Here is a 53130-nt window from a genome sequence, read left to right as displayed (position 1 = left end):
TTCAAGATCCACCTACTTATCTTTCCTCTTTCCATTATGTGTCTAACACCAAAAGGGGATTGTTATATTGTGCATCTTGAGTTGGTGAGCTCTTTGGCTCGTAGGAAAACTACAACTTTACCATTCATTGACTGGGAGCTGATTAACTATCTTCTTAATTGGAACTCTTGCTTCTTGTTGAGTTTTATATGGAGGCTTCAATTCGGACTTTTTATCCTTGGTAGTTGCACTAGATATTTTTCAAGAGGTTGTCATTGACCTAGTAGCTAGAGCATATGATTTCCATTGTGGTATCTTTGAGCTTGTATCTATGCACACACAGTAACAAGTGCATTATCATCACATTGTAGTCCATATTACAACTCACTTGCTTCTTGAATGGTTTGCCAAGTAGCACTTCATTTCCAACATCCTCATAATTTAGGTAGTATATACACTAAGATAGGAAGAAACTCAAGTTTTAGAGTCATCATGATCTTAGGGCTAACACCATATAGATTAATATTGGCATTGGTTGGCAAAAGCTTTGGTTGTCCAATTAGGATATCTAAGATTTGTAGGTAGATGTGTTCTTGTAAGTTCCATCATCAATAAGAACATCCAATATTGTTTCATTTCTTCAAAATTAACAAACTCAAAGGGCATATCCCATTTTTACTTTTGATATGTCTATATTGTTTGCATTTCAATTTTGGATTGAGTTTGCAAGGATTTACATATTTATATTGGGCTAGAGACCAAGATACACAAGAGTCCCACAATGGCTACATGTTATCTCTTGGATCAGCTCATGTTTCTATGTCTATCCATAAGCAATCTATTGTTGCAACTTCTTCCATGGAAGCAAATTATATAACTCTCTATATAATGCCTCCAATGAATCCATCTATTATAGGCTTGTCCTTGAGGTCAAGTTTTGTCAGTTGAACTTATATAACATCAATTTCCATTATGTATAACTATCATTAGCAAGAGTTCATCCTCATAAATTACTCTTGAGTTCTAGACTTGAATCTATTGCAACTTGAAGATTAGATGCAAGTGATAAGGATTTTCCTCTATTCATCCTATCATTGGCCAATCTCATCTCATCTTCCTTTGTGAAAGTAAGTGGCCAAGATCTGCATCCAATACTTTTCATCCTTTGGATCAAGGATGTTCTTGTTCAAGTAGTTTGCTTTGTGCTACTCATAATGAAGTTCTCAAAGAATCTTTCGTATGGTATCTAGCTGGACAAAAGAGGCCTTTCAAGTTTCCATTTTGTGTGTACTCTCCCATACTATTACTAAAAATCCTAGAGTATTGTCTAATCTTCAATCAATTGTGTGTCATGCATTCATGGTAAAAAGATTGTAGAAACAACAAAAGTGACCAAGAACCTTACCCCAACAATGTTGATTGGTCTATCCTTTAAAACTCACAAGGATTTAACTTTTATACTATGGACTATAATCATACTAAAATGTGCAATCTTTGTTAGCAAAATTTCCCAAGCTTTAAGTACCGCAAGATTAACCATACTAACATCTACACCTATGTCAATAATCCCTCTTCTTGCAATGTCAACGACACAAGTACTAGTAACACAATATGACTATTGACTCCTTCCTAAAAGGTTATGACTCCTAAGGCTTTGGGGGTGCAAGTAAGTGCTAGGTTTGGCATCAGGATACTAGGTTGGATATGCTTTTTTCTTTCTCCTCAATTTTTCTAAATCTTATTGTCTATCCATCCAAACTTTAAAAACTCTCCACAAAACTAGATTTCTTTGAGCAACAACTTTGAATGATAACACTAGTGGGGGCTAGGTTCATTAGCACGCTTGGATCTACATGTTTGTGTGTGTTCACTCTCTCTCTCCATGGCTTGTAACCTAACTTTGAGATGACATAGGTTGGATATTCTCTTCTTTAAGTACCCTTGGGTTATACTCAAGTCTCCCAAAGGTATTGGGATCTATTACAATCATGGCATTGTGCCTCATAAGAACTTAAGTCTAATTCCACTATGTAGTCTTCGAACTCATTTTGAGTGTTTTACCCAATCTTTACTTTCTTGATCAATTGTAGTTGTTCCTTTAAGTTAGGATACTCACATATATTTGCACCCTCATGTTTATTGGTCTTAGGGGTTGAAGGGGATGCAATGGCAGTGGAGAAGGAGAAGAGGAAGATGCGGGAGAGAAGAGCACACACAATGTAGGTGTTGTCCAACTGAACTGACAGCCTTATTGCACTATCATATTATATATGAATAAAGAATGGGTGGTCACAATATACACGGGTAGGCCCAGAGGCCTTTTACCCCAACAACCTCCCACTAAAAGGCCAATGTGGCTGGGGAGTGAAAACAAAGAAAAGAAAAAAAAGACAAGGTGAGGAATCATAACATCTCACCCAACGCCCAATCGGAAAGCGAGCTGTGCAAGAAGTGTCAGGAACCTCTGCAAAAGAAGAATCAAGCATCCCCGAGTCCATGACATCCAGGAGATAAGCAATCCCGCAGCTCCATAAAACAGAGCAATCCAAGAATGCGTCTCATGAAGCAAGCACAACTCATCAGTGCACGGCTGTAAAGCATCAGAGTCGCCCATAGCATTAGTGTGGCGCATATAAGACAGCGGAGAGCAGTCAAACTCTCCAGAGTCAATCACTAAAAGAGGGCCAACATCCTGGACACTCGTCCAATGGGGTCTCAAGACTACATGTGGCCTCAATGAAGTGGAAGACTGGCATATGGCTGGCTGCCTAGCCTGCAAAACTACAAGAAAACGGCTCTCATGAGCCTGCAAGGGGTCTAGCAACTGACCACCAACATCCTGACCCTGACTACTATGCATAATTACGTCATCTAGGCCAATAAGTGCCTCATTTTCAGCATAAACAACTTGTTGTAATGGTACTGTAGCTGCTGTAAAATCAGCCATAAAGCGTACTAAACACTCATCAAGAGGGCTAAGAGGTGTCTGTGTCTCATAGAAGACAGCATGACGGCTGCGTATGATCTGCTGGGCATCCAAATCCCATAATTTGTAGGCCTTAAAGTCACCACCTCCATAACCAAGGAGGATAAATCTACGTGACATAGGCTCATGTGGCATACGTACAGATGCTTGGCAGCCAAACATCCTCAAGTAATCATAGGAGGTTTGCATACCACTCCATGCCTCATGGGGTGTAATACCATCCAAGGTCAAGTACGGCGTCCTGTTAACCAAATAGACCGCTGTCATAAGGGCCTTAGCCCAAAATCCATAAGACAACCCAGCTGTGGTAAGCATAGAAGCAACCTTTGCCTGTAAGGTCAGACACATGGCATGAGCAATCCCATAATACCGTGGGCACAAGAAATCAATGTCATAATGCTGACAAGAGATTCGAAAGCTGGGAGAGAGAGCATGACTCTCATAATCCATCTGCAAGCACCTAGGCCTGCTACTAGCAGAATCCATAAACCTATCAAGCATAACTGCAGCATCCTCAATCTACACCAAGGGAAAAGCCCAAACACGATGGGTAGCATGATCAACAAAGGTCACAAAGTATGAAGCTCCACCAAGTGACTGGGAAGGCATAGGTCCATATACTGCACAATGGACAAGATCTAGAGGAGCATGCCTCATACGATCGCCATAATCCAAGGGGGCTCTGAAAGGACCAAGAGTACAATCAGGGAAAGCATCAAGATTTGTAAGTGACATAGGAGGCAGCAATGAGTCTGAACGAGACAAGATCTCCATCTCTCTGTGGTGCATATGGCCTAGGCGATAATGCCATAACAATGCATGTGGTATCTGGATAACTACAACCATAGAATCTCCCACATGAGAGACATGCATTGGGTAATGAGAACCAACTTGAGAACCTCTGGCCAAAACCAAGCAACCATGACAGATCTTCCATGACCTATCCTGAAGAGAAACAGAGTAACTTGCATCATGCAACTGACTGACAGAAATTAGGCTCTTACTGAGCATGGGAACATGTAGAACATCCCTGAGCATAAGAGAAGTTCCATTAGGCAAAGCTAGGTGTATGTTCCCTGTACCAACAATAGCATAAGTCTACTCAAGGCCCAGATCAATACATCCATCAACCTCCATGTAAGAAGAGAACCATGCTCTATGAGGGGTAACATGACAAGATGCCATAGAGTTGAAAAGCTAATCAAAGGCATGGGCCTGATCATTGAGCAAGTAAGCTGTAGGGAAACTAGATGACAGGAGGACATGCTCAACTGCATCATCATGGGTAACTGCATGTACCTCACCACTAGAAAGAGTGGTAATACCTACTGCATCGCTAACTCTTTGCTCATGTCGAGTCCGTCTCTGTCTCTACTGCTCTCTAATCCGTCTAAAGCATTTTCTTTGAACATGCCCAAGCTTCCCACAATGGAAGCAAACAACATCTGAAGTAGAAGAACCTGTAGAAGATGATAAGGAATCCAATTCATCATGAATAGGGCTATCCATAGCATCCATGGAGCTCAAGCAGTCGAGGGCTATCCCAACATAGGGAACATGCTCATAAAGACAATCATCTGCTAGTACATCACTGGTAGAAGAATGCTGCAAATGCTCATGAAACCTCAATGGATGGGAGAACATAAAGGCATCAATCAAGGATGCAAAAGCTCCCACATGAAGAAGAGTCGTAGCCAACTACATGACATAACCAACCACAGTACAGTAAAGCATAAGACATCTGTCATAAGAGCATATGATATTCAGCCATGAAATCAGCCCATAACCATATGCATACGCATAGCTCTGTAGTACATCGTGCCACCAAGGAACATCCAAGTTAAGTAAAGACCGACAAGTGGCAAAGCATCCTGCAAGAGTCAAGCTCCAGGTGAAGCCCAAACATCTATACAACAACATCCAAATAAGTGGCTCTGTAAGGTATATAATAGTAGACCATGTGCATAGACGGGTAAGCATACATAGCACCTGCTCTCTAACATGGACGGGCAACAGGAGCCCAACTAGCATAGAAGCTAGACAACAGAGGAGCAAGAAAGCCATAACTATAAATGCCAAGCACTATCCAAGTCCACTGATCAGTAAGTATCCCGCATATCAAATGCAAACGAGCAATCACATCTCAATAGGCAACTGGCAAAACAAGGGAGCAGTTCACTGCTCAATACCTGTAAGTGCATCCAAGTAATAGCCAAGATCCATAATCGGAGCATCAAATCCCATATAGTATCCAAGTTCGTAATGGAAAAAGCCAAGTCGTAACGGAAAAAGCCAAGTCAATGTCCAACTGCTCAAGGAAATACTCAAATGAATGTCGAGACGAGCTCAAACAACTGCCATCCACAACCAAAGCATAAAGCATTCACCAAGACATCATAACCCGTACTGGGTAGCCTAGGCATAAACCATGTCATATATGAAATGCCAGCTGCAAAGAAGTGACAGTCAAACCCAAATCGAGCTCTAATCTCAGCTCAAAAGCATTCCGGAGCATAAACAAGACATATCGCATAGTCCAAATACATCATGACATCATACCGAGTAGCGGGAGTACCCCATAACCAATAGGCATAACCAACTGTAGCATAAATAGCTTCAGCCCTGAAGTTTCCAGCAGCATATAACCTCTGTAAACTGAGCAAATTAGTGCTCAATCCAAGCTCAAATCCGTAGGCAAACCATAGGCATACATTCCCGTGCCCTGAAGTTTTCAGCAGCATATAACCTCTGTAAACTGAGAAAATCAATACTCAATCCAAGCTCAAATCCATAGGCAAACCATAGGCATACATTCCCGTATGCATAGGCACCAACCGGGCATAATCGGGCATCAAATGCCAAGACCTGTAAGCATAAAATTGAAGTGACAGGTGGCTGCCCTATTTTGGACAGATCTGGGATTGTTCAAAATAGTCAATGGCTGAGCTAAATCAGCTCCAAATGCGTCTCACATAAGAGGCATAGCATCCACAAGTGATCCGGTATCAATAGACATCAGTAGAAGCATCACATAAGCCATACGCATACAAATACATGCTGTCTCAGACCTGAAATCTGTTGCAGAATATTCTGTCATCAGAATTTGGAAAATCTGTCATCACCATCGCATCCGGAGCATGCCAAAACCCCAACTTAGACTCTTACCTTGCCTGAATCGGGTTCCGAATGCCCGAGATATGACAAAAAGAGTGATTTTTGGGCCAGATTTTGAAACAGGCGCAAAAAAAACGTGAGATGGCTGGGGGGGTCTACTGTCCCACGTGTCAACAATGGGGCCCAAAGGGGGCACAAATGAGGGCCAAAGAAGGCCTACACCAAGCCTCAGCAAGCCTTGATAGGCTGGAAGCAAGATCTAGGTGAAGGAAGCTCCAAGAGGTGTGAGCTATGGATGTCCACAACCTGTGAAAACCCTATTGAGCTGAAAACTGAGTGAGAATGAAGATCTCATACCTCGTGTGGAAGGCCGGGATGAGCTCTTGAATACTCGCTCTGATACCAGTTGAAGGGGATGCAATGGCAGTGGAGAAGGAGAAGAGGAAGATGCGGGAGAGAAGAGCACACACAATGTAGGTGCTGTCCAACTGAACTGACAGCTTTATTGCGCTATCATATTATGTATGAATAAAGAATGGGCAGTCACAGTATACACAGGTAGGCCCAGAGGCCTTTTACCCCAACAGGGGTGCCTTTGTATCTGTGATTTCTCTTCCTAAGAACAAAGTGGTTAAGCTATCATTTTTTAGGTTTACTTTGATTGATCTCTTTTATTCTTCCATTTAGCATTTCTCTTTCTTATCTAGAATCCATCATTTGTACATGACCCTAGAAGGCTAGTCCATGCTTTCTTTGTTTGAGCTCTCATCATGATATGACTTGGAATTGGAAGAGGAGCCATGTAGTGCTTGACTTTGAAGAGTCTCAAGGGAAGGAAGGGTTTGGTTTCCTTGTCATTTGATGTCAATCTTCAAGATGAGTGATGTCACATTCAAGGCATGTTTGCTCCACCTTGCTATCTATATTTGAGTCTTGATTTTGGAGACATCACATTGTTAAGTGATACGGCTATTTGTAGTGCCAACATGCCATTAATTCTCTTTATTATTTTGTGCATTATCTTACTAACCTCTTCCTAACACCATCACTAACATTGGTTGATAGTCCATAAGAATTACATTACCCTTGTCATTGTAAGTCACATGAGGAATTGTATGAGTTTCATCTTCTAGGGTTCTTCAACATAGATTGCTAGTGCATCATTACATGGATGGCTTACAACTGGGATTGGCTATCTTGGGATTTTGGCAAGTAATGGGTCTAGGATCTAAACTTGTTGAACAGGCAAGAGGGGTTGGACTCTCATAGGGAAGCCCTTTATTAGCTTAATGAGGACTATATGGGTAAGCATTAGGGTACATAAGCCTCTTGATGCATGAAAAATGGCTATATCATGACCATACATATGCAATCACAACAAACTCTAGGGCTGTATTTAGTACATATTGACAACAAGTTATTGCCACCACAACGGACGCCTTGGACAATGGTTTTGTAAGGTTTAGGCCTTAGGTTATCATTGAATCTTGCAAGGATGGTTGCTTTTTTCTCCTTTCTTGTTGTGCACTATGATTACTCCCAATGCTTGAGCTCTTCCTTTGTCTTCCCTATTAGTAGGCCATCTACTTGAATGGCTTCTTTGAAAACTCCTCCTAGATAGGGCTTCATAGAACTCCTCATCGTGGATTCTATTGATAAAGGTTATCAAGTTAGCTTTTTGATTGGATCTAAAGCATGTTCTTATAATGCTAGGATTTTCTTTGAGGATCGCCCTTATTTTGGTATCTACTCCCCGTGCCTAGTTTGGTCAATGCTATTTGTAGGCAATTTGATTGCAATTTGCTTATTGTACTCAAGATTTCATGAAAACTATTGATACTGAATGAATTTTACAAATTTATCTACATAAGCTTGCTTATTAGGATTGAGCCAATCATTTTGAGTATGAGGATGACCTTATTTGTACTTTGAAAATGAAAGTTACAACTAGGTGAAGCTAAATAAAATTTCATCTCATTCACGGTGATAGTAGCCATGGGGAGTGATCATAGAGAAGATAAAAGAGCCTTGAGGTGGATGATTGTGAGATTTAGAGATGAGAAATTGCTATTTTTTTCGTGATGAATCATGCAATCTTAGTTGTGTATCCAAGTCTAGATAGATGTGGCTAGTGCATAGTGGTGGAGATCAAGCACACAAGCAGTAGGTGGTGATTAAATAGTCATGGACATGTAGCAATATTGGTCTTCAAGTCACTCATTAATCATGCTTTGAAATGCACTTAGTAGTCTTGGTCATCATGTAGTGATGTAGCCATGGTCAAGGCACATAACAATCACGGTAGTTCTGGATTGTGCCTAAAATTTCTAAAAGCTTTTGATTGTGAAGAAAATTCACAGTTTTTTCCATGTTGGCTTGCTTATTCGCATTACTTTGATTGTTTTGAGTATTAGAATGATCCTATTTAGATTTAAGTGTGAAAGTTACAACCATATGAAGTTGTAGGAATTTTTTCTATCTAGTCATGCAAATAGCATTTGTGGTAATGATGAGGGCCTCTTCAAGAAGATGGATGTTTTCAAACCTTGTAGATCTAGCTCTTGTGCAAGCAATGAGCAAGAGAATATGAAATCAGAAGACAAGACGGTGATTGAGTTATTGAAGAAAAGTTCCTTCCTTTGGTGAGATGGAGAGAAGATGGATGAGATGGATTCCCAGTTCAACTGTATGCTTCCATAACAAATGCAAGCAAAGAGACGGATCTAGGGCTTACTTCAAAGCCTAGGTACAAAGTGTGGAGATGATGCTCTTGCAAATATGGATCTAGGACTTAATACAAAATGTAGAGATGATGCTCTTGCAAATACAAATCTCAACCCTTTCTCTTTTCTTCTCTTGCTCTCCTTGGCCATGTTATTCTTTTTTTTTTTGCAACTACTTTTACCATGATCCTTTTTTGAATCTATTCTCTCAACCTCTTTCTCTCCTGCTCTCTCATTTTCTCAACCTTCATACGAGTTAGGGTTTCCACATACATGTGCATGCATCTATGTGCTCTTCAAATAGATCATGGAATGGGAGATAACTATAGTGATAGTTAACTTTGCATTTGAAAATCTTAATGATATTGTAATATTAGCAACCATGGAGTCTTAATGATCTTGTAGTCTTAATGACCATGCAATCTTAGTGACCATCTAATCTTTGTGGTGATAGATTTTTGGTCCCTACTTTATATACTTAATTTTGTTTGAATGAGATGAGTAGCTTCTCTTCCTTGAGTCACTCACTCTTCATTTGTCACACTCAAGCTATAGTGAAGCAAGCAAGAAGGTAGGGAAGACTAGGCTTTTAATAGTTTGCACACATAAGAATGAGCTCTCTATTCATTGTTACACAACATATACATAGGGTTTCCTTTTGTGTGGCCACACTTAATCATTTGATCCTTCTCTTTTCCACTTACAATGCTTGGTCTTTAGACTAGGCCTTTGTGGTTTACTCATGGGATATTGAGATAAGCTTGCTAGACATTTTGTGTGCATGGTTGTGCTAGACATTTTGATTTTACTCACAGGTTCTTACAAATTTTATGGTGTTATTAGGGGGAGAATTCAAATGGTTTAACGTGATTAGATGTGGTAGCTTTGATTAGTTCATGCAGTTTCACATTGTCCACCTAACATATTAGACATGCTAGATTATACACCTATTGCCAGCCTTGCCTTCTTGCATCCATTCTGTGATGATAGTCGATCACTCAGATTCTTGATAATGGTCTATATTTTCTTTGACCTACACATCTTGGTCTATCTACTTCATTCTCCTTGTCATCCATTCCTCGTGTTAGCATTTCCTTAACTTTGAATGGTAATTCCTTTCATCAATCCTATTCCCATACCCTCCATACTAACCTTACCAATTACCTATTACATCAAGCCCTATTAGTAACTCCAAATACCCTTGGCAACTTCCTTCACAGTTAAAGACTCTTACAACTACTACTTTTACAAGTTACTATTTTTGGCGATTTCTAAACTACATTAATATGAACCAACAACTATTTTTGGTAGCTTTGTAAATCTTGTTCTTCAATAACTCCTAATGCCCTTGGCAACTTCCTTCATACTTGAAGACTTTTACAACTACTATTTTTACAAGTTACTACTTTGACAATATCTAGATTACGATAACACGTCTCTATGAATAATAGTGGGATCCATGTGGCCTATTCTTTTATGATTTAAGTAGATTCACTTGAAAACCTAAATACTACCTACATTGATGATCAACATATATATAATATAGGTAATCCACATATAGTTGCATGAGAAAGAACAACTCCTGTCTATCAGGTTGATAATGCCTTTGGCAAGAGGGTTGCTTAAGGGACATCTACTGATGTCCAAGAACGTGAGAAGGGGGAACCTCACACATGTACTCATTAGAGAAGACATCAAAGGGCATGTAGAGCTCCATGCGGGAGGCATTAGACTTGATGCAAAAGAGCATGTGATCCTATGGAGGCTAGGATCTTGTGTAAGGCTCGATTCATGAAATCCCACTATCAACCTACATCCACCTACTCTTGATGTGACCAAGCAAGAGTGACATAACTCGCCCCCACTATCCTCAATGAAGCCTAGTGTAAGACATATTTTCATCTATTGACTGTTTATTTTAACAACGTAATTAAAGACAATATTATTACATCTCCAAAGTTGGAAATGTAACATGAAATGTTGAAAATATATTGTAAGGGAATGGACAAACTAACGTCACACTTACATGAGATATGTCGAGACAATTTTCAAAATTGGGATGTAAAACTATCTAATGAGGAAACAATCTAATCTTTGTTACCTATCCCATTTAAAAAACATGTAGAAATAATCCCATTGGTTGCAATTAATTTTATCATTAATCTTCCAACAAATCATGATATGAATAACATGATTTGCATCCTAGTTAAATGTTTTAGTAAACACGCTTATTCTCTTCCTTATAGTTTACATTTTATGGGAGGTGTTATTGTACATCATGGAAAGCCTAAGTCCATTAGTTCTTAAAAATTGCAATGCATTGTGATTCGTAATTTTAGGCATATACACATTTCAATTGACTTTAAGTCTGCATTTCATCTAGAATCTAATGATAGATTAAAGCCATAAACAATATGATTGTAGAACTTTGACTGACTTGCACTTTTGATCGATTATGTACACCCAAAACATATTCACATTTACTTCAATTTGTACACAATAGCACACTAGCACACCACATTTCTCAATAAGAAATGCCCCTTTTCAAAGAATGACACCTTCACTCCACCTTCGTAAGTAAATGGACAAGTGAGACAAAGGAGTACCAAAGTGAGAGTTTTTTGCTTTGCATTGAGAGAAGACTACTTAAGGAACCCATCTAGTCGTGAAGTTATTCAAATCACTCAAACCATTTGAACAGCCCAAGGAAAGCACCAAATTTGCATCTCGAGCCAATATCCCTACGGCAACCACATTAATGTAAGCACTCAAAGGCTATAAGAAGATCTCTCTAACCAAGAAATCGTTGCTCTCAAAACATGCCCCCTCTTTTATGACTGGTAAACAAGGCAACACGAGAAGCAAGAGAGCAAGAGTTGTACCCAAATGGAGAGAAAGGGATGTAAGTAGCGCTTAAATGAACCTTGCACACTCTCCTCAATAGTCCTATTTGTTAACAATTGGAAACAAGGTAGTGGTAGTGGGGCCTTGAGAGGGATTCTTGCCTCAAGTTCATTTTTGTGCCAATTATAAACAAATAGTCCATCAACACTTCAACATCAAGGAGAACCAACAAGGTAGTTTTGGAAAATAGACTCTTTGGATGATTTTTGAAAGTCCATAGGAAGTCTGAGGATTATTGGCTAGTAAGTTTAGGCTTATTTACAAAAAAAAATTGTAATTGGGAAATCTAGGGTAAAGGGGGCCCATTGTAGAACACCCGATGAAGAAGATGCATTTTTTGAGGGGATTTCACATTTTACTTTTTTCTTTTGTGGAAATTTGAGTCTATGACATCAAGATGAATTTGAATGAGTTCAACGTTGAAGTTTTTATTTTTAGAATCTTTTATGCAATTAAAAGGATATAATTTTAAGTGGTTTCTCAAGGTAGCGGTACACTCGTGAGTTAATAATGTGACGCATTTAAGCAAATTAACGAGTGACACCTAAGTAAGATTCTTAGCATATTCACTTGTTTTGTTACATTACTAGCTCAAAATGTGTTTGCCTTTTGACATCATGTCCACAATTACCTCCCTTACCATAGTTCTTTGGCTAAGTTAGGATGCTTAGGGGAGCATTTAGCATTCCAAAGAGCTCTTTCTCATTGTCAATATGTAATGTAATCCCACCCAAGTACACACCATTTTCTCTTACTTTTGGAAGTCAATGTTGCCAGACAGATGGTGGTTTCCATGATTACATAGACTTGGAGCCTGCACAGGTCCAACTGGTAGGGGCGTGCACGGACGCTTAGGCAGGCAGAAAAAGAGTCATTCTTGTGAAGCGTGCGGACTTGGAAGAATCTACAAAAGGGACGGGTCTTGGGAAGCGGGCTACCGCCGGTGGCGGCTACGGGCTGAACTTTGAAGGGACCCGGGTGGGAACTTGGAAGGCCGGCCATTGACAGGGACAGCCGGTTGCTAGTTAGCATGTTTAGCATTATGATAAAGATAATAATAAACATGTAAAGATAATAGTAAACTAGCGAGCTACTAGCCTAATTAGATTATATAATAGAAGAAATACCAATATAGAAATGCAGGCCGAGAATATTAAGACGAAAGACTTGTTCAATTCACACGAGAAGGAGAACCGAGGCCATCGCCTGGTCGTCTTTTTCTTCCTCGTCGTTGCGTGCAGATTTCTGGAGCAGCCATTGCAGGTTTTGCAGCCGTTCGCGCTTCATTCATTTGCATTCCACCTGCACTGCATACCGAATTCTGCTTGCTGATCCTCGTGTCGGCTTCCTTGCTGTCCGTTAATCTTGTCTCCGAGAAGAAGTACAGGTTTTTTGCAGCCGTATATGCTTCATTCAATCGCATTTCATCTGCACTGCGCATAAATTCTTCTTGTTGTCCGCACGCTGGCTTTCTTCCTGTGCCTTAATCGTGCCTGTGAGAAGAAATATTTTCTCAAAGAAAGTGATTAAACACAGCTTCTGCTGGTAGAATCAGCTGGTACAAGAGGCCGAACGGAACAGTCGAAAGAGAAGATTTCCAAAGCCACGCGTTGTTTCACGAGGTCTACCAGGTTTTGATGTAGAATTGCTCGAAGACAGCACAAATGACACATTTTGCGATGTTCTCAAACGGCAAATAAAGAACCAAGATTATCACATTGAGGATTATGAAAATCATTCCAGTATTTTTAGTCGTTTGATTGCACCTGTGGTTGCTGTCCCGAAACCAATGACAAAGTTGTAGCTGCTCCCGAGCTCAGACCATGGGAACTACCAGGGAGTCTTCTGCTCTCGCTGTCGCTCAAGGAGCTATTGATGCACTGGGATGTGGTTTTGATGTGACTGCAAATTATCGGTTGAAATATTGCAAATGTCCCGTGGTTCAACTGCCACAAACACCGGTGAAAGATATGTTGATCCCTGGGGGTATTACTATTTTCAATGTTCCCAGGGATATCACGTGCGATAAAGGGGAAATGGTGAGATTCACCTCCGAAGTTATGGAGTTTCAGCAGGTATGCTCCCCTTTTTGCTGTCTGATTTTTAAAATATTATCGTGCCTTTATGAAAACTATTGGAGAGAGAGAGAGAGAGAGAGAGAGAGAGAGAGAGAGAGAGAGAGAGAGAGAGAGAGAGAGAGAGAGAGAGAGAGAGAGAGAGAGAGAGAGAGAGAGAGAGAGAGAGAGAGAGAGAGAGAGAGAGAGAGAGAGAGAGAGAGAGAGAGAGAGAGAGAGAGAGAGAGAGAGAGAGAGAGAGAGAGAAAAGAGGTCTAAGTAGCCTAGGAGAGGACTGAACTACTTGGCAAATTTACCTTGGTGTGGCTGTTAGAGCAACATCTCGGAGTCAATTCCCAAGGTATGACGGTTGGTCTTGGAGCATGCATTTTTGGAAGCCAACTTCTGTTTTTTTCCACATGCCCAATGAAGTACAAATTGGTTATTTAGGAAACTAGTCATAGCAGGCCAGCCTGGTGAATGTTTACTTTTTTTAAAACCTGCACTTCTCGTATGGTTTAAATTTTCTCATGATGATGATGTATCACTTACCTTAGTTTTTCAGCTGAAAGTGTAATTACTAGAATGCTCTTTTCTCGGATGCAAACTTTTGGATTGAGATGCGTTGGCTGTTGGTGGGGAACCACAGATTTCTCACATTTTTACTGTCTCTTAACAATGTGAAGCAGATATTTTTGGCTGTTTTTCCAGAAATCCTCACAACTAGCATTTATTTGACAGATGAGTCAGTTGTTCAACAAGAACTCCTCTATTGAGGGAAAGATACCACTTGGATATTTCAATGCTATGTTTGATTTGTCGGGATCCTGGCAAGATGATGCAACTCAAACAAAAAGTTTGGCATTTGATGGGTTTTTTGTCACACTTTATAAGCTTCAATTGTCTCGAATAAATTTGGTTTTACGGGAAGAAGTGTTAAGCGATATTCCTTCTATGTGGGATCCAAAAAGTTTAGCCCAGTAAGTACAGACAAAGAAAATTCGTGTTTTTTGTGGCTTGAAGAGTATTTACTTTGGAAAGAACTCTTAAATGTGTTGTTGTGGCTTTATAACATGTGCTTCTGGATCATGATTTTGTGTTACATGCTGGAATTTTTGATTGCTTGAAAATGTGGTTAAGGTGTTTGTTTGGCCGAGTGGTGAGTTTGTACTTGGCTTACAATAGAAGTCAGATAATGTCTCTACATTGGTAACTAATCAAAGATATGAAGCCTATGCTTTAAGTTTAGTTAGTAGATTAGGGAACAAGGTCATAGTTGCCAAGAAACCCGTTTCACTAGGTGAGGAAACTCATTTCATACCTAGGCGTTTTGTAAACATACAAAACACCTATTTTAAACTTCCACAAATGTTATACCTAAATGCCTTGGGACTTTTGTAATCATCATTTATCACGGATTTATTTAACATGTTGACATGGATATTGGCATCGATTGTTGGAGTTTTGTTTTGAGTTGTTATCCATGATGATTGCGTATGTTGATGGTTCCTTTTACAGGCTAAAGTTGATGTTGGGCATGGATAGTGGACCACGATGCATGCAAATATTGATGCTATGTTGAATGTTCATTTGCATTGTATAGAATAATGAATAATTTCAATATGTGTTTTCTGCTTCACGTGAGTCATATAGTATAGCTATATAGAACTTTCATACCTTTTTTCATCTCGAATGAAATCCGTTTCTAACATTTTACAAAACTCGTATGAAACTTGTTTCATACCTCTCGTTTTAGAAACCCTTGGCAACTATACACAAGGTACATTACCATACTTGTAGTTGTGTTTGGTGTATGATGGTTCATACAAAAGCTTATATGAATCACACTTTATTATTATCTAGATATTTTGAGATGTACTTACCATTGGATAGCATGAATTATGTCTATTAACTTAATATGGCTGTATGACTGATTAATGAGTGCTTGAATGCTCCCACATGGTTGATCAAGAGAATTGTTTCCATTATAGGTGCATGGCTTTAAACTACACTTTAATGCTACATAGAGCATATTATTTATGGCTAATCAAACTCACATCTAAGGAAAGATGAGAATCATTTTTGACTTCTCTTCTTAGATAACAATAAGTTGTTCCCTTGCTTCCTCCCTTCAAAGTCCATACGACTCATTTCACATTAAAGCCGAGAAACTAGATATGAGCTGTGTCATTGCATTGGGATCAAGAGAGTGCATGCAAGACAATCGATAAGGCTACAGTAAACATATAGATGACAGAGAATTTGGAAGTTTCTTTTCCAAGTTCCTAAAATGCTCTGGCAATTCAGGAAATCTTGCTACAAGGAGCGTATGTAGTCAAATTTCAAAATGATTGTTAGGATGCACCTTATTGATACCTTGGCACACATCAATCTCTGACCTTGGTGCTAGTGCTCCTACTAATCATACATGATTATGTGCACTTTACAATGTCAACTTAACAAAGTTGAATGGCATAGTGAATTCTCGATCCATTATTACCACTTACTGGCCAAGGAAATGATGGCAATTGGGATTGATTGACTAAAATGGCCCATTTTATTCCAATTAAGGCACCATAAAATGCCACAAATTGGCTAAGCCATTTGTTGAGCACTTCAACAAGTTTTATGGTTTTTTGGTCGAGATTGCTTATGACCAAGATCTTAAGTTCTTTGACCATGCTAGTTAGGTGGTTTTCTAAAAGCCGGGGACCTATCGTTATATGGAACTTTTGGGATATCCAAAGACCTATGGGTAGACTGAACATATTAATGAAGTCATAGAGGATATGCTGCTTGCAAACACATCAAGTGTGAATTTGATTGGGCTAGAGTTTGCAACCGGCCTGTTCTCTGGAAAGGGCGGTAGTGTACAACCAAAATATATAAATGCTTTCACCCAATTCACAGTCGCCCACTTTACCTGAACTTAAAGACACAGAATCAAGAAGACATACAGGAAGCTAGAACGCTTCTATTGCCACACAGACACCCTGTTGGCCCCTAAGTCAGGCGCCCCTTGCGGTATTTCTTTATTTTTAAAAAGAGAGAAAGTACAATGGGCTGTCTTTCACCTATTCTGGGTGAAATTAGGCAGCATAACAATACAATTACTAACCCAAATCAAGTTGGCCAGGAGGGGAAACTCTGCCTAAGTCTGAAACTTCTGATTGGAGTGCAGAATTGACCATTTCAGCCCGCTGTAATTACTGGTTCAGACCTGTTTTGAAACCTGTTTTCAGTTCATACTGTTCCCTATACTGTTCAGCCCACTGTAATTACTGGTTCAGACCTGTTTTGAAACCTGTTTTCAACTCATATTGTTCCCTGTACTGTTCTCCAACATCTGTGCCAAGTGCCCCTTGATTCTGACATCAATTGGGCTCTGAAATAACCTCTGAACAGTCCAAAAACAGTACTGTTTTGGTGCTGTTTCAGACACTTGCTTGGTGAGGTTACCACCCTCACCTGTTCCTGCTTGGGGACAGCAAACAACTGCTCCTGTACCTGGAGAAAGGAGGCTCTTGCCTCATGCAAAAACAGCATATTCCCACACAACTGTACATGCATCAGAAGAAAGGCCCTTGATTCTGAAGCATAACCATACTGTCAGGGAGAGAGAAAGAGAAAGTAGGGAGCAAGCTCAACCCTTTGTGCATCATAGATAAGGTAGACCAGCTCTCCATAGCTCTCCATCTGCAAACTGTTCCTCCTCCCTTTCACAAATGAGCCCACCATGATCAAAAAACTGCACGCCAGCCCCTCTTTAAAGAGGTAAGTGCACAAATTTGTGCCAAATGGCAGCACTGGAAGGTGTTTCCCGTTCTAGCCTCCCGGTCTAAAATTCTCCATCCTCGGTGCAAAATTTGACCTCGGCATAGACCAGAGGATTAATCCTCGTGCAAAAATGAAGATAATGACGTGAACAGATTCTGAGGTCCAAAAATAGTAACTCCCTAAATTTTAGGAGTTGCTTCCATTGCATCCCACTAGTCTTCTGACCATCTTTGCAGACTATGGCTACATCCAAATTTGTAATGTAGCTCAACTGAAAGTGAATTTCCACTGATGACCCCACATGGACTAATCTCTTAGAGATTTGTCCATCTTCACTTTGAACTAGTCTCTTCTAGGCTAGTTCTTCAACACACTTGTCCATATACACTTTCACAAGTCTCTTCCAAGCTTGTCAATCTACAGTGCCATCAGTCTCTTCTAGACTTATACTGGACCTTAACTGTCCAGTCTTGACTCACTAGACATTCTTGTCCGTTTCACATACTGGCCATGCAACTCAGGCGTTTAGATTTCAAGAGGGATCCTTTCAAAAAGAAAAACCAAATAAAGTAGTAATAAAGAAATCAACAAAAAGGTAATAGTTGTCACAGTCTTGTGACATACCTCCCTCTCGAAATTGCAAACGTTCTCGTTTGCATGAATGTCATACATGCTTCCAGCTAACCTAGTGAACTTACACGTGGCAGCACATGTACAACACATACATGCTATCAATCAACATTGTGTACTGAACACACTGTTAACACATGTATGTTCTAACTGTGAAACATGGTAGACTATCATCATGTGACTCCACATCACTGTTTTTAGATATAGTGGCCGGTACACCACAATGATATCCCATGGTGGCAGATTCTCATTTGATGACTCCACATCACCCTGACTAGAGATCTAGTGGCCGGTACATCAAAATGATATCCCCACTGAGTCAATTCACAGGATACATGCCCAATCGAGTAACCATTGTCACAACATGTATTCAATTCAATAGAAGTAAAAACTGTATTCTTGCAAGCAATACTTACTTCTTTAGCACTGAGAAAACCATATGGACACAATAAGTGTTAACCTGTACAAAATCTGTTTCTGTACATAATTTCTTTTTTGAGCAATTGTCACTTTGACAATCTATTTCAGCTTAGAGATACAACGGGTCAAGGTAGGTTGCAAGCGAAATGCTTCAAGGTAAAGTTCCAACACATTAGGTGACTCTGCAAGTTCACCTTCGTCCATCCACTTAGCATCTATAGCTGGATAGTTCTTGAACTTAACCAAATACCTTCTAGCAACCTTGCCTTTCACTTTCCTTTCCTTGTGTGCCAATACCTGTTCTGGAACAAGAATTTCATCAAGTTCCTCAACTTCGGGCTGTTCCTCAGCTGGCATATCTTCTGGCACATCACCCACATAGGGTCTAAGAAGACGTACATGGAAAGCATTATGAATCTTCCAATTGTCAGGCAATTTCAGCCTATAGCTGACATCACTAATCTTCTCTGTTACTTGAAAAGGCCCATAGTATCGCATACTAAGCTTAGTGAAAAGACTTTCCTTGCCTTTCCGCTTCTTTAAGCGTGCCTTTTCAAACCGCAACAGTACCCAATCACCAAGTGAAAATATCAATTCACGACGGTGATGATCAGCAGCTTTCTTTTGCTTTGCCTGAGTCCTTTCAAGGGCATGCTTAACTTTCTGATACATTTCCCCCATACTCTGCACATACTGATCTGCCTAAAAGATCTTATCCTTTGTATGCAAAATGGGAGAAAGCTTTTTACCACCTTCAACAATTTCAAAAGGGGCTTTGCCTATTGACGAATGTATAGTATTATTGTATGCATAGTCAACCAAAGGCAAATACTGCTCCCACTTTGACTTATGCTCTGACACATAGCACTTAAGCAGATCCAAGATAGTAGAATTTGCATCTTCTGATTGTCCATCAGTCTGTGGATGAAATGACGATGAGAACTTAAGCGTTGTGCCCATGTTCTCAAATATGCCTCTCCAGAATAGACTTGTCATCCATGGATCACGGTCATTGACAATAGACTATGGCATACCATGGTACTTGAAGACATTGCACATAAACAAACGTGCCATCTGGTCTGGTTTTATCTTCTTCCTGACAGGAATGAAATGAGCATGTTTGCTAAACCTGCAAATAATAGTCCATATCCCATCATTTCCTGTTTGTGTCCTTGGAAGATCAAAGATAAAATCCATAGCTATGCTTTCCCATGGTTTATCTGGAATAGGCAATGGCTGTAAAAGCCCTGGTGCTTTTTGCCTGTCAAACTTGACCTTTTGGCAAATCAAACACTGCCGCACAAAAGCATCCACGTCTCTTCTCAAAGTAGGCCAATAAAAGAATGTCTCTACTGCTTTGACTGTTGCATCAATACCACGATGCCTTGCATACGGGGGAGAATGACTCTCTGTCATAACTTTCCGTCTCAATGGCATAGTCACACATAGTCTACCATGCATCAACATGAAACCATCCTTGAGAAGATAATGCTCATGATGTTGTCCATTGACAAGCTGATCAAAGATCCTTGCAAAATCTTCATCATCAGCATACTGTTCCTTCATATCATCAAGCTCATGATGATAAGGAATTGACACAGGTGAAATTTGTGGCTTTCTTGATAAAGCATCAGCCACAACATTCTTTTTGCCTTCCACATGCACAATCTGAAAATGGAACATTGACAAAAAGTTTGCCCAACGCATATGCTTTTTTGACAGCTTAGTCTGAGTTAAGAAATAACGCAATGTCTGATGATCTGTCTGGACAACAAAATCTGCCCCAAGTAGGTAGTGTTTCCAACAGCATTAACACTGCACCAATGCTATTGCCACAGGCATCACACTGGACAACAAATGACTTCCTAAGATCTGGCAGAATGATCACTGGACTGGAAGTCATCTTTTCTTTAAGAAGATTAAAAGCTGAAATCTCTTTCTGTGTCCACTGGAAAGAGATTCCTTTCTTCTGTAAAGCATGTAAAGGTGAAGCAATCTCTGCAAAATTGCGAATGAATCTCCTGTAGTAAGAACACAAACCCAAGAAGCTTCTAACATCATGGACAGTCTTCAAATCTGGCCATGTTCTAATTGCTTCTACCTTAGCAGGATCCATTCGGACACCATCCTTTGACACTATGTGTCCCAGGAACTGGATTTCTTCCAAGAAGAACTCACTCTTCTTGCCATTGATAAGCAATCTATTACTGCAAAGCTCATCAAAGACTGCTTTCAAGTATTCTCTATGCTCCTGTTCATTCTTTGAAAAGACAATCATGTCATCAAAGAACGTACCAATAAACTGCCTGTATGGACGAAAAATCCTGTCCATCATTCGATTAAACGTAGCAGGAGCATTAGTAAGTCCAAATGGCATTACCAAGAACTCATAGAGACCAAACGTGGTCCTAAATGCAGTCTTATGCACATCCTCTTGCTTAATCTTGATCTGATGGTATCCACTCTTCAAATCATTCCTGCTGAAAATTGACATTCCTTCCAAACGGTCAAGGATGTCGTCAATTCTTGGAATGGGGAACCTGTTCTTGATGGTACTCTTGTTCAACGCACAATAATCTATGCACATGCGCCAAGAGCCATCCTTCTTCTGCACTAAGAGCATTGGTGAGCATAAGGGAGATGAACTTGGCTGAATCAGTCTTTTTCCAACAGCTCATTCACCTGGCTCAATATCTCTTTTTGTTGGGCTGCACTAACCCTATACGGAGGTCTATTTGGTGGGCTACTACCTGGCAGCAAATGTATCGCATGATCCTTAGACCTCTTTGGTGGCAACTGTGATGGTAATGAGTCAGAAAAACAATCACTGAACTGAGACAAGAAAGCAGACTTGTCTCTATCTAACATAGAGAAATTTGACTCATCATTATCCTTGATATCTCGTGCAAAAATCAAGTACGCAGAAAGATGATTCTTTATTACAGATGTAATGGCAGAAGCCGATACAACAGGTACAGACTCTCCTTTAAGCTTCACATCAAGCACATGAGTCTTTTCCCTATGTTTCAAAGTCAGTGTCTTATTAAAGGCATCCAACACACCATGCTTTCTGAATATCCATGGCATTCCCAACAAGACATCACAGCCTTCAAGTGGCATGATATAAAATTCTTCTGCATCAACATAAGACTGTATATGAAGACGCAGCTTTCCAAGAATGGGTGTCACAGACTCTGAGTGGCCAGGACATGCCAACCCTACCTCTGTTGTGTAGCCCATCTCATCTACTCTGATATCCAAAGTAGAAGCCAACTCTGGTGAGATAAAGTTTGCCTTAGCTCCAGGATCAAAGAAAATGCGTACATGTTGATCCCTAACTTTACCCCAAGCTCTGCAAAGCTCATTAGCATCCGAGTGTGGCTTGTCTCCCAGCATATCTGGCACTAAACCTGCTGAAGGTTTGGGCTTCTTTCCTTTCCTGTCCTCTTTATCATCATCAGCTGGTCTCTTATTCTTGTCCGGACAATTAGACGCAATATGACCAGTGTGCTCACAGATAAAGCACTTCCTCTCAGCCATTAAAGCCTTTCTCTCTTCAAGAGACTTGTGCACAAAAGGTTTCTTCTGGTCCTTTGACTGCTGTCCAAAAAACTTGGCTGGCTTCTTCTTGAACTGCCAAGATTTACTTGTGCTTTGAGAAATCTGAGAAACCTGTTTACCAAATGGCTTCTTTGCTGAAAATTTCTCAGGTTTTTCCTGTTTAATGCTGCCCCCAAAACCACTTGACTGTCCCAACAATAATGCATTTCCTGTGGTGGCATTCTCAATTAACTGAGTCAAAGTGGTGACCTTTGTCTTTGTACAATAATTCCGGAGTTCCTTGGGCAGCCCACAGCAGTATTTCTCTATCTGCTCGGTCAATGGCACAACCCTGTAAGAAGTGACTGGAAGCAAAGCCTCCCAAAACTTCTTGTTATAATCTTCCAGATCCTTGCATTTAGATGCATCCAAATTGTGCCAAGCTGACATAACATCGATCTCAAATTCATTGGTCAACCAAGCAGAAGGAAATACTTGCTTAAAGTAAGTCCAAGTGGCAGGAGCCTGTCCTTGCATCAACAGTGTACTCCACCACTGACTAGCATTGTCCTTAAGAAAAGTGGGAGATTTCCTAACCTTAGAAGGCTTTGTAAAGTTCCCTCCTGCAAATGCGGCATCAAACTGCTGTAAAGAAAGAGAGAGCCTTAGTCCTATCTTCAAATCCTCGAAAGATGTCAAACTGTACAGCTGCACCACCTTCCTTGTATGGCTTTGGCTTCTCATGAGCCATCAAAGGGTCCGTAGGATATGCCTGTAACATAGGAACACTAACAGGTGGCATGGGAGTTGCCGGACCACTGACTACAGGGCTTGTAGACACAATACTTGCTTGCTGATTTTGATAACCAGCCATACCAAAAGTGCCCTATGGCATGCCAAAACTGCCTTGAACTCCCTGAAATCCAGGCTGCATGCCTATATTACCATACATGGGGTTTGGCATAAAACCTTGTGTACCCCCAAACATTGTTCTTGGTACATAAATCTGGTTTCCAGGCGCATAACCAGCCATACTCTGAAATACAGATCCACCTCCAAAGTACCCAGGATGTTCAGAGGTCGGTGGGAAAACCTGTGGTAAAGCCTGAAAACTATTTCCCTGTCCATTTAAACCAACATTTGGCTGCTGTAAAGTGGCGAGCTGAACTGGCAATGCCTGTGTAACTAGCGTTTCCGCCACCTGTTCCTGGACAGTCGGAACCAATCTTGGAGTCTCCATTGACTCCGCAAGCTGCTTGGTGTTTCCACTGAATCTGCAGCATGCTTACCCTTATCCTGGACCTCTACTGGATCCGAAATCTTTGCAGATTGCCCCACTTGCTGTAAAGGAAGGGAGGGCTGCAAAAATGCCAAAAACCTTGGATTCTGCATCACTTGAGTAAACATACTCAGAGCAGCAACTAACTGAGTCTTGAAAATGTCTTCATCCATAGAAGAAGCCGTAAGAACTCGTGGCTCAACCATAACAGGAGGAGTAACAAACTGTGGAGGTCTAGAAGACTCTCTGTGACATTAATGTGACATTAAAGTGATATTTAATGTGACATTAAGGTCACAAACATTGAATGTGACATTAAAGTGACATTTAATGTGACATTAAGGTAAATCAAGGGGAACATGTACGAGGATGACCGTCCGGGCTCTTGGGCGCTCGAACGGGGTTAAGGGGAGCCTAGAACTGAAGAGAGTCCAAGAATAGTAGGACTCACCAAGGTTTGACGGCTGGCAATCGGATCACGATGGTCTGGCCAACAAAATACTAGGCAAGGCTGGGAGGTGAAAGGAATGACTCGTGCTCATCCATCCCGACTGTTTTCTTCGGACTGAGAGTCTTCTTCTTCTGAGTCATCTGACATTGGTATCAGAGCTGACGGGTTTAGCCGTGAAGGATCCGTGGAGTTCTTCTACGAAAAGGCAGTCGACGGTTTTAGTCGTCCCGGTATTCATTCAGTCGACGGGTCAGTCGACGGGTTTCATTCGTCACGCTAATCATTTCAGTCGACGGGTCTTGCCTCGTCGATCCGTGAAGGATCCGTGAAGCCGCTGGTCAAACGCTTGGTGACACGTCACGTAAAACTTGACGTGACGATTATCTACGTCACGTATTAAAAGGCGGGGAAGATATCTTTTATAAAAAATGCTGTATGCTGGATCGTGCGCCGCCAAATCCTGGTCCATGCCCGTCTGTAAACGCACCAACGGATCACACATTCTTTTTTCTTTTCGCAGGCTGAAGCTGAAGCTATTTTCTGATGTGTGTCTGATCAGTCGACTGTGCGTTTGGAATTTTCCTTATCAGCCTCGACCGCACTTGCATCACAAGTACAAGCTCAACAGAGAGCAAGTTCAGGAAAGGGGCATTGATGGCCTGCGTGATTATTAAAGAAGGGGGCTGAATACTAGTCGTTTTTGCAAAGAAGCTCCATTTCCTGCGTGACCGACTTTGTTCGGGCAATAAAATTTGTTCCTTACTCTTCGGGTTTATTTACAAACCAGCAACAACTGCGTGCCATTAAAATCAGGGAAGTACTTTACTTTGTATACAAATTTCTTATCTTTGCTTTCCAATTCCAGTGTATTAATGGCAGAAAAAGGGAAAGAGAGAGTAATGGAAGGTTCTAGTTCTGGGGACCACCCTATGGTAGATCCCCATGAACCAGAAATGCAAGAAGAACAATGGGAAGAATTTTTTGCTACACGAGAGCAATTTGATGATCTTACTGCTCGTGTGCAAGCTCAGGGGGTTCAAATGGAATTTTTAACCCAAACACTCACTGAAATAAAATCTCAATTAACTTTATTATTAGAAAGAGATAAAAATAAGATAGAAATCTCGGATGTCCCATCTTCATTGAAAGATTTAGATGTGACTATGCGAGATCCTAAGGAACCCCACCATAAATTGAGGGATAATCCAGTTCTAAAGGATATGAAACCACCTTAGTTTCACGGGGAGGAAAAAGATAGAAATAAAGATACAATCTTTAATTTTCTCCAAAAATGGAAAGATTTACATAAACTTAAGAATACCCCACCACATCTCCAAGCATTGGAGGCTAGTTTAACTTTGGGGCCCAAAGCATATAAGTGGTGGCGAACTTTAAAGGAGGCAAATAAAATACCTGAAACTTGGGCTCAATTTGAATCCGTCTTTTTGAAAGAATTCCTTCCTGAAAATGAAATGGAAAGAAATTGGAAAGATTGGGATTATGTCAGACAAAAAGGAAGACCCCTGCTGACATATCTGGAGGAATATCGTGAGATAATCCTCAAATTGGAAGGAATAGATGAATTTCAAAAGACGAGGATTCATTAGGGGACTAGACAAAGCCTGTAAAAAGGAAGTAAAAAGGAGTTCACCTAAGACGCTGGAAGAGGCAATTAAATTTGCATTAATTCATGAAGATAGTATGTGTCCAGGTACACTCACTAGTCTCACTGATACGGAGCCCAAGTCTAAGGAATTGAAAACCTTAAAATTTGTGGGCAAATTTAAAAGGAAAATGCCATTCTTTAAGGGTAAAAAACAACCTTTTGAAAAGAAACCATATGTGAGGCCAAAGTTAAGTCCTGATGACTTTGATAAGGCCAAAAAAGAAAAGTTGTGTTTCAATTGCCTATCCCCTAACCATGCTGCTTGGAATTGCCCTCAAAAGAAAAAGGGGGAAGACAAAGGAAAGGATAAGGACAAGGGCAAGGGAAAAGAAAAACAAATCCATGTAGTGCAGACCTTAGAATTAAAGGGGCATGAAAAGTACAAATCTTTAGAGGTCTTGCACATGGATGTACAACATAAATGTTGCATGTCAACTTCTATGTGGCAGCCTACTTTTGGGCCACATGATTTACTTAGAGTACATGGATTGATAGCTGGAAAGAGGGTTAGAGTCATGATTGATGACTCTGCCACACATAATTTTATAAACTATGCACTTGTCAAAAAATTGAAACTTCCCCAACAAAAGAGTGGGCATCAATATGTTGTTCGTATGATGCAAGGCCAAGACAATAAAATATGGGATACAATGGTATCCAATTTGGAAATTGAGATTCAAGGATATAAAGATAAACTTGATTTTCAAATTATGAACGTGGAAAGAGCTGATATTGCTCTAGGGAGGGAGTGGCTATGGGGATTGGAACCATCCTTAAAACGTAGTTATCACCATAAAACGTAGTTATCACCATAATACACTGGAATTTGAAAGGGATGGTAAGACTTTTGTCATTCAAGGTGAACATGAAGTATCTGATAATCCTTTGCTGTGTTCTACTGAAGTTCAGAAGCTGATAAAGAAGGAAGTTTGTGAGGTATATATGTTATGGTCTCTTCCTGTACAGAACACTTTTACTTTCTGTAATATAAAGCAACAATTTTCTTATGTTTGTGAGTTGAATGTTAACAATGAATTAAGTAGTTTGTTAGATGATTTTAAAGATGTGTTTCCTTCTGATTTACCAAGTGGCCTTCCACCAGATAAGGGTGATATAAATCACCCAATTGACATAAATAAGGATACACACCCTATTTCTAAACCACCGTATAGGTTAAGTGAAACACAACATCAAGAAATTGAAAGACAAATTAAGGATTACCTTAATAAAGGGTTTATACAACCCAGTAATTCACCTTGGGCTTCACCAATTTTATTGGTAAAGAAAAAAAATGGTTCTATGCGACTTTGTGTTGACTATAGAGCACTTAATAAAATAACGGTGAAGAATAAATTTCCTATGCCCAGAATGGAAGATCTTTTTGATCAATTGCAAGGGGCAGAATTCTTCACAAAGATAGATTTAAGATCAGGTTATCACCAAGTAAGAATTAAGGCACAAGATGTTCCCAAGACAGCATTTCGTACTAGATACGGGCATTATGATTTTTTGGTGATGCCTTTTGGCCTCACTAATGTACCAGCTACCTTTATGAAGCTGATGAATAGTGTTTTACGGCCCTATCTAGGACATTTTGTAGTAGTCTTCTTGGATGATATCTTGATCTTTAGTAAATCAAGAGAAGAACATTTGGAACACTTACAATTAGTATTCCAACTGTTAAGAACACATTTCCTTTATGCGAAGAAAACTAAATGTGAATTCTTTGCACAAGAGGTCAAATATCTGGGGTATATTATCTTGAAAGAGGGAATCAACATGGATCCAGAAAAAGTAAGGGCAATTATTGAATGGCCACCTCCAAGGAACCTGGAAGAGCTGCAGATCTTCCTAGGTTTATCTGGATTTTATCGTAGATTCATTCGAGATTATGCCAAAATAGCTGTTCCAATGACAGACCAACTTAAAGGGAAAGGAAAAAGTTTTAATTGGGGAACAGACCAAAATGAAAGTTTTCAAAAACTTAAGGTAGCTATTGCTACAGCTCCAGTATTATTAATTGTGGATCCCAATAAACCGTTTGTGGTTGAAGCTGATGCCAGTGATAAGGCGATAGGCGCGGTCTTATTACAAGAAGGTCGACCAGTTGCTTTTGAAAGCAAGAAATTAGATCGTGCAAAACGGAATTATTCTGTTTATGAGAGGGAGCTGTATGCAATAGTACATGCAATGAAGAAATGGAGGCACTATCTGTACGGTGCCAAACTTTTGATTTTATTTGATCATGAAAGCATTAAGTGGCTTAATGATCAACCGGATTTACACGGGCGTAAAGCCAGATGGGCCGAACTCCTTCAAGAGTTCGACTATGAGATAAGATATAGAAAAGGAAAGTATAATATAGTAGCTGATGCACTCAGCAGAATGCCCATCATTAATGAATTGAGTTTCACTCAGTTCACTTCCAACTTGCTTGAATCTTTAAAAGGGAAATGCCAGGTTGATCCGGCATATTCCAACATATGGGAAGCAATAAAAAATGGGGATCCAAATGAAAGTGCTTCTATTGAGGAAGGAATACCTGAGGATGTTCAACAAGGAAATGGAGCATTAGGGGTTGCTCAAACTCGATTCAAGTGGAAGAATTTTACCATTGATAATGGTTATTTACTCTACAAGGGTAGGGTATGTGTCCCGAAAGATATAGAAATAAGGCGCCAGATACTCTTTGAGTGTCATGATACCCCTAGCGCGGGACATCTAGGAGTTAATAAGACTTATAGTCTTATTAAAAGGCAGTTCTATTGGCTTGGAATGAATAAGGACGTCCTTGACTATGTGGTCAAATGTAATAAATGCCAGGTTAATAAAGCTGAAAGATTGAAAATGGGAGGACTTCTCCATCCACTAGAGATTCCTTCAGGAAAATGGGAGAGTATCTCCATGGACTTTATTGTTGCTTTACCTAGAACATAGAGGGGGCACGACTCTGTGTGGGTGATTGTGGATAGGTTAACCAAAATGGCTAGGTTTATTCCAACTTCAACTGATGTTAAAACACCAGAATTGGCTAGATTGTTCGTAGAGAACATATACCGATTGTATGGCCTTCCGGCAAATATAGTTTCTGATCGGGATAGAAAATTTGATAGCCAATTTTGGCGTGCGGTATTTAGGAAATTGGATACTAAACTTAGCATGAGTACGGCAGATCATCCGCAAACAGATGGGCAAACTGAAAGGGTTAACCAAATTCTTGAAGATATGCTTAGGGCATATGTAAGTAAAAGGCAAACTAATTGGGAAGAGTATCTACCGATAGCAGAGTTTGCATATAACAGTACCAAGCACTCTTCCACTGGATATAGTCCATTTATGTTAATGTATGGGTTTCAGCCTAGAGCTCCTTTTGCAGTAGGGCTGCATAAGGAAAAGGTTCAGGCAGCTAAAGACTTTTTGGAGGACATGAATAGTATGTCAAAATTTGCTCAAGAAAATATTAAAAAGGCTCAAAACCGAGCTAGAGCATATGCAGATCCTCACCGAAGAGACATCTCCTTTGAAGAAGGAGAATTGGTCTATCTTAAGGTGCCTGAACAAACTAAAACTATGAAAAAGGGACAATGTCCAAAGCTTTCACCAAGGTATTGTGGTCCTTTCATAATACTTAAAAAGGTGGGAGAATTGGCTTACAAGCTCCTACTACCTGCTGGTAGTAAAATACATCCAGTTTTTCATGAAAATAAATTAAGGAAGAAGCTGGGTGATTTGGATAATCTAATCTTAAATGATGACATTGAGGAGCTATTCAATGACCAATCTAATCCACATGAACCAGAAAGAATATTAAATGTTCGTAATAGACGAACGAGGAATACTATTTATCAAGAATGTTTGGTTACGTGGAAAGATTGTTCAGAAGAAAGCTCAACATGGGAGCGAGTAAGTACTTTAAAGAAAAGGTTTCCCGATTTACAATTAGACCTTCCAAGTATCGTTTTCGAGGACGAAACCGATTCTTAAGGGGAAGGAAATGTGACATTAATGTGACATTAAAGTGATATTTAATGTGACATTAAGGTCACAAACATTGAATGTGACATTAAAGTGACATTTAATGTGACATTAAGGTAAATCAAGGGGAACATGCACGAGGATGACCGTCCGGGCTCTTGGGCGCTTGAACGGGGTTAAGGGGAGCCTAGAACTGAAGAGAGTCCAAGAATAGTAGGACTCACCAAGGTTTGACGGCGGCTGGCAATCGGATCACGATGGTCTGGCCAGCAAAATACTAGGCAAGGCTGGGAGGTGAAAGGAATGACTCGTGCTCATCCATCCCGACTGTTTTCTTCGGACTGAGAGTCTTCTTCTTCTGAGTCATCTGACACTCTCCCACCTCATGAACAACAGGGATCTCCTGTGATGAAGACGCTTCCTCTCTGGTGTCTTCCTTTCTATCAATCATAATGCACAATTCTGTGTCTACACCCAAACAAACCCTGGCTCACTCTTTAGGGAAAAAGTGATTCGGTCCCGGCAATGGAACCATGCAACTGGCCTATTCTCTGGAAAGGGCGGTAGTGTACAACCAAAATATATAAATGCTTTCACCCAGTTCACAGTCGCCTACTTTACCTGAACTTAAAGACACAGAATCAAGAAGACATATAGGAAGCTACAATGCTCCTGTTGCCACACAGACACCCTGTTGGCCCCTAAGTCAGGCGCCCGTTGCGGTATTTCTTTATTTTTAAAAAGAGAGAAAGTACAATGGGCTGTCTTTCACCTATTCTGGGTGAAATTAGGCAGCATAACAGTACAATTACTAACCCAAATCAAGTTGGCCAGGAGGGGAAACTTTGCCTAAGTCTGAAACTTCTGATTGGAGTGCAGAATTGACCATTTCAGCCCGCTGTAATTACTGGTTCAGACCTGTTTTGAAACCTGTTTTCAGTTCATACTGTTCCCTGTACTGTTTAGCCCACTGTAATTACTGGTTCAGACCTGTTTTGAAACCTGTTTTCAACTCATATTGTTCCCTGTACTGTTCTCCAACATCTGTGCCAAGTGCCCCTAGATTCTGACATCAATTGGGCTCTGAAATAACCTCTAAACAGTCCAAAAACAGTACTGTTTTGGTGCTGTTTCAGACACTTGCTTGGTGAGGTTACCACCCTCACCTGTTCCTGCTTGGGGACAGTAAACAACTGCTCCTGTACCTGGAGAAAGGAGGCTCTTGCCTCATGCAAAAACAGCATAATCCCACACAACTGTACATGCATCAGAAGAAAGGCCCTTGATTCTGAAGCATAACCATACTGTCAGGGAGAGAGAAAGAGAAAGTAGGGAGCAAGCTCAACCCTCTGTGCATCATAGACAAGGTAGATCAGCTCTCCATCTGCAAAACTGTTCCTCCTCCCTTTCACAAATGAGCCCCCCATGATCAAAAAACTGCACGCCAGCCCCTCTTTAAAGAGGTAAGTGCACAAATTTGTGCCAAATGGCAGCACTGGAAGGTGTTTCCCGTTCTAGCCTCCCAGTCTAAAATTCTCCATCCTCGGTGCAAAATTTGACCTCGGCAAAGACCAGAGGATTAATCCTCGTGCAAAAACGAAGATAATGATGCGAACAGATTCTGAGGTCCAAAAATAGTAACTCCCTAAATTTTAGGAGTTGCTTCCATTGCATCCCACTAGTCTTCTGACCATCTTTGCAAACTATGGCTACATCCAAATTTGTAATGTAGCTCAACTGAAAGTGAATTTCCACTGATGACCCCACATGGACTAATCTCTTAGAGATTTGTCCATCTTCACTTTGAACTAGTCTCTTCCAGGCTAGTTCTTCAACACACTTGTCCATATACACTTTCACAAGTCTCTTCCAGGCTTGTCAATCTACAGTGTCATCAGTCTCTTCCAGACTTATACTGGACCTTAACTGTCCAGTCTTGACTCACTAGACATTCCATTCTGTTTCACATATTGGCCATGCAACTCAGGTGTTTAGATTTCAAGAGGGATCCTTTCAAAAAGAAAAACCAAATAAAGTAGTAATAAAGAAATCAACAAAAAGGTAATAGTTGTCACAGTCTTGTGACAGAGTTTGCTCACAATAGTATTAGGAATTCAACTAAAGGATGTAGGCTATTTGTGGAGATGTACAAGTAACCAAAACTACGAACTCGTTTAGGACTCCAAGGAATAAATATGCATTTTGGCTGACTTCTCACAATATGCAAAAATTTTAATGATAATTGCTAAGAAATGGATTAAGATGATACTTTTTAACATATTTACGAAAGCTTGTGGTTGTCCTTGAAGGTACGGAAGGACTTTGACATAATGTGCATTGGTAGTGTTACAAATTATCTTCAAGGTCTTTTACATACCATGCACCAAGAGAATGTATCCTATTGATTGTATTAGCTTGGATCTTCGTGGGTGTTTTAGTCCCTTCCATTCGATCCACCTCACCCTAAGGAACTTTATGGCCTTCTTGATTGGCCTCTTCGATCTATATGCCTTTACCTCCTAGAACCATTTGGGATTCTTTCCTTGAATTCCCTCCAATCTTGTCCTCATATTAAAGCCCTCTCTGACGATGATAGGGGATGGCAATTCTTGTCCCCGTACTTGTTCCCGTCCCCAATCCCTTCCCATGGACTAGCGAAAAGCAAGCCTAGAGAAGGTGTAGGATCCACTAAAGTGGATGCCCTTGCAACCTGTCATGGATGTGCCTTTGAAGAGGGTACTACCCCAGTGGCAAGGGAGTTTTCTTGACCTCGAAATGGTGTCCTAGTTGTCTAAGTGGGTGAACTAGCAGCATGTACCTTAAAAGGGAAAGGAGGATTATTGCTTAGAAGGATATTAGAAATGGATATGTTGGGAATGGAAACGATATCAAAGATTGATGCTAGAGCTCCAAATGTCTTTATCTAACTTAGATTGAGGCTCACAACCAAGATATGGATATAGAAAGAGATATACAAAGACGTGATTGCTAACAACCCCCTCCCAAATCTTGGGTATTGTTGAAAGCCAAAGGAGCAGTGGGAATGGAATCTCGAAGGAAAGAAGCTCATAGAAGAGGAAACTTGAACATTGCAAATGAGCCCCAAGGGAAGCTCCAAAAGACCACAAAGAATTGAGGATAGCACAAGAGCCAAAATTGGTGTTGTTTGTTAGTGAAGGAAAGATACGAAAGGAGTATGATCCCCTCTCCAAAAGAAGGCTCGAGGAAACATGTTGACTATTGAAGCTAGAGGAGATAGAGAGGCTCTAAAGGGTCACACAAAGGATGGTATCCAGTTGGAAATGGATAAGCCAAATTAGTGGACCAACTAGAAGATGATAGGAAAGATCTATCAAGAGCGTTGAAACACTCAATTATTGTGGATGGATATCAAAGACCAAAGGGCATGGGATGGATACACAAGCAGATAGGGGTGGCTCAAAGAAGAGGAAAAGCCTCATAAAGTGGAAACCGTGAAAGAGCTCCTCAAGGTTTTAGGAACCCCCTTCTAAAATAGAAACGAGGGAATGTAGAACTGCATCACCAATCTAAGAAGCCCTCCCTCTAAAAGGATAGAGGGATCGGAGGGGGTACCACTATGGGAGTTGGTGGGGGATGGATGGAACTTGTAGGATGGGTGGGATGGATCTGAGGGGAATGGGTGGTGCAACGGGGAGATAGATGCCCAGGAGGATTGCTTAGCAGGAGGAGAGACATGGGAATGGAGCCAATAAAGACGATGCTCTTGATAACATATCCAAATGATGGCCCTTGAGGTAGCATCCTCCACAATGATGGCTTGCTTGGTGAAGATAATCTAGGTACCAAGTTGGTTAGTGTGGGGGAGTTTTGGCAATGGGGGAAATGGAAACAGCAAAACCTAGAGTTTCACAGTTTCGACCAGCTTGGGAAACGGGGTGGGGGGGAGGGGAGGAGTTTCAGATTTTACTCTTTCAGTTTTCATCAATATACTGATTATGCATGAGAATTGCATCTTTGCGGTTTAGGGAGAAGAATGATTGGGCATGGGAGTTGAGACAATCCCAAAGAGCAACCGAATCTGCAAAAGTCCTCAACTTGGGGTCTACAGTGGGCCATGGAATGGACAGTAACAAACTCCCAAATGTTGAAATGTTGAGTTTGAGGATGGCCTTAGCCTTGTAGCTTTAGAGGGAATAGTTGGTCCCATCCAAATTCTAGGACTTGGGAAGAGTGCGAAGGACTCAAACTGTATGACAAACATAGAGTGAATTATAGAACTCCAGATGAACGAATGAATGAATGATGTTGTATGCTGAATATGCTACAAGGGGCCTCAAACCTCCATTTCTGGAGGATGGGGGATGAGGTGAGCTGAGGAAGAAGTCTGAGACACTGATGTCAGCTCCGAGAGTGTGTCATACTCTATTTGGATCCCAAAACACAGCAGCAGCAATGATGTCTGATGATTTCAGATTAGGCAACAGCAGTGTAGGGAGCCCAAAATGCTGGAAATGCAGACCTGGCTGATTGAGTAGTGACATAAGCAGTCTGAATATGGGAAAATGACGGGGGGAACAGCAACGCAGTCTGCCAGGCAGTGAAATGCAGGTGTATAGCTGAAGAAGGCCCCCCCGTCAGCAGAATGCAGATACTGGGATGATGAAGACAGCTTGATGATGTTGTCTGAATGCTGGGCAACCTGTGTGATCAGCAAAACACAGGGTCCAACTGCCGCAGATGATGACAAAAAGCTGGGCGGGCTGTATCTGTGAAAAACAGAGCAGCAGAGGGTACAAGACTAGGTTTTAGACAGGTGGGTTGGCTAGAGGCGATGATAATGCAGCAGCAGGAGTGCTCTGAATCAGGTTGCCTGACCGATGAAGACCTTGTGGACTGATGGCAGCACTTTGAAGATACTCCACTAGTTTGGAGATCATGTCCTGATGGCGATGTGGCAACTTTCAAGTGAGAGGGAGAGAGCTGACGGTTGACTAGTGCAATGAGGAATGATGCACTAAACATAAACTCGTATTTATAGAGGATTGGGGGTGCATTTGTCCTATTGTCAAAAATGGACCATTTATTTTTGGTAATTTAGCATTAATTGCTTTGGCTGCCTTAAGGAGACTAAATTAGGGGTTAATGATGAGAATTACGATTAAGGGTGGATTTAGATGGCAGCAGGCCCAGGGGTCAACCTGTTTGGCTCTATGGCTAGGAGACGAGTCTAATGTTCGTTTCATTATGTTCCTTTTTATGTTTTTATGGCTTGTATTGTATCATGTATGCAAGTTGGACATTGATGGGTCTGTTTCATTTTATTTGTCTTTATGCTCTCAAGGGTGTGTCATATCATGCATGCAGCTTGGAGATCTATGAGGGAATCTCTCCCCCCCCCAAAACCACCACACACACACGCGCTGTGGAGGGAGGGAGTTTTTACAACTTTGAATAGTGCAGGTTTATTGGGAGCGGGGGGGTGGGGAGGGAGGGAAAAGAGAGAGAGCGCTCTTATAACTTTTCATAGTGCAGGTTTATTGAAAAATATGGGACTCACATAATTGTGGCAGTCAACATTGGAGGTCAAGATGTCTTATACTTGAAAGAAAGCAGTTCGTCATCCTTGTCAGCAAAAGAGATTCGACGACATTTGAAGCTTGCAGGAGACCAGTGTTTCACAGATGGTAGCAATAGCAGACTATTAGTCTCAAAAGAAAATGAGGTATGATGACATTGTATTTTCATTCTTAAATTTCCTTGATGTGCATGGTTTCAAGGTATACTACTTGTATCCATCTTGACAGGTAACTTAATATCTTTATGATTATCTCTAGCATTTAGATGACCCGTGCAGGGCTTTGTTTTGTCATGTGTCTCCTTTTTGGGGTTGAGAAAGACTTACAAAATGGCATGTGTAAAGAAACTATAGGGTGTGTAGGGAGAAACATACTGTATACAATAAACACTGTGACATAGAAACATTAGAAGTGAATGGAATATTGAATGATGTACAATGCTGATGCAATGGAGTGAGCCTCAAAGTTCCGTTTCTTTGGGATGGGTATTGATGTGCTAATCAGAGCTCAGAGATGACATCACTGTCCTGATTGATCAGGCAACAACACTTGTGGATGAGGATGCTCTGTGGAGGCAGTGAAATGCAGTCCTCCAGGTAGGCAGGATGTTGGAGAAGACATAGGCGATAATGGACAGCAACAGAGGGAGCAAACACAGTCCTCAAGAGCTGTAGGTGATGAAGATGATGAGGTAATCTTTGGGAATGGTGGCTGCTGTCAAGATAACTTTTGGGTACCCAATCTTGAGGAGAAAGCACAAAAGTACTGCTGAAGATCTGTCCGAATGAGTGGCTGCAATCTGGTGACTGCTGGGCAGCTCTTCAAGAGAGGAAACACAGATGTAGATTGCTGATGTAGGCCAGCTGCAGCAAAATGCAGGGGCTGAGCATGATGATGACAGCTCCCTGAGGATGTTTGAATGTTGGGAACTTGGGTGATTGGGTGGCAGCCACCTGACATGGGCTGACCTCCGGCTTTGTGGTTGGCAGCTTCAGACAGCTCCAAATGTTGGCAGCAGCAGCTCCAATAGGGCAGCATCCATCAATTGTTGGACAAAGATGTGAGATGAAGACAGGATCGAAGCTCAGCACAGAAATCAGTAGACTGTGAGAGTGAAGCACGACATCCAATGCAATAGACTGAAAGAGTGTAATTTGAAAGTACAAAGTACAACCCTTAAACCTTAGGGTTGTAAGGGGTGTTCACACCTGAACATGATAAGTGCCCGTAAGTGTGTGACATAAGCATATACGAAATAAGACAATTAAGTCTGGGGGAAAAAACCTCTCATACCGAGAGTAAAAAGTGCCCCAGTGTCCTATTGATCACCGACACTCCTATGTGAGCGTAGGCGTCAGTGAGGCGTAAGTGAGAAAACCCAACAAACCCCCCTAGAGTGAAGAGTGATTAAGAGTACAAGGATCATCCGCTACCAAAGGAGATCAAATTTAAAGCATCTTCAAATTTGTCACGAGGAAAAGCTTTGGTGAAGATGTCTGCCACATTACTGGTGGTAGGACAATAGACAAGGCTGATATTACCTGCATGTAGTCTTTCTCTGACAAAGTGATAATGTATCTCAATGTGTTTCGTGCGTGCATGAAACATTGGGTTCCGTGCCACTGCAATGGCACTCTGATTGTCAGTGAACAAAGAAGCAGGCTCTATAACAGATACATTCAGATCAGCTAGCAAACGTCTAATCCATACGCATTCAATTGTGGTAGTGAAAGCTGCCTTGTATTCAGCTTCACATGACGATGTGGTAGCAGTGGATTGTTGCCAAGATACACAAGTACCTTGCAAGTAATGGAAGACACGCTTAACAGCTTGCCAATGTGACATGCGTGGTTGATGCATATATTTGCTTAGGGCTGAAACTGCAAACTGTATGTCCGGCCTAGTGTTGCATAGGTAAATAAGACATCCAACTGCTGGAGCATATGTGTGTATATCAAACAAATCACTATCATCATGTAATGACAGCTTTAGTCTAGGTTCCATTGGTGTATAGATTGGCTTGTAATCCTGTAAGCCAAACTTCTCAAGAAGTTTACCAATGTATCTTGACAGTGATAACCCAATACCTCTAGCATAATGTATGAACTGAATGCCGAAGTAATAATGCAAAGACCCCAAGTGTGACATATCAAAAGTTTGCTGTAAATTTTGTTTAAATGTTGAAATCTGATCAGCATGTGTCCCTGTAAGCAAGAGATTATCAACATATAGATAGATGATCAACATGGATTCCCCCTCTTTACATACGTAAAGGGTAGACTCAGATGAGCTGTTTATGAACCTTTGGCTAAGCAAGAAAGCATCTATCTTTTCATACCAAGCTCTAGGAGCTTGTTTCAAGCCATATAAAGCTTTTTTCAGCTTGCAAACCAAGTGTTCCGAGCCCTCAGCTGCAAAACTAATGGGCTGTTGTACATATACTTCCTTATGAAGTTTCCTATGTAAAAATGTAGTTTTAATATCCAACTGATGCCCAGTCCATTCATAATGGCCAGCCAAAGCAACCTTAGACCTGATCGTCGTCATGCGGGAAGTAGGAGAAAATGTCTCCTCATAGTTAATGCCTTTCTTTTGTGCATAGCCTTTAGCTACAAGCCTTGCCTTATATTTGTCAATGGATCCATTTGCATTCCGTTTCAGCTTGTAGACCCATTTTGTTCCAATGGCTTTCTTCCCAAAGGGCAAAGACACCAAATCCCATGTTTGATTCTTAGTGATAGAATCCAATTCAGCTTGCATTGCTGCCATCCAATGCACACTCTGTTGTGCATCCTCAAAACATTCAGGCTCCTCATCATCAATTGTGCTTGCTGCAATAACAAACTCCATGGTATGTGCAGTATCATGCATACGAGCTTGCCTTCTAGTACGACCAGCCACGGGTGCATCTAGATGACTATCTTTCATAGTATGTAAATACCATCTAGGCATTTGTCTTGCCTCCTAAATGTGCATGAGGTCTTATTGAATTTCAGTTTCAGCTCTTTGCTGAATATTCAGATCAGCCAATGGCTGATTTTCTACATTTTCCAAAGGAGCAGCTGGCTGAACATAGAGTTCACTTGCTGAAACTCTAGCTGAATCACCAAATGTAATGGGCAACAGCCCTTAAAATACATCACGGGCAGCTTGATATGTGTCTAAACTAGCCAGGTACAATTATGATTTTTCATCAAATAATACATCCCTGTTGATAAACACCTTTTTAGAGATAGGATCATAGAGTCTGTAGCCTATGCTCTCACTACTATATCCCACAAAAATGCATTTGATAGCCTTGTTATCCAACTTTTTTTTGAGTATGTAACCGGCCTGTTCACTGGGAAGGGCGGTAGTGTACAACCAAAATAAATAAATGCTTTCACCCAATTTAACAGTCGCCCACTTTACCTGAATTTAAAGACACAGAATCAAGAAGACATACAGGAAGCTAGAATGCTCCTGTTGTCACACAGACACCTTGTTGGCCCCTAAGTTAGGCGCCCCTTGCGGTATTTCTTTATTTTTAAAAAGAGGAAAAATACAATGGGCTGTCTTTCACCTATTCTAGGTGAAATTTGGTAGCATAACAGTACAATTACTAACCCAAAACAAGCCGACCAGGAGGGGAAACTCTGCCCAAGTCTGAATCTTTTGGTTGGAGTGCAGAATTGACCATTTCAACCTGCTGTATTTACTGGTTCAGACCTGTTCTGAAACCTGTTTACAACTCATACTATTCCCTGTATTGTTCAGCCCACTGTAATTATTGGTTCAGACCTGTTCTGACACCTGTTCTCAGCTCATTTTGTTCCCTGCACTGTCCTGCATCATCTGGGCCAAGTGCCCCTTGATTCTGACATCAATTGGGCTCTGAAATAACCTCTGAACAGTCCAGAATCAGTACTGATTTAGTGCTGATTCAGACACTTGCTTGGTGAGATTACCGCCCTCACCTGTCCTTGCTGGGAACTGCAAACAACTGCTCCTGTTCCTGGAGAAAGGAGGCTCTTGCCTCATGCAAAAACAGCATATTCCACACAGCTGTACCTGAATCAGAAGAAAGGCCCTTGATTCTGCAGCATAACCATACTGTCAGGGAGAGAAAGAGAGAGAGTAGGAAGCAAGCTCAAGCCTCTGTGCATCATAGACAAGGTAGATCAGCTCTCAAGAGCTCTCCATCTGTAGCAATCCATCTCCCTTTCACAAAAATGAGCCCCCCATGCATTGAAACTCGTTTTTGTGCTGCCCTCTATCTCTCTTTTGGGAATTTATGCCCAAATTGTGACACATGGTATACATGTAACAATTTTCCTGTTTAAACCTTTCGGTCTAAAATTCTTCATCCTCGGTTCAAAATTTGACCTCGGCACAGAACAGAGGGTTAATCCTCGTACAAAAACGAAGATAATGACGCGAACAGATTCTGAGGTCCAAAAATAGTAACTCCCTAAATTTTAGGAGTTGCTTCCATTGCATCCCCACTAGTCTTCTGACCATCTTTGTAGACTATGGCTACATCGAAATCTATAATGTAGCTCAATTGAAAGTGAATTTCCACTGATGACCCCACATGGACTAATCTCTTGAAGATTTGTCCATCTTCACTTTAAACTAGTCTCTTCCAGGCTAGTTCTTCAACACACTTGTCCATATACACTTTCACAAGTCTCTTCCAGGCTTGTCAATCTACAGTACCATCAATCTCTTCCAGACTTATACTGGACCTTAACTGTCCAGTCTTGACTCACTAGACATTCGTGTCCATTTCACATACTGGCCATGCAACTCAGGCGTTTAGATTTCAAGAGGGATCCTTCCAAAAAGAAAAACCAAATAAAATATGTAATAAAGAAATCAACAAAAAGAAACTAGTTGTCACAGTCTTGTGATAGAGTACCTGTGGAATGTGTGCATATGCAAGGCACCCAAAGGTATGAAAGTGTCCAACAGAAGGTTTCTGACTGTTCCAAGCCTCAAAAGGTGTAATTTTTTCAATGCTTTGGTGGGGCATCTGTTCAAAACATGGCAAGCACACATAACGGCTTCCATCCAAAAACTGTGTGGCAAACTCTTTGCTTTCAGCATACATCTAGCCATCTCCATGAGTGACCGATTCTTCTCTGCAACCCCATTCTGCTATGGAGTATTAGCAGTAGTGAAATGATGGACAATGCCCTTTTGCTTCAAAAAAGAATTCAGCATAAAGGACATGTATTCCTCCCCTCAGTCTGAACGGAGAGTCTTAATTTTACAATCAAACTGGTTTTCAAGAAGTGCAATAAAAGGCAAGAATGCATCATACACTTCTGACTTTTTGACCAAAGAGTAGACCCAACAAAATCGAGTAAAGTCATCAATAAAAGTCTCAAAATAGTAACATCCTCCCAATGACTTTGTCTGTATAGACCCATATACATCTGAATGCACTAACTGCAACTTGGTTGTTGCTCTAAAAGCAACATTACGGGGAAACGAAAAACGAAGCATTTTTCCCAAATACATCCTTTGCACAAGTGCTCAGGAGTGTCAGAGTGCAGCGGTGCGGAAGCGTAGGACTGAGAGAGAGAGAACGCAGAGAGAAGAGAGAGAGAGACAGTGAAGATCTGCTGTATAAAGTGTGCTGTATACAAAGATATGCAGATATGTACACGGGCGCAGTGCGCTGGACTCCGTGTCTCCACCTCGACGATGCAACCTGCTGTTCACCTTGAAGTCCGCTACAGTCTGCACGATCTCTTGTCTGAAATTGCGAACAAAGACGGAATTTGCGCGAGCCACCAGCCTGTAATCTGCGAGCAGAAGAATGTGTGCAAAAGGGTGAAAACTGGGCTATAAATAGGCAGCCGACTGTCAGAAACAGGTCGGCAGTCCGACTGTACAGTCCGACTGGCTGCCCGACTAGCTGCTCTGATCGCTAACACCCCCTCTCAGAGCCTGGGCGGGGCAGAAGCGTGAGGGATCTGGCATGTCTCTGAAGTTGAGCCTGGGGAAGTGCCTTTGTAAACAAATCTGAAAGATTGTCCTCCGTCTTGCAGTACTCCACAGCGATGGTCTTAATCAGAAGCTTCTCTCTGATGAAGTGGTATTGGGTTTCTATGTGCTTTGTCCGGGCATGGAAAACAGGATTCCTTGCCAAGGCAATGCAACTCTCATTGTCGCATTGTAGCAAAGTAGGACGAGTTTGGGGGCAGCCAAGCTCCTCCAACAATCTCCGAAGCCACACAGCCTCACATGTGTGGTGGAAGACGTGGCCCGATACTCCGCCTCAGTAGACGAAAGGGCTACCGTGGGCTGCTTCTTGCTACTCCATGAGATAACACCGGCACCCAAGGTAAAATAATAACCTGTAGTAGACCGCCTGTGGTCCACATCACCGGCCCAATCCGAGTCGCTCCAACCTGCAAGAACAAGATCAGAACCACCTGTGCTTGCTGGATAATGAATCCCTAAATCAGACGTCCCCCTCAAATACCGAAGTATCCTCTGGGCAGCCTGCCAATGCACCGTCTGAGGTTCACTCATGAACCCTGCCAAGAGCCCAATAGCAAAACACAGATCAACACGAGTGTTGAGGAGCCAAATCAATGATCCAATCAACTGACGATAGCGGGAAGCATCCACCATGGGAGAAGCTGAATGGGAAGTGGCCTTCCAGTTCGGATCCATAGGAGTAGAAAGGGTCCGACAATCCTCCATCGCAAAAGAAACCAAGAGCTCCTGTACATATCTTTGCTAAGAGATGAAAATCCCCCCCCGAGACTGATAAATCTCATGGCCCAAAAAGAAACGGAGTAGACCCAATTCCGTCATCTTGAACGTCTGATGTAAAGCTGCCTTCGTCTCTTTGACCTGTGCATGATCACCTGTGACAATCAAATCATCAACATACAACACAAAAAGCATACAACCAACCTCGGAAGTGTGGACATAAAGCTGCGGATCGGCCTTGGAACGCCGATATCCCAACTGTGACTGAAGGAACGAATCAATCTTCTCGTTCCATGCACGCGGAGCCTGCTTGAGGCCATACAAGGCCTTCTTCAACCTGTAGACTTTCCCATCTGAAGATCCAAAGCCAGGAGGCTGCTCGACATAGATCTCCTCCTTCAAATCACCATTGAGGAAGGCCGACCTCACATCCAACTGGTAGACAGGCCATCTCCTATGGCCAGCCAAGGCAAGAACAGCTCGAATAGTCGCCATATGAGCAGTGGGGGCAAAAGTGTCATGACAATCAATCCCTGGGCGCTGTGCAAAATCTTTAGCAACAAGGCGAGCCTTGTGCTTGTCCAAAGAACCATCACTAAGGTACTTGGTCTTGAAGACCCATTTGACGCCAATCACCTTCTTATTCGGGGGGCGTGGCATGAGTGACCAAGTGCCATTCCTCTCAATAGCCTCCAACTCTGCTTCCATAGCTTTCTTCCATGGTGCGGACTGTAAAGCCTCCTTCACGGAGGTGGGCTCTCGATCCTGCATAACACGGGTCATCAAACAATAGTTAGAGCAAACAAGCTCCGAAGAATGTGCCTAGTGCCGCCGTGATCACCGCGGATCATCCTGTAGTCCCCACTCCTCAGAGACCCCCTCGATCCCTGAATCACGGAGTGTGTCATGGGCCCAACGAGGAGGAGGTCGGACCTCTCCTCGTCTCTCTCCAGCAGCTGAAGACTCTGGGATATCCACCGGTGGTAACTCCTCGGGGGTGACCGGTGGAACAGTAGACTCTGTATCAGAAACAGAATCGGAATCAAAAGGCGCGGGCTCCAAAGGAACTGTTGCGAGAGCCCAACTTTCCCTTGGATCTCCAAGAACGGGATGCTCCACACCCGCTACTATGGCCGGAACCTCCACGAACCGCATATCTCGACTGGTGTACACATCTCGCTTGACGGGATCATACAAACGATAGCCTTGGGACTGGGAGCTGTAGCCAACAAACACCTGTCTTCGGAAAGCTGCTTCCAATTTATCACGATGAGCCTTGGGAATGTGAACATAGGCATCACACCCAAAAACCCTAAAGTAAGAAACATCGGGCTTAGTCCCAAAGTAGGCCTCAAAAGGTGTCATCCCATCAACGGCCGAAGTGGGGGATCGGTTAAGGATGTGGACTGCAGTAGCCACAGCCTCGGCCCACAGAAACTGAGGTGTTTGTCGGTGCTCCATCATGGTGTGCGCCATCTCGATCACACTTCGGTTCTTCCGTTCAAAAATGCCATTTTCTTGAGGAGTGTTGGTATTAGCAAACTCTTGGTATACCTTTATCTGCACAAAAACGAGCAAACTCATTAGAAACAAATTTACCATCCTTGTCGGATCGCAAGATCTTCAATCTCCGGCCTGACCGGTTCTCCTCAAAGAGAAGCCAATCCTTGAAGTGGGAGGAAGCTTCTGACTTCAATGCCAAGAAATAGACCCATGTCATCCTGCTATAGTCATCTACGATCAACATGAAGTACGAGCTCCCTCGCAAGGACTCGTTCCTCATAGGGCCACAAAGATCCGTAGATACAAGCTCCATCAGTGAAGTAGACCGCCGTAAAGATGTGTTGGGAATTGCATCCCTTTGCTGTTTCCCACGAATGCAGGAGACGCATGGCTGCTGGCTCACCACTATGTCCGGCAACCCTTGAACCAGTTGTCCACGTGACGCCCTCCGAAGATAAGCATAGTTGAGGTGACCGAACCGAGCATGCCATAGCTCTGACTATGTCTGAGAGGTAAGAAGAAGAATAGAGAGGGCGGTAGAAGACTTCAATTTGTAGATGCCATTCTCCTCATATCCTGATGAGAGAACCTTCCTTGACCCACGATCAAGGACTCGCACCGAATCACTGTCAAACTCCACCAAAAGTCCAAGGGAACAAATCTTATGAACTGACAGAAGATGATACTCTAAACATGGTACATGCAAGGCCTCTGAGGTATGGGTACCTCCACGTCCATCTAGAATAAGCTGCATCTCACCCCGTCCTGCAATAGACACTGAAGAGCTATCTCCAATGAGAATCTGCCCACGCGAAGGTCGCAACTGGGCAACACCATCTAATGAAGGAGTCATGTGCCGGGAGGCACCACTATCAACGATTCACTCTCGAGCCTGGGGAGCCGTCATCGCAGCATCAGAAGTTTTCGGTGTAGAGTCCTCAATGACAGCTAGATGAAGAAACGCAGCTGATGAGGGTGCAGCCACCGGTCCAGAATCCTTCGTGTTCTTCTTGTTGGTGTCCTTCTTGTCTTTGTCAGGACAATCCTTCTTCCAATGGCCGGTTTTTCCACAAATATGGCATGTGGATTCTTTGTCCTTGTCCTTGTCCTTCTTTGACTTGTTATCCCCCTTCTTCTTCTTTTGGTCATTTTCCTTCTTCTGAGAGGCTTGACCTGTCAGTGCCTCCGACTTGGAAGTAGTTTGTCCCTTCAATTGTTCCTCTTGGTCCAAGACCATAGGAACCAACTCTTCCCACCGAAGAGTGGACTCTCGCCCTGAAGCAATGAGGGCGGAGTAGAAAGCACCGAATCGTGGCGGCAACTGGGAAAAGAGTGTGATTGCCATGTCTTCGGAGGAAATCGGCTTTCCCGCATTCTGAACCTGCATCTGAAGCTGTCTAAGCTTGTTGATGTGCTCCCGCAATGAAGAAGACTTGTTCACGGACGGACAAGGTCCGCATCTGCACCTCCAAAGAAACCCGCTTCATAAGGGTCATCCGGTTATACATCTGATCAAGCTCCAGCCATATCTCCCGAGCAACCGTCAAGTGCTCGATGTGGGCTATCACGGCTGTAGTACAAGATAGAAAAAGAAAGGAACGAATCCTGGCATTCAGTTTGTCCCAGTGAGACTGTGCCTTGGCCAACTCCGCACAAGCATCGGAAGAGAGTTTGGACTCATCTCTCACCGAGGGCCGGTCGATCTCCTCCTGTACAAGCTCCGCCAAATCGTAGGACTCAAGAATGGCTAACATCATCACGCGCCAGATGCGATAGTTGTCGCCATCGAGCTTTTGATCTGTGGGAAGAGCCGGTAAGACAGGCACCTTCCGGTCCATAATCGTCTGGAACTCCAAGTCAATCTCTGTAGACATCTTCACCTATAATGCCTTCACAAACGCAAAAGCAGCCCCCTCTGACTGTGAAAGCTCAGCTTGCTAGGGCTCTTCCGTGTCCCGAAACTTCTTCACCCGTTGGAGGCGATGAAAAAAGCAAAACCTGCACTTGAAAGCTGAAAACTCAAATTCCCTCCTCGTCAAACAGCAGTAAACAGCAGCAAATCCACCACCTGGACTCCTTTCCTGCGCGCCCACGCTCGCTTCAGCCTTGTTCCAAGGCGCAGCCCTCTTGCCTGCCCTCAAACGCTGAAAACGCAGCCTTGTGTTGTGATGAAAACTCCTCTTCAGGTTGGTTTTGCACTCAGTCAGCCCTACTACACTGCTCTGATACCATGTCAGAGTGCAGCGGTGCGGAAGCGTAGGACTGAGAGAGAGAGAACGCAGAGAGAAGAGAGAGAAAGAGACAATGAAGATCTGCTGTATAAAGTGTGTTGTATACAAAGATATGCAGATATGTACACGGGCGCAGTGCGCTGGACTGCGTGTCTCCACCTCGACGATGCAACCTGCTGTTCACCTCGAAGTCCGCTGCAGTCTGCACGATCTCCTGTCTGAAATCTGCGAACAGAGACGGAATGTGTGCGAGCCACCAGCCTGTAATCTGCGAGCAGAAGAATGTGTGCAGAAGGCTGAAAACTCGGCTATAAATAGCCAGAATGAGGGCGCATCAAATAGGCAGGTCGGCTGCATTAAATGCAGCCGACTGTCAGAAACAGGTCGGACTGCCACGTGGCAGTCCGACTGTACAATCCCCGACTGCAGTCCGACTGGCTGCCCGGCTAGCTGCTCTGATCGCTAACAAGGAGATCTCTCCAGTAGAGGTAATCCATCTAGCATCTGTGTGCGCTGTAAGAGCATCAAGCTGCCAAAGTTCACATGCCCCATGCTAGCATGCCATAACTCTGCCTGTATCATAGCAAGAGTAAGAGTGGATGTCAACCTTGCACCCGAGTAGATGGAAGAGGATGAAAGAATGGAATATACTCCGGATCCCTTTCTTCAACAGGGGTCCATCCTTGATGGAGGTCTCGAGACGGCCGTGCAACGTCATCAGACTTATGCGCAAAATCTGAAGAGAGAAAGTCATGTATACCTTCATTAAATAGCTTTTCTTGAAGGGAAATCCTTCGGTCGAGCTTCTTAATCTTCTTTTGTCTGTAAGCCATGATCATGTGATATTCTTTATCAGACAACTTACATAACTTTGTTTCTTCCTTGTGGTCAGAAGTGTCTTTCACTATATCGGAACTTTGTGGAGCAAGCTCGTCTGCCCACTCTCTCTCGGTTCTCGGCATAGATGTTTCTGGAGACTAAATTGGTGGTGTTGTGTTCGAAGTCATTTGAACCTACTGTTGCTCTTGCTTTTGCGGAGAGCTTTCAGATCAAGGCCTGGGTTTCTCTCAGAGAACCTTGCTTTGATACCATGTAAAGAAATACCCTAACACAGAAACATAAACAGAAACCATATGACCAAGCAGAGACTGATAAAAGAACATAGCTAGGTTTAGGGTAACTCAGAGACAATGAACACAGAAAATAAATGAAGTGATATGATTGTTGAATATACAATACTCATGTAGCAAACACACTATGCAGTGAATGAATACTGAACCTCGAACTCTTGTATCTCAAGGATCAAGGCAGGGGTAATGAGTTGGAGAGTGTGTTGTACTTTGAATAGATCCCAAATCGCAGCAAGGCAACCGCTGGATGTTGACCGCCAGCAAACGCAGCTAAGGAAGGTTGGATCTGATGATGCAGACAACAGTGCAAGAGAGAGAAAGACTAAAAACGCAGGTGAGGAGAGAGAAAACTAACAACGCAGGTGAGGGAAGAGATAGACTAAAAATACAGGTGCAGGAGAGAAAACAACAAACACAAGCAGTGGAGAGAGAAAATTTGTTGCAACAGGCTAAGGAGAGAGAAAAACAGCAGCGACAGTAGGGAGGAGAGAGAAAACTAAGCAGGCGGCAGCTGGAGAGTGATCAGCAACAATCGCTCTACTGTAAACAGCTGCAAATTGTAGGTGGAAGGCTGGAAACAGGTGCCAAACTATAGATGACAGCAAGGGGCAGCCGAGACTGCGATGTTTTCCGTGAAAGGGGTATGGGCAGCAAGCTGAAAACACGTGAAACTTGCAAAAACGAGATCTATCATTGAATGGAGGGTAACATACTTATTTATAGAAAGTTTGGGCCCTCCCAAGTGGGTTTGTGCTTATGGGACATTGATACTCTCTAGGAACACATTTCTTTTAAATAAACAAGGTTACTTCATTAATTAAGCATGTTGAAACCAGTTTTCCTTCTGTGGATGGGTGGTAAATCCTTGATTACAATAGCAACAAACAATAAATGCAAATTTGAAAATACAATTTACCTATTGATCTTGGACAATACACACTTGATTGGGCCCAAAATTGGCTCCCCTTTCGGTATTTCTTTAGCTTTATTGAAGAAGAAGTTTATTTACAATGGGATTCTCTCGATCCCTTTCGCAATCCAAACTCCCCTTGTTGTCCAAAGTGACCAGTAAGTCTTCAATTTGATTTGCCCCTTGATTCGGGCACTTAATTGGCCTTCACCCACTTCATAGACGAGATGGAAATGCTCCAAATTCAATGGCTGGCTAGTTCTCCACTTGAATTTAGCTGAAATACACCTTCAGCCCTGAAAAATTTAAGTCTTGGAGCTTCCAATTTTTGGCATGCTTTCGGAGGCTGCTGCTAAACCCTAATTTCTGCTGTAAATTAGGGTTTACAGTAGAGAAGTTTGCAATTTCTCGGGCTCCAAGGATCCAAATGCTGAGATCTTTGGAACAAGGTTGTGAAATGGCTGGGAGATGAGAGAGAAAACTGTAGAGAGAGAAAATTCAGAGTTTTGTCGTGAAGAATGACCGAAAATCAATCAAATGCAGTTGTTGCCTTGCCTCTACAGCATTAAATATTGTCGCCTATAGCTGAGACATCCAAATCAGTTGTTAGCTTGTACCTGGAAACAATCGCCCAATTGTGGAGGGTCCGAATCTGCAATCGCCTCCTCAAAACTCACTTGTGGCTGGGTGCAATGGCTGAAAATAGGCTGGCCATGGCTGCTCACAGCTCTCCCACCTTTGGTACAGTAAGAATTCTCTTGTTTTTCTTCTTCTTCAACATTTTACCAGCCTATATGGGCAAGTTTGCCAAGTAGCAGCCTTCCCAAATGGTTTTTTCAACATTATCCATCATTAAATATTAATTTTTAGCCTTTAATTACTGAAAATTAATCTAATAATTATTTCGGTGCCTAGAAAAATAATCTGACTGGCCAATAATGAAATTGGCTAGGCATCTTCCACTCCCAAGTCTCTCTGTGTCCATCTTTGACCATTAGATCGGTGTTAGGTACCATTAAACACATCTCTAGTGTCACCAACTGACACTTACGGTCAAATGAATGACCTAGGCCAACAATTGACACCAAATACCACCAAGTACTTGTGCAACATAACTCGTAGCAACTTTTGCCTTTGACACCTTACGATTTTCTCGGGTCACGGGCTCATAAATTTATTCTAACCCTAGTTACACCTCACATGTGCAACATTTTCTTAATCATGTGATTAAAAATTAATCCACATGTTAAGTGAGGTTTCAAAAATACATGTCCTCATGACACATGTTTTGGGGCTGTTTAAGCTAATGCATTTTTAGCTCAATAACATGTACCCAAAGAGCTTCGTGGAAAGCTTGATGATAAAGTAGTAAAATGCATTTTTGTTGGGCAAGCAAAGGGTACAAGCTATGTGACCCTTTCATATGCAAGTTTTTGTGAGTAGAGATGTTATGTTCTTTGAAAATTCAGCATATATGCATGTTGAATTTGAAATGCCAGCCACTTCAGACTCTGGATGTATTTTGAGGGTCTTCTTCCATACGCTTTTGGCTCAGGGGTTGATTATACTGCAGAAAATCAGCAATTACAGCATGTTGAACATGCTTCACTTGCCCCACATCAGTCTCTAGTTGATCTAGTTTGTCCTAGGGTAGTGGATGACTCAATTGTATAAGAAAGGGCTGCTATACACAGCCAAAACAATCCCTAGATGGCTGTTACAGACACTTAAAGAGTGTTGTATTGATGCTCCTTTATCTTACTGTACATGTTTAGGTGCTAGAATTGCAAAGGGGCAGCACAACTTGTTGATACAAGCCATCTTAGTGCTGATGAGGAAGCATATGCTTTAGCCAATACTCTTTTGGATGAGGATGAACCAACATGTTTTGAGGATGCATGACAGGATGTACATTGGGTGCAAGCCATGAGTGATGAAATGCGCTCTATTGAAGGGGGAAAAAAAACTTGTCAGTCTAGTGAGGGGGTTTGTCTCGCTCTTTACAAGAACACACAGAGTTGGCTAGCTTGTTAAGGCATAATCAGCTAGAATTGGTGAATTTCCCTTTCGACACATCTTTCGCCTTGGACGAGTCATCTAGATTGATAAGGCATAATGAGCTAGATTTGGCAAATAGCCCTTTTGACACAGCTTTCAGCTTGGATGAGCCATCTAGATTGATAAGGCATAATGAGCTAGAATTGGCAAATTGCCTTTTGACACAGCTTTCAGTTTGGACAAGTCAAAGGAAGTGTACACCATCATCATAAATGTTCTCATGCCTTATTTGACTGGACAGGGTGTGATTATATTAGCAAAATCCTTTGGTCTAAGTTGCTTCAGCTTGGGAAAAAGTTGGTAATTTCTCCTTGATTATAGAGTGTAAGCAAATTTCCTTTGGCACACTTCTTCTTGCTTACTTGCCACAGATCGACAGTTGGGTTGTAATGAGAATTTTCATATGTTGAACAAGGATGCCATGAAGGAGAACTTCAACTTTCTTCTCTCTGCTACAAAGTAGGTGTGCACTCTGTATAACAATGAAATAGCAGGCAGTTTCATGAAAAGACAAGGCAATTTTTTTTTTTTTGGGTGTAAATTATTATCTGTGCTTTCTGTGGAATAGCCTTTTCATTGCCAAGTCTTGCTACTGCCACAACTCGGGTCCATACTTGAAGTTGAAAACAGTTTGTTCTTGGCATTGCTATCATAACACATTGATATTATGATGGCTGAAAGGTCTGTTAACTGTGTTACTTTCTAAAATGTTTTCCAACTTTTGCAGATGTACTCATTGACATCTCAAGCATCTGTGGCTCATATGCATAGTGCACAACTTTTCATAACCAACAAGGTGAGCTTGGAGACGATCTGCATCGTGTGGTGCTTGTTCTGGTTCCGCTATATGAGAGATGCAAGTAGACCCTGGTTATGAAGTAAACTTTGTCGTGCACTTATCGGAGGTTTCTTTATTTAGAGCCATTCGGTTGTTGGAATTACTACTTAAAAAGAGTCTTTTATCAAAGTTTATTTCATTTCAAAGCATGGAAAAATGTTCCTTTTCCTTTGGATGTCTTTTTGGGCTATAAGCAACCGAGGAAAATCATCCAACTCCAAAGTAATGGATGAGATAGTTGTCTGTTTATTTTATTTGGGTTGTTGATTGAAGCAGAGCTATGTGCTCTTTGATCACTGCAGGATGTGACAATAATAGGTCGAAGAAGAGGAGGAAATCCTTTATCGAAGTCTCATAATGAATGGCAAGACACTGTCAGTTTGTCCCCTGATGCAATATCCATGTCTTTTGTCCCAATCACATCTCTGATTACAGGAGTTTCTGGCACTGGCTTTTTACAACACGCTATCAACCTTTATTTACGATGTAAATATTTTGTCTGTATCTCTCTGTGTTTGCCACGGCCAACAACAATTGGTCAATTTATGACCTTCAGCTGTTTTTCTTTCAAGGGCAGATAAACCTCCAGTGGAGGATTTAAGGTACTTCCTCGACTTTCAAGTTCCTAGGCAGTGGATCCCAGAGTACAATGAGTTACCCCTTGGACTTCTGCGGATTCGAGGCATCCCACCATCTTTGCAGTTCAGTCTGATGGGTCCCAGGCTATTTGTTAATACTACTGAGGTTGGTTCAAACAATTATTATGGTAACTCCTCCTGGGCAGTTAAGAAATTTCTATTGAAAGTTCCATCCAAACTTGCAGGTAGCAGTCTCAAGGAGGCCTGTGACTGGTATACGTCTATACTTAGAAGGTAAAAGGAGCAACAGGCTTGCCATTCATCTACAACATCTTTCAGTTCTACCTCGAACTCTAGATCAATTTTGGAATGAAGAAATCCATATTGAAGAGCCAAGGTGGCATGGTTCTGAAGGATCAGACAAAAAATGGTTTGAACCTGTGCAGTGGAAGAGCTTTTCTTGTGTGTGCACACAACCTATCAAATTTCAAGGTGAATGGAAAAATGGAAAGGATGGTGTTTTTGTAGTGACAGGTGCAAAGCTCGAAGTCAAGTCATATGGCCTAAAAAATGTCTTGCATCTTAGATTGCTGTTCACAAAGATCCCAGGATGCATGATCCAGGCATCACGATGGGACCAGCCTCCTGCATCTCAGAAATCAAACTTCTTTTCTTCCATTACCAGCACCTTTTCATCAACAGCAAAAGCAGGCAAGAGGGGCTCTCCTGCTGTGCTGGTAGATTCTGCGGTGTTTCCTGGTGGGCCACCTAAGCCTGTACAAAGCTCAAAGCTTCTCAAGTTTGTAGACATGACTGAGTTAACACGAGGACCTCAAGACATCCCTGGCCACTGGATAGTCACTGCTGCTAAACTGGACTTGGACAGTGGAAAAATCTCCATGAGGGTCAAGTACTCTCTGCTCAGTTTTATGTAAACAGAGGATGCACTGGTTACAGCAGTCTGTGTAATATCTATCTAGAAGCTTCTGTAATCAAGTTTTATAATGTAAAGTGCATGTATTATGCTTTAATATTGAGGCTGCCTGTGTATTAGTAGCTCTGATGGTCCATCAGTTTAAATTAAAATCTATAATTCCTCAAAGAGGAGATTCATAAATACCAGAAACTTAATGTCTTGCACATTGTGATGTTTTATATAGAACATCAACAGAGGGCAGTAACGTTACTCTGTAAGGCAGGCTGATGTATGATCGTGTTGTCCTATTTTACAGCTTTTGTTATAAGTAAAAGAGCTATGGGAAACAACTAAAACTGATCACTCTGAAAAATAAATGAGTATGTGCATTAAAGCGGGAAGTATTATTTGTCAAAATAGATAGCACCCTTTGCTGAACAGGAAGGTGGTGTCACATTATGAGGTGGAAAACACAAGTATACAATAGCTATTTTAACTACTAGGTACTTGCAAATCGAACATTGAAGCATCAAAACGAAGTTAAGTTTTAAGATACAGGGCAAGCATCCTGATGCAGCCATTTACATAGGCGAGCTCATGTAGGATAGTTGAGGTGTGGATGAGGTCATGGCCATGAAGGCCCTTTTCTATAAGCACAAAGGAACATGTACCAGCTGCTTGCTTCAGTCTCCTTTTGTGGCAGCAGTGGCTAGTGGGAATCCACTTTTCTGGGTGTGAATGATCGATTTTCTTCTTACTCTTTGTGGCTTCATCTCTGCAACTTTTAAGTGTCAGCATGTATCCCAAGAGCTGTATGTGGCTTTCCAGGGATAAATTTACAAAAATGCTTAAACAAGTGTCAGGATCTACAAGCTTTTGTTAGAATGGTCACTTGTGTTGAAACAACACTGTATATAATAAACCTTGACACTTGTATACAGGCCTTACAAGCTCTACAAGCATTGTATAGAGGAGTCACTTGTCTTGAAACAACACTTTTGAAACTGTAAGTTGTGTGAAGGCCTCCTAATAAACTTTAAAGCTGCTAGACTCTGCCATAAATGTTTTCCTCACTGTTTGAGGCAGTGAGAGGAACTAGCCCATGGAGGTCCATCTAACCATGGTGCATGAAAGTCCTTAGGCTCTGCCTTCACCCTTCAGTTTGTTTATTCTATGTCATGCTTGTGCATATAACGCAA

The 53130-nt window shown here is 41.9% G+C and overlaps 1 protein-coding gene across 1 annotated transcript; it reads left to right on the top strand.

Annotated features, from left to right (window-relative positions):
- Positions 1–12865: 12865 nt before the first annotated feature.
- LOC148010056 (MACPF domain-containing protein At4g24290-like) lies at positions 12866–52048 on the top strand. Its single transcript, XM_087672724.1, has 7 exons — positions 12866–13781; positions 14502–14740; positions 35013–35202; positions 50327–50395; positions 50740–50923; positions 51015–51181; positions 51261–52048. Exons 1-7 carry the CDS (start codon positions 13530–13532, stop codon positions 51948–51950), a joined length of 1791 nt encoding a protein of 596 aa, XP_087528850.1. The 5' UTR covers positions 12866–13529; the 3' UTR covers positions 51951–52048.
- Positions 52049–53130: the final 1082 nt, after the last annotated feature.

Source organism: Lygodium microphyllum, chromosome 30, assembly GCF_053477565.2.
Source record: "Lygodium microphyllum isolate KBCC chromosome 30, Lygodium_microphyllum_v1.1.10, whole genome shotgun sequence".
Lineage (NCBI taxonomy): Eukaryota > Viridiplantae > Streptophyta > Polypodiopsida > Schizaeales > Lygodiaceae > Lygodium > Lygodium microphyllum.
This window is presented reverse-complemented; position numbering and strand designations above follow the sequence as displayed.

Coding starts and splice junctions, on each gene's coding strand:
- LOC148010056 (XM_087672724.1), top strand. CDS start 13,530: ATGGGAACTACCAGGGAGTCTTCTGCTCTCGCTGTCGCTCAAGGAGCT. Junction 13,782..14,501: donor AAGTTATGGAGTTTCAGCAG/GTATGCTCCCCT, acceptor TTTATTTGACAG/ATGAGTCAGTTGTTCAACAA. Junction 50,396..50,739: donor AACTTTTCATAACCAACAAG/GTGAGCTTGGAG, acceptor TGATCACTGCAG/GATGTGACAATAATAGGTCG.